General features: G+C 40.4%; 3 protein-coding genes across 5 annotated transcripts in view; 1 reads left to right on the forward strand and 2 right to left on the reverse strand.

The window, feature by feature from the left end:
* The first annotated feature begins 7,783 nt into the window (after positions 1–7,783).
* Positions 7,784–15,359, forward strand: LOC311494267 (uncharacterized protein). The gene is made up of 5 exons (XM_084553217.1): positions 7,784–11,981; positions 12,117–13,157; positions 13,259–13,414; positions 13,829–13,921; positions 14,492–15,359. Exons 1-5 carry the CDS (start codon positions 11,973–11,975, stop codon positions 14,807–14,809), a joined length of 1,617 nt encoding a protein of 538 aa, XP_084409343.1. The 5' UTR covers positions 7,784–11,972; the 3' UTR covers positions 14,810–15,359.
* Positions 15,360–28,566: 13,207 nt separating this feature from the next.
* On the reverse strand, positions 28,567–40,672 carry LOC311494595 (NACHT, LRR and PYD domains-containing protein 3-like). The gene is made up of 7 exons (XM_084553708.1): positions 39,933–40,672; positions 39,056–39,784; positions 36,826–38,599; positions 34,117–34,293; positions 33,645–33,821; positions 30,747–30,793; positions 28,567–30,474 (listed from the first exon to the last, which is right to left on the reverse strand). The coding sequence occupies exons 1-7, from the start codon at positions 40,471–40,473 to the stop codon at positions 29,948–29,950; spliced, it is 3,972 nt and encodes a 1,323-aa protein (XP_084409834.1). The 5' UTR covers positions 40,474–40,672; the 3' UTR covers positions 28,567–29,947.
* Positions 40,673–57,357: 16,685 nt separating this feature from the next.
* Positions 57,358–72,089, reverse strand: part of LOC311494269 (uncharacterized protein) — a 24,419-nt gene continuing 9,687 nt past the window's right edge. For 2 of the 3 annotated variants that reach the window (XM_084553220.1, XM_084553219.1), the window contains 9 exons: positions 70,973–72,089; positions 69,837–70,466; positions 67,726–69,523; positions 64,974–65,150; positions 64,300–64,476; positions 62,813–62,859; positions 62,501–62,633; positions 59,617–59,663; positions 57,358–59,438 (listed from right to left, as the gene is read on the reverse strand). The exon at positions 70,973–72,089 is cut by the window's right edge and continues 401 nt beyond it. In XM_084553220.1, the coding sequence (XP_084409346.1) occupies positions 58,918–59,438; positions 59,617–59,663; positions 62,501–62,633; positions 62,813–62,859; positions 64,300–64,476; positions 64,974–65,150; positions 67,726–69,523; positions 69,837–70,466; positions 70,973–72,089 (4,647 nt within the window). In that variant the 3' untranslated portion in view covers positions 57,358–58,917. The remainder of the gene's footprint in view (positions 59,439–59,616; positions 59,664–62,500; positions 62,634–62,812; positions 62,860–64,299; positions 64,477–64,973; positions 65,151–67,725; positions 69,524–69,836; positions 70,467–70,972) is intronic. The other variant, XM_084553221.1, reaches the window with a different exon arrangement.

Genomic DNA, 72,089 nt, shown 5'->3' on the forward strand with positions numbered 1-72,089 from the left:
GTATTGTGTAATATACTGTATGCAGGAATGAATGAGCTCATGCATCTGGATCCATATGTGCTTTGACATACAGTCATTCAACACATGATGGTTTTCCATATATATTGACATTAACCCTACAATAGTTCAGCTCCATTCATTCCTTAATAATTACTTCATATTGCTGTCCCCCGCGTGCACATGTGTTCCATCTTACATTTGATACCCCACAGGAAATAATTTACAACATAACAGCGGTGCTTTCTTAACATTAGCTCACTATTGTTCATGTACACAAATCAGACGTGTAATTTCACCCAGTGAATTAATGGCATCACTCAGGAGCAACGGAGCTTGTAAAGGTTCTCAGTCATCGTCATACAAAACAGTCAGCTCTCCTGCTTCCAAAACAGTTGCGACTCATCAGAGAATGGACATGGGCCTTCTGAGGGTGTCCTGTGGTGTCTGGCAACAGGATGTTGTTAGTTGGGGGGGAGATTTGGAGGCCAGGTCAACACCTTGTGCTGTTCTTCATGTTTTTTGAGTTGTTCCCGCGCTGCTGTGGCAGTCTGCATCCTGCTGGGGATGGCTGCTGCCATCAAGGAGTGTCATTGCTATGGGGTGGGGGTGTCCGGTCTGGTTTAGTTCGTGCTACATGTCTAAGTAACATCCACACGAATTTCAGGTCCAAATGTTTCCCAGCAGAAGCTTAATGTTATTTACCTGTCCTGTCTGTGGTAATAAGTCTGCCTAGGACGTTTATCTTTGGGGTCTCAGCATTTAGATACAGATACAGATACAGAAAGCTTTATTAATCCCCGAAGAGCAATTCAGTTTCTACAATCCACCATCTAGACATACAACCATTCACACAGCAATAGTATATAGCAGGAGTAACGCGATGAGGTCTGGGTCCAAATACAATTTATAAATAAAAAGACATCAGAAGCAGAATAGATAATGATAAAAAGAATACAAATAACTGCTTGTCCTGATAGAGAAAAATAAAAATAAGATTAAAAATAAAAATAAAAATAGCAGCCCAGAATAAAAGATAATGTGTGCTTAATAAAAACACAGTAATAAATAAATAAATAAATGGAAGATGAATTGCACATATCCGTAGCTCCTAAAGTGCATTGTGCCAAGAACAGATCAGTCAATAATTATTTCCTCAGCTCAGTATTTAGTAGTGTAATTGCTGAAGGAATAAATGATCTTGCGTAACGGTTTGTCTTTCTGGGGGGCTGCAAGTAACGCCGACCTGATGGCATAAGAACAAATTCATCTTCCAGAATATGATGTTGGTTCATCAGACTTTTTGCTTTTTGGAGGACACGTTTCTCCCAAAGAGAATTCAGGTCGCACATTTGAATTCCAATAATTTTGGAGCAGACTTTCACAATATTATTTAAACAGTTTCGGTCCTTCACTGTAATGTTACCAAACCAACAAATGAAAGAAAAGGTAAGAAGGCTCTCAATATATGACAAATACACAGTGCACAGTATAGAACTGGAGACCCCGAAGGAATTAATCCTGCGCAATAAATGGACTCTCTGCTGGGCACGTTTGACCACTGAATCAGAGTTAATTTCAAACTTCAGTTGACAATCAAAAACCGTACCCAGATATTTATAAGAATTTACGATCTCCACATCCTCACCATGGATCCTGCATACTGAGGTATTTGTCCCTTTTTTTCTAAAATCGATGATGAGTTCCTTAGTTTTAAGAACATTAAGGTCGAGAAGGCTGTCGTCACACCACTTTACAAAATCAGGAAGCGCACGACCGTGGTCTGACTCTGCGCCATGGAGGAGTGACATCAGAGCAGTATCATCAGAGAATTTAACGAAAAAGCTGTCCTCTTTAAGAGACCTGCAGCTATCCGTGTATAAAATGAACAGGAGCGGGGAAAGTACACAGCCTTGTGGGGAACCTGTGTTGGAGACTTGGGTTTTTGATGTAACCCCATTTACTAAAACCCTCTGTGTCCTATCAGTCAGAAAGTTTAAGAACAAGGCTAAAAGCTGGTCGGGCAGATTAAAATGAGAAGCAAGCCTCTCAATCAAAATGTAAGGCTGCATTTTGTTAAAGCTGATGAGAAGTCAGCAAATAAAAGCCTGGCATGAGATTTGGGTTTCTCCAGATGCTTATAAATTTTGTCCAAGATAAAAAGCTTAGCGTCATCCACTCCTTTATTCCTCTGATAGGCAAATTGAAGTGGATCAAGTTTGTCCTCGACCAAGCTGAGAACCTCTTCTTTTAGGATTTTCTCAAGGTTTTTTACTACAAGAGAAGTAAGCGCCACCGGTCTGAAATCTTGTAATTCCCTAGGTCTATTTATTTTGGGAATAGGAATAACAGTGGAAGATTTCCAAATTGTTGGGAGCTTGCAGGTATCAACACACAATTGAAAAAGATGGGAAAAAACACCACTGAGTTGTTCAGCACAGTGGTGTAGTGTGTGACCACAGATAAGGTCCGGGCCTGAGGCTTTCCTCTTTTTTGTTTTCTTAAATAGAACCTCAACTTGTTCTTGAGATATGTGAATGCCACTACATGGTGTCAAAGAGTTCTTCAACCTGGAGACATCATGCATGAAATCAGACCTTTCAAATCGTAAAAAGAAAGTGTTAAAAGCATCAGGCAAACAGTCATCCTGAACACTGTTAAGACTGATCAGTTGCTTGGGTTCATTACCATGCTGATTAATTGCAGCCATAGATTTAATCCCTCGCCATGCTGACCCAAGGTCGCCATTTATATATTGTTTTTCTATTTTTTCCCTATACTTACTTTTGGCTTTGACTATTTCAGCCCTAACCTCTCTGAATACAGACTTTCTCTCCAGTGAGTCACCAGTAAAGAAGGTCTTTTTCTTCTTATTAATAACTGTTTTTAGATCTTTGGTTACCCACGGTTTATTGTTAGGGAAAGTGACAACAGTTTTGGTTGGGATAACAGTGTCCACACAAAAGGTGACATAGGACGAGACAGTGTCCGAAAGTTCATCAATATTGTCCCCACAACCATCGAAAAAACATTTCCAGTCCGTACACTCAAAACAAGCCTGGAGGGAGGATATGCTGTCCTCTGTCCAGAGCTTAACAGTTTTTGATTCTCCCTCCCGACGTCTAATACAAGGTTCATACGTTGGCACAAGGAAGATGCTGTTGTGGTATGAAGCCCCCAACCCTGGCATGAGAAGAGACTTATATCCTTCCTTTACGTTGCCAAAACACAAGTCCAGTGTGGTGTTTCTTTGCGTGGTTGGGCAAGTCACATATTGTTCATATGTCCGCAAGACCTTGTCTAAACGGACATGGTTCATATCCCCCGGAGTAGTGGACTGCAACCTCTGCAGCACGGTGCTGCCAAGCAGGTTGGGAGTTAGCAGTCTGCTAAAGGTATGACAGTCAACCGACCTACAGAACCAAAGTTGCTTGTGTAACCACTTCTCCACGGCTTCCTTAAAAGCTTATGGCCAGTACGGGGATCGAACCCGCGACCTTGGCGTTATTAGCACCACGCTCTAACCAACTGAGCTAACCGGCCATGAGCGTGTGTTCATTTTGTGCTTTTGAAACCTCCTGACTTTGGATTTGGATATCCACATGTTCTGTGTGGAGAAGGTTCTGGGTTTGAATCCATGGGCCGACTGGGGCCTTTCTGTGTGGAGTTTGCATGTTCTCCCTGTGTCTGCGTGAGTTCTCTCCGGGTACTCCGGCTTCCTTCCACCGTCCAAAGACATGCTCGTTGTGTTAGCCCTGCGATTGACCTGTCCAGGGTGTACTCCGCCTCTCGCCCAATGACAGCTGGGATAGGCTCCAGTCCTCCCTGAGACCCTCCAGAGGACAAGCGCTACAGAAAATGAATGAATGTTCTGAGTGTTTGTCTATAGAAGACTTCCTGGATGATTGGCAAGTCCAAATGCCCTTGTTTCCGCTTGTTTTTCCAGATATGCACCCTGAATATAAAGCTCAGACAAACATTTCCCATGGACTCAGTAACTACATTTAGTATCAACAGAGCAGCTCCAACTTGCACATCTTAAGGACATCATTTTTTCCCCCAGCCCATCTGGCTCTTGTGGTTTTGTAGGATGGTCCTGTCATGTTCACAGAGGCTGAACCGGTCCATCCCAAAGACGAAGGAAAAACAACTTTCAAAGCTGGTATGTGCCTCTCGACATCCAGCTGGTATTTGGCTTTAAGCTCTTACCGGCATTTATATATACACACACAACGCAGCACAAGGGCCGATACCTCCCCGAGTGTTTATTTGTGTATGAGAAGAGCAGGACAGTCTCACAGTTCCTTTAATAAGACCAGCAGACTCAGCTAGGGCTCAGAATCTACACTAAAAACAGACTGGGATCTTTCCATCGCTGTCCAGCACAGAAGAATACTATGGACTGTGTGTTTTGTCTCCCTGTAGACATAAATGAAAATACCTGACCTGCTCCTGTACCTGGAGGCATTTACTGTACAATACACTCCAGTCACACACACACTCCCTCCCTTACAGTCAAACCCATCAGTAGCACACACTCCTGCTTTGAGCATGCACGTATGTCGGACAGTGGGTGGGAGTATTTATGAACGATCTGAACATTAATCACACTTTCAGAAACACGATAACCTTCTCCTGTTGGTTGGATTTTCATCCTGCATACTGAATCAGTGATTGGTTTAAGCTGATTTACCCCCTAGAGGAAAAGAACTCACGTTGAACATATGAACCTGCTTCTGCTCCATATTTCTTTTGTTTTCAAGCATGTTCTAGCGGTCAGCTTTGATTTAAATCTCTGAATCTATTTAGAAAAAAAACCTGTGTTTCGATTTATTGCATTAATAAAGCTCGTACAGCCAGAATTTATAGGCTTAGCGATTTACTGTCTTGATTCATTTTTCACTGAGTTTAGTTCTCGTTCATTCGTACACCTTTAACTAATAACTGGGGGCATTTTCTCCATCATATCTCTTTACCATATCGTGGACCGTTTCCACTATCTATTTAAAAGGTAGTTAAATCTGTCTTTCCTGGTTGCAGCTCAGGTGATTGCTGACAGTGAGTATGCTGGATGTGAAGGAGTTAGATCTGCAAAGTTTATAGAAATGATGTTGCACTGGAAATGAAAATGGCAAGAGTAACTTATTTTATCACAACCTATACTCAGCCCTTTGCACACACTATGCTGCCAATCATTGCCCTAACTCACTCTCTGTTAGCCTACTTTATTAGTTGGTGCAGCTCTCCGTTTTTGTGTAATGTCTTTTTTTTTTAAGTGCATTGTCTCCCAAGTGTCTTGTACTGTCTGTATTGTCTTTGCACTGTCTCTCGTTCTTGCACTGTCTGCACTGTTTTTCTGCACTGGTCGTACTGTTTCCACTGTTTCGTGTTGTCTGCATAAGCACTTTATGCTCAGTCTCTCGTGTTGTACTTGGTCTTATGTCTTCATTTAGCTCCATGGTCCTGGAGGAACGTCCTCTCATCTCACTCTGTATGTCAAGGAGGAGGTAGCGGGGTAAGGAGGTTAGGACCCAAATGCAGGACCGAGGAGGCTGAGGCAGGAGTAGGTGAATTTAATGAAAAAAGACAAAACTGACAAAAACTAAAAGCGCTGCGGACGAGGCAGGAAATCAAAAAAAATAAAAAATCAATACACTATGAAAACTAGACTAAGACATGAAAATCAATGGAATGGACAGACATGAACTAGGCATAGAAACAGTATGACAAGGAACAAAGGGGAAGGCAGGGCTATATATACACACACACACACACACACAAGGAACAGAGGAGACACAGGTGACACAAATCAAGACAACACAAGGAGAAACCAATGACCTAATCAAAAGGGGGAAAAACACAGGGAACAACACAACAGGAAATCAAGAACTTAACAAAATAAAACAGGAAACAGAAACCCAGAAAACTAATCAAAACCCTGAGAGAAAACCATGACACTGTGCTGCACTTTCTATATGTGGTTGAAATGACAATTAAAGGCCTCTGACCTTCTTTTCAGGATGTTTATGGTTTTAATATCACATGTTGGCAAGAAAACAGGAAGAAGCCTTGAGCAGAACCCAGCTCATTTGGGTGGACTCATCTGATTGAGGGTTAGGGTGCATTGAACAAGCGCCTAAACCTCCCAACAACTTAAACTGTATGCACAAAAGGATGGGTAAAAATGATAAAGAAGAAGAAGAAGTCCCCCTTAAGGGATAAATAAAGGGAATAAAGATATTTTGCACTCTTTCTCTGGTCATTGGCTTTACAGCATTGCTCTTAAACTTTTGCTCTCGACATGAGTTGGTGTTGATTTTGGCCCTATCCTATACGTTTCACTTGCCGGCATGAACTGAGCCTTAACAGAGTCTTTATCCTAGAGATGTGTAATTTAATCAAACTATAGTCCTCGGCTGAGGTTTATCTGACCCCTGTTCAAATACATTACACAAAAAAGAAAAGATAGAACTCGCACAAAGGATTAGGAAAATTAGACTTAGAAGTAAAACAGAGTCAGATGAAGAGACTTGGGTCTACGGTGAATGGTAAATTGAATCTGGACTTCCCAGTGGGAGTCATACAAAGCAGGGCGCCCAAGGCACTGACCCTCGACACTGCTCTTCTACGCCGCTTCACTTCTTCTGATTTATGAGCCCATCATCCATCTTTCCACAGCAGATGAGGAGCAGAAGGGAGGGACAGTGAAACCAAACAGTGGAGGAATACGAAAGAGAAAACATAAAGGAAGAAGAGGAACTGAGAATGAAGCAAAGAGGTCAGAGGAGAAGGAGGAGAAGGGAAACCGAAAAAGGGGCACAGTCAGCAAAAGATTTCCTTTCGTATAAACTTTTTTGATCTTCTTGGATGGCGATGCTCTTTTTCCTGACATGTTACCCGTCACAGCATTTTCTGCTAACCACAGTTGACGAGACATTTTGCGGGAAAGCCCTGGAAAATGATTAAAGAGTTTGCATGGAGAATACCAAAACATATGTTTATTACAGAAAAAAAAAAAAGAAATCTGTATATATATGAAGAAAAGCTGAAGAAGATCTTGACGGGAGAAGAAGACCCCAAAGAGAAACAAATGAAGGGCGAGAGGGAGGGATGAAAAGAAACGAGGGCGGCGCTGGGGGGATGGCAGCTGTTTCTGAGGTGATAAATGTTGTTTTGACACGTGCGTATCCACAGGCCCGAAGGTCACAGTGTAACAGAAGGAACGAAGGTCACGTTAAAGCCCGGGTCAAGTCAAATATGATTCCCTAAGTGACAGGTCAGGAATTTAACTGTACGGTTTTTGGGGTGGCTCAGTAGGTGAAGCGTGGCCGTGAGATGGGTCATGTTTAGTAAAGCGAGCGTAGTGACTGTAGTTCAGGTTAACGTGGATGAAATCAATCACCACATGTGTACAGACAGAGGGAAATAAAAACTATACATGCACACAAAGAAATCTGTTCAAAACTGGAAGCTGCTCATATATATCCCCTCCTGCTTAAAACAAACAAATAAAAAAATGCAAAAAGGAGAACGGCAACAGAATAAGAAAGAAGAGAGGAAGAGATTTAGAGAAAAGAAAAGAAAGAGGGTTTATTGATGCCTCCTCTTTTTGTTTTGGAGGTCTTGATTGTGTAATTGGTTTCCACCTGTGGGCTCTGGTGGTGACTGCTGGTTGGTTGGCTCTACCTCAGATTGTCCAATCACCGCCCAGGACCTACATGAAAAGGAAACCAGCTGGAGGATCAACTCTCCCACACCTGTTGTGTGATGCTTTGTTAACTACACTCAAAAAAAGCAAACTGGGGGTCTGCTACCTTAACCTAAATCCAGTATGTAACTTATATTATATAAAATCATGTTTTAGAGTTGAACATTTCTAAATTATGTAGTTTTAACAAAAGATACAACAATTTAAATTTACTAGACTGATTTATGTTAACACAACATAATTCTAATGGATTAAGACTGCAAATCACTTCTGTTTACAACTCCGGAGCATGTGTGGCAGTAATGAGCAAATTCCTAATCAGTAGTGCCCCTCTTTAATCATGGTCAAAGGTGTGTCCCTGGCGGGCAAAGAGGAGCAGACATTTTGAGAAGAGACAGCACATGTGGAAGAAGGTAAGCTTAATCCTTTATCTTCAATTGAAAAGAAGGTAATAAAAGTTCAGAATTGTTATCGACAGTTAGTTATGGCCGCCTTTTGCATTTTGAATGACTTTTTTTTGTTCTGCGTGTTTTATTGTAGTGCATGTCCGACTGTCGCCATGTGCAAGCTTGCAAACTAAGGTTAGCAGGTTGACGGCGTTGACTCATTTACAAAACCGCTCAAACCAAACAGTTTTTAAAACGTTTTAAAAATAATAGCGGTAAAGTTAAAAATCCCCCAAGTAGCGTCTTGCTTTCGCCTGGAGTCCGACAAAAAGTCGACACTAACTCCACCTTTGGCGAGCAGCAAGTGTTGTTGTTTTTTTATTTTAGTTTTTTTTTCGGCCGCCGCCGTGGCAGGGTTTCTCTGTTAACTCGACGTAAATCTCCTCGGGCTGGACCACTGCTCTGGTGCAGCTAGGTTTCTGAGAGTGTAAACACAGCAGTTCGTTGCGCTACGGAGCTCTCCACAGTCTGATGTTATTCACGTTATTGAGGAGGGAGAGAACGTGTGCTACCGTGAGTGTAAAAGTACTGTTGCACTGTTTGTGTGCATTAACGTTAGCTCGTAGCCTGGTGTAGCCACCACCAACCTCCAAGGCACACTTATCAGGTGTTTGTCGTGACATGCAGCTGTGCTATGGATTTTTACAGTATCTCTCGATCGCACCGCGCCACATTCACGCACTTGTAGTTTTCAGTCAAATCAGTCCCTCCACAAACACAAAGAAGCATATTTAATGTACTTGTCCACTGGAAATAATAGAACCAGTCATACATTGGATTAACTATTGTTTTAACTCTCTTTCTATTATTATGTACGTTAAAGTTATTGTACTTCTCCCTCACCCTGTCTCTCTTTTCTCTCTCAATTCATCACAGAAATTTGTGGCAGTAAACGTGTCCAGTGTCATCATACAAGTCACCACCATTGGCCATACTCCTGTGAAAGCGTCCTCTTCTGGCATCATACAAGAGTGACTGCAGGAAAAGGGAGTCATCTGCTAGTGTCAGGGTCAGTGTAGACAGTAAGTTTGTACACAAATGTAGTGACAAACTGTTTAAGATCAAGTATGGTGAAAAGGGAAAGATGGGAAATGAAAAATGTTAAATGCCCAGATGTTAGATTGTACCATTGTGTGTTACTGATATGTGGAGGTGCAAGGAGTGTAGTCTATCTTTTTCGACTAGATATGATCTACTTAAACATTTAAGACTACATCACCGCCATAGACGACTTCACTCATGCCCATATCAAAACTGTCCATGCAATTTTAAGACGCAAAATGCGTTGCGCATACATTTAAGTAGAGTTCATCCTAAGCAAACTCAAAGTCAGGAGCTCCTGGAATTGAAAACATTTTGTTGTCCTTTGTGCAACTGTAGCAATATTTCTACAGAGAGGGACTTTTTCACACATATTGGCATTCATTTTAAGAGTCATGAAACTGTTACCTGTATGTTTGGGGATTGTACTTTTAAAACAAATATCTATGCAACATTTCACTCCCACAAGAACCGGAAACACAACCCCCATACATTAAATGATTTTAAACCAGGGATAGTGACAACAACCAGAGTTTCACAAGAATCAACTGACAGTGCAGAGGACGATACACTTAACCCAGATGACTGTGTAGTGGAATTAAACAGTGCATCTTCAAATAATGATGATATAAGCAAGACCCTGCCTGACATTATTGAGCAGAACTTTGCTGCAGCTTTGCTTAAACTAGAACATTTCGCACATGTGCCAGGCACAAAAGTTGATGAGTTTCTACAGGAGCTACACTATTTGTTATGCTCAGCTGCATTTCCTCTCACTGTTAACACTATTGAAACTATGTTTCAGAAACATGGCTCCGTACCTGAAAAGTCAGTGATAAAAGAAGTCGCCACAGCCCTTGCCACGTCTCACCCCTTGCTAAAATCTATAGAGAAAGGTGGCTCTTTGAGCACATCATATCTCCGAAACAAATTTTACAGGGAGAACTTTAATGTCATTGAACCCACTGAGTACATGCTTGATGAAAAGGAAAACAAAAGCTTTCAGTATGTGCCTTTACTGAAGAGCTTGCAACAGCTCTTCAATAGGAAAGATGTTGTGGATAAAGTTGTTGAAAATCACAGAGCACATCAGAGTCATGGGGTCACAGGAGAACAGTGTACTTATAAATCATTTCAAGATGGCTCTCACTTTAAGGGAAATGGTTTTCTTTCAGGGGGTGAGTTAAGAATCTTGCTAACTTTGTACATAGATGATTTCGAGCTGTGTAATCCTCTTGGCACTTCGCGCAGGAAACATAAGCTCTGTGGTATCTACTGGACTTTGAGTAATTTGCCACCAGGCTCACATTCAGCACTTTCCGCGATTTACCTGGCAATCTTGTGCAAATCTGATAATGTGAAGAAGTACGGTTATGACAATGTCCTGCATCCTCTTCTTCAAGATGTAAAAACACTTGAGCAGGAAGGAATTTTTGTCCCATTGCTTGGTAAATGTGTTAAAGGCACAATTCAAGTTGTTGCAGCGGATAACCTCAGTGCCCATAGTGTGGCAGGTTTTAATGAAAGTTTTTCTGGTGGGTACATCTGCCGATTCTGCACAGCAACACGGGCAGAGATCCAAACAAGAGATGTGAAATCAGGTTTATTTGATCTGAGGACTAAAGAACTACATGACTCGCATGTGCATTCAGCCCAGCAGAACAGTTCAAGCTGTTTTGGGGTGAAAGGCCCATGTGTAATCACCAAAAACCTTGCCCACTTTAATGTTCTGACTGGTTATCCACCAGATATCATGCATGATGTCTTTGAAGGCATCGTACCTGTGGAGCTTGCACATTGTTTGTCACTGCTGATATCCAAGAAATATTTCAGTCTTGAGCTTCTGAACAAGTCTATCCTTAGTTTTCCCTTCAAGTGGTCAGACAAGACTAACAGGCCCCACGTAATTCCACACACATTCTCAAAAACAATCGGGGGGAACGCTCATGAGAACTGGGCTTTGATAAGATTTCTTCCATTCATCATTGGGCATCTTGTGCCAGAAGATGAAATGGCATGGCAAATTTTAATGGTTCTAAAAGATGTTGTAGAGCTGGTGGTTGCTCCAACACACACAGAAGACTCTGTTGCTTACCTTGAGTGCAAAATTTCAGAGCACCGCAAAAGATACCAAGAACTGTTTCCTAATGTGCAGCTTCTACCCAAACATCATTACCTAGACCATTATCCTGGACTCATCAGGCAGTTTGGTCCTCTCGTTGGTCTCTGGACTATGCGATTCGAGGCCAAGCACAGTTTTTTTAAGCATGTAATTCGACACTCCAACTGCTTCAAAAACGTGCCCCTCTCGCTAGCTTTTAAGCATCAGCTCATGATTTCGTATCACATGAGAGCATCCAGTTTTGAAAAGCCTGTCCTTGAGCTGACAAATGTCTCAACAGTTCCTATTGATGTTTTAAAAACAGACATTGTTGAGAACATTGAACAAAGATTTCCTGGTACCAGAGAGGTACACATGACTCGATCTGTGTCAACCAAAGGTGTAACTTTTAAAAAGGACATGATTATAGCTCATGGGTCTACAAGTGGACTTCCTGATTTTGGACAGATTGTTCACGTTTTTGTTATTCAGGAGAGACTGTTTTTTATGGTTAAGAGACTTTGTGGATGGTATAGTGAGCATTACAGGGCTTTTGAGCTCACGTCATGTCCAACCAAAGACACAGATCTGATTGAGCTTAGTGACCTAGCAGATGACTACCCTCTGGCAGACTACTTTGTTGGATCTCTCAGAATGGTGACATTGAAAAGACACATACATGTATAAGGTATGATGACGTTTTGATTTAAAATTTAATGTTAATTGAACTGCCAATGAAAATAAGTCTCAACCTTAGATAAGTACTCTTGTACAAATATATTTTTATATTTATGTCTTTATATGTTTTTGTTTTTATTCACAGATTGTTGATGAAATGGCTGCTCCAGTGAAGCTCAGAGTCATCCTTGGAGAAAACGATTCCCAGAGACTGATCCTGCAGGATGGAATCCCAGAGACTATTGGTGAACTTGTTCAGCACATTAAGAGGCAGTGTGGGGTAGAGGATCACTTCAGGCTGCAATTTATGGATGCTGAGTTTGGCAATGAATTCACCAACTTGACTTCAGTGTTAGAGATCCAGGACAAAAGTACCTTAAAGCTTGTCTTTGATTCAGCTCCCGCTGCCTCTGCCCTGCCTGGTGGCTCCCCACCTCCACCCTGCTCCACTCCTGCCACATCATGGTCTGGTGATGACTCATCACTTTCATTTAGTAGCTTGTGTGACACAGACATCCTGTCTTCTCCTGAGTCCACCCCTTCAAGATCCTCTGGATGGCCTGTTGTTTTTGTTGTACCCCGTTTCCCATATGATTGTCAGCTTCAGCTGGACAAGGCCAATGCGGCATTCAAAGAAAGTGGAACTTTATTGGATCCAGATGTTAGACTTAAAACTGCCATTCTTGACAGTTTAGCTGAGGAAATTGTTCGGTACAAAGTGTACCCCTCAGACAGTGAGTTTGAAGAGGTTGCTGAAGCCCTTGTGTCATCCCATCCATGTTTGAAAGAGCCAGGCTCTGCCACTGGATATGGTGGCTGGAAGGTGAGCTTAAAGTACAAACTTGCTAACTACCGGAGGAAGCTCAAGCGGCTTGGATGTCCAGAAGTTGAACTGAATTCGCTGACAAATAAACCTGCAGACAAATGCAGTCCTGCTTATGGTGTGAAGAAGCCCAGAAGAGCAGAAGTAAATTACTGCCCCACCTACCCATCTGGTGAATCTGCAGAGACACTTGAAAAAATAAGAGAGACCCTGCTTTTAGAAGTAAAGAAAAGGAACAATCAGGGCACAGTGGCGGCCATGATGGAGAAGACCTTTGCACACAGAAGGCAAGAGGTTATTCGTGATGCACCCTTGATTGCTGATTTCAAAACCAAATGGCCGGCTCTCTTCTGTGTACGTGAGGTGGGTGAATAAATACAGAGCGCTCGTGATTTAGTGTAAGCCAAACAAATATGAGTAAGTAATTCAGTGTTGTGTACCTTTTTTTTCTTCTCTCATTTAAGCTAACTGCTGAATTCAAGAGGATTACAACCGTCAGTTTGCTGCCAAAGTTCTTCTCCCAACTGGATGCTCTATCTGCAAAGCTGATGAAGGTGTTTTCCAAGAAAGGGGGCGGTCAAGGAAGAAAGATCAAGAGCATCATGATACCCATCACCCAGGTATGAGGATAAAAAAAAGAAACTGAACAGCCATAATATTTATGTCATGCTTGACATTTTAAGGGAAAATGTAAGAGGGATGAAGGTAAATAAAACTAGATGGAGAGGGGGTAATGTACTTGATTGAAGAATGATTTGATAAAATACGAACGTCGGGCACATTTGACAATGTCCACTGACATTACAATGGTAGTTACTGTTTACTGGGACACATGAATAAATGTCTTGCTTGGAAATAAAACCAAACCACCCAAGGATAATGTAAGTTCACATATCATAAAAATATCAATCAAGTTTTTACATTAAAAAAAAAAAGTTAATTTCAGTGTTTGTTCAATGTTTGTGAAATCTTTTCTACCTGTTGATTTTAAAATTGCTTTTTGTTGTCAATTTTTTATTGTCCTACACACTCAGACCGATGCCATTGATGTCAGAAGAGAGTGCATCATCAAAGCCCTGTGTGTCTACTTAAATGAAGAGCCAGAGAACCTCGTGAAAGAATACATGGTATGTAATTTTGTTTTTATTCTCCAGTCCCAATTCTGACATCTGTAAACAACCCAGTTACACACTTAACCCTCCTGTTGTCCTCTGGGGTGAAACTGACCCAATCTGTTTTGGCTGGTCCTTCCTTCCTCTCTTCCTCAAATCTTTCTGTCCCTCCATCCCTCCTGTCTCTAATTTCCTTCCTTTCTTCCTCCCTTCCTTCTGTCCCTCCTTCCCTCCCTCCCTCCCTCCCTCCCACTCCTTCCTCTCTCCTTTCCTTGATTCTATTTCTCCTTTCCTCCATCCTTCTTTCCTTCCTTTCTCCATTCTTTCCTTCCTTCCTTTCTTGACCCAATCAGTTCCCCTCCTCCACCTTTCTCTCTCTTTCTTCCTTCTTTCCATCCTTCCTTCCTTCCTCCCTTCTTCTTTGTTCCAGGACAAAAGGAGGGTTAAGAAAAGACAATGTAATACTAGAATCTTTCACATAAGATAAGTGACAGCTGCTTTACAGAAATTTGTGTGTTTAAAAAATGGGACTACAGTACCATTTTGACATGCATATCCTCTATTTCCCCCCTTTCTTCTGTGAAGAACACAGATGGTGAAAGCAGTGAAGCTGCGATGATGAAGACTACATTTGGAATATTTGTCATTCGCAAAGAAGATGCAGAGCCAAAAGATGGACCGGAAGATGTAGGTATCATTCTGGAGGGCGTGCAAGTTCTGGATGAGCTCGGAAACGTACCACTTGCCGTGGGAATGTTGTTCGCACTTGTATACGCGCTCAACCTCAGCTATCCACCAGAGCTGCGATACACCTTCGAAGCTTTGCAGAAGCTTATCATGGAGCTTGATGGAAACCGACTCTCAAAAAAAATTCAAACACTGAAAACACTACTTGCACGTTAGTCATCCTCATTAGAGTAAACTACTGTTCAGGTAGCAGTGACTCTATTTGAAGCCTTTCAGGCATTTACCTTCAAATATGATAAGCTGTTGTTAATGTGTTTTGATACTTTAAACTGTTGATATTTGGAGGTTAGAGGAGAATAATGTTTAGAAGTGTTTCTTTAAACAAGGGAAGGAAAAAAAAAGTGTTGTCAAACAACAAAGTTTTCTTTTGAAACTTGAGATGATGCACAATGCTGTATTTAACATTTTTCTTTGCACACAGTTGCCAGGACCGTATTCTGCATATAGCTTCATAACCAGCTTTGATTTGTTTTTTGGTCATCAGAAAGCTCCAAATATAGACACCTAATACTGGTTGTTTAAGTGGTTTACACTTGAAATTTGAAATTGTTTGTATTTTCACAGCAACATGTTTTCAGCCAATTGCTTGAAAGTGAGTTTTGCCATTTCTGGTAAAGTGTTATTCCAACAAATCCAGTTTGCTTCGTGTTTTTCTTTTCCAAAACTTGACACCAGCTTGGGGAATTTAGGTTGACATTTGTATAAATTGTGGAATATAAAAACACTGTTAAATTATTTATTTTATTAATAATTATGGTTTTGTTGACTCAGCACAATTAATTAATGTAACTGTATTTAAAATAATGGTTGCAACTACCCATTTAAATTAAGTAACTCGTAATTATATCATACTAGTTTAAATGGCCCAACAAAAATATGTTAGTATGTAACATTTACCCTTGCAAATCTAGTTGGACATAATCCTAGTAATTAAGTCATAGTAACACAAATGCATCATGTTGATCCAACATATTTATATTTAGGTCACTCGACAAAATTGTTTCTGGCTAAATTAAAGCATTTTGTTTAGGTGGAAATTATTTCCATAATTTTATTACGTTCTGCGAACAAATGATTTTTTTGAGTGTACTGATATGTGTTGACCTGTATGCTCCATTTATGTAGATAGTTGTGGTGGAAGGTGAGAGTGGGATACCCTCGTCTACACCTTTCCTCACGTAGGTTACTTTACGCCAGGGGTGTCAAACTGATCCGTGAAAGGGCCGCTGTGGCTGCAGGTTTTCATTCCAACCATGCAGCAGCACACCTGACTTGGCTCAATCAATCAACTGACCTGCCTTCACGCAGTCATTTCAGGTGTCCTCTTGCTTGATTGGAACAAAAACTTGCCAGCCACACCCACTGCACGGGTGCTGCATGGTTGGAATGAAAACCTGCAGCCACAGCGGCCCTTTCACGGATCAGTTTGACACCCCTGCTTTACGCTTTACACACTAGGATTATTGGTTTAGTGCCGCCCATGAATTTTTGATTAAACCACCTTTTGTAGAGATGACAGTTAAGTCTTTTGTTTGGTGTTTTCAAACTAGAAAACGTCTTGTTTTGTTATATTGGTTTCAATTATTTGGCACAACCGCACGGTCCAGTCCTTCCCCAATGTTTGTTTTAAGACTTCTCAGTTACGTTTTGATGTAAAACTAAATCTTAAGGTTGTCTTCCGTCCCGACTCGACTTCCTCGCCTGTCGTGTGTCTGTCCCTAAATTCAGATAGATCCACCTAGAGAAGTAACAAAGCCCAATGGGAAAGCTAGGTGTTACAGTAACAGGACAAGACAAAAACAAATCAGAATACAAATAAAAACACAATTTAGATACAAAAAATAGAAATATGTATAAAGGTACAAGAGCATCTAATTACAGTTTAATAGATAGATACTTTATTTATCCCGTGGGAAATTCGGTATCCAGTACCATCATTGCATAGAGAAGGGAGGAATTAAAACTCAGCAAAGAGGGTAAAAACAAATGAAGTAAAAGTGAGGTACAATGGATAAAAAGGATGGATAAAATATACAAGTGTATATATAAACATTAAAAAAGTATGTGTAAAATAAACAAAATAGTATAAAAGCAAAACACAAACACACATATATATATATATATATATATATCATGCACATATACTGAGATATATAAGATATGAAGTTGTAAGATATATAACAATATAAATATGCTGTTTAAAAAATATATCTGCTAATCTGAACTGGGAAGGGCACCATGCATTTTGCACTTTTCTTCACTTTATTTATTTTAACTTAAGTATTTAACCATTTAAATAAGTCAGCATAGATCTCAGAGAGAAACACAATTTCGTCTGTCTGCATTACAGTTGTGTATATGTAAAAATGACAATGACAATGCAACCAGAGAGAAGAAAACCAACCGAAGTTAAGTACATGAGCAACCCTATAGTTGTTTCAAGTCATTATCAGCCTCCATTTTTACTGTGTTAACTAAATACCGCTGCACTTTTGACCATGTGTGCTCCTATGAGCACACACGCAGAAACACACACAGGCTCCAGATCTGGAACCAATTACTCCGTACCTGCAGGCTGCAGGCGACCCTCGACGAACACGCTGTGTTTAGACGCTGGGTAATCAACACTACCCCGTGCGTGGATGTGGGTATGTGTGCGTCTGTGTAGTTGCATTACTCAGATTGTGGCGACATACATTTGTTTACACGGTCGCACTGTGAGGACCTGCTCGCCTTTTTGAGACAAAAAGCACATCCCCGTAACGTAAACCATTACATTTTGTGATGGGGACTTGGTTTGAGGTTAGGGTGAGGTTTAGTCAAGGGTTGGTCGTAGTTAGCATTAGGTTACAATTGTTGGTTAAATGCAAGGTAGGTCAAGCAAACTCACACACACACTGTCCATGACTCTATAATATATGGAAACGCTTGTGTAAATAAGTTGATATCATGTCCAACCACAGGGGAGCCAAGACACATTAGTCAGACTGGAAACACGCAATGAGACTCTGACACCACCCCCAACATGTCAAGACCACATGGATGTTGTAGATATGTTTTTGTCTCCAGCCAAATTTATTTTGGTCTGTCTGATATCTTCTATGTTCCTGACTCGTATTTCAGTCAAAAGGTTAACACAAATAAGCTCAAAGGGTTGGATCAGAATCACAACATTGTTCTTTCCATGCTGTTGAACGAACTGACTGTCAGACATCATTTTTAAAACTCTTTCCATCCACCTACCCTTCCCCTGCTTTTGATTTTGCTGTTGACACCAAAATGAAGTTTGGCCCATCTCCGTCTTGACTTGACCCTGGAACTTAGCCTTTGGCTGGTGTCGCAAATGAGACCGGCTCATCTTGAAATCAACAACTGCGTGGATCACAGTTCAAAATCGCACACATCATGTTTGGCTCGAGCAGAAGCCTAGATACAAGACCTCATGGGACACATTACTCATTTAAATAAGGAGAGATATCTTAGAACTAAAGACCAAAAATGTGTTGCTCATACCGAGAGCTTGGGAGCATTTTGTTGGTTAAACTCAGATGAGAGGTGACATCATGGAATGGAGTCCCAGATGAAGCCAGTAGATAGCGATAGAGTCTAGACAGATTGACTGACGGAGACTTCAGTCCCCTAGGATGAGTTGGTGGGGAAGAGGTCTGCACTCTGAAAAGCAGGGACAGAACTACAATGAATTCAAAGACTGATTGGCTCAGAGAATGTGAGCAAACGGATCAGTGGAAAGACTTGAAACGTTTCGTCAAGCCAAGCCAGCCTCATGTCACGTCTTCTGTAACAGTTTAGATGTCACGTAATACAGGTTTTTAAATTAGACATTCTTCCTGTGTAGCGGACTGTGGAGGCCTGGTTCAAAGTACTGAAATATTCATGGGAATAGAACAATAAGAGTTTGAATTTCAGAAAATAACGGAATAATACTGTAAACCGGTTAAGGGGTTGCACCAGTTCAGATGTTTTTAAAGGTTGACAAGCCTATTGCATCACTAAAAACATCAGTAGAAAGTAATGCTGTGCAATAATGAAATCTGTCATCTTGACCTGAATATATACTGTATGCTGAGATACATATATGTATAGCCTGTATAAAAACAGGCAGCAAGTCAGCACCATCAATAGTATTTAATAGTACTTCACAGCGTGCAAATAGTTGATGTTCAGCCTCACTCTCTCTGTTACCGCTGGACGTTTAGTGAAGTTGTTTACTGACTGCTGTCGAGAGTTTTTGGACCGTTCTTCTGCTAGCGTTAGCGGATGCCTTTTCAGATGAGTGTGCATTGCAGTAGTACTTTTATTGTATTTCAGGACTGACTATATTCTGCATGTCACGGTAGTATGGACTACATCTTTAATGAAGTATTGCCACACACTTGACGCACCGCTGCTAGTTTGCTGCAACGACCCAATGGGCTCCTCACCTGTCTTCTTGGAGGCGGCCATGTTGTTGTTGTCACGTGATCAGTGACTAGTCTTAAAGCTTAAAGCTTGTCGACTAGTTGACAAACCGAGTAGTCGACTCGTCTGTACAAACCCCAAGACAGGTTAGGTGCATGGTCAATAATCCACCACTACTTTTTACAGCTTACAGGCTAGCAGAAATGCAGTCTACATCAATGCTAACATGAACGAAACAAGACGGTGCTCCGTGTAGTGCTGATAGAGCTGTTGGATACTCAGATAACAGCTCACATCCTGCGAATGCATAATAAAATGCAGACGTTTATTGCACAGCTGCTGCTAGCATGGACAACAAGGTCAGACAGTTGTTATCTGTGTTGAATTAGCCACTAGTAGTCGAGTGTGATGTGTGACTGTGGTGCAGCGGTCAGCACTGTCAACTCACAGCAGGACGGTTCTGGGTTTGAACCCATGCGGACATTGCATGTTCTCCAGGGTGGGTTTTCTCAGTGTGCTCCGGCTTCCTGCCACAGTCCAAACACATTCTCGTTAGGTTAATTGGACATTCTCAATCGGCTGTAGGTGTGAATGGCTGTTTTGTCTCTTTCTTTTAAGCCTGTCCGGTGTGTACCCACCTCTCGCCTAACGACAACCAGGATAGGCCCCAGCACCTTCCCCTTGAGACGCTCCAAGGATAAGGGATAATGGATGGATGGATAGTCGAGCGTGATGTGTTTTTCTTCAGGAGTAGGGTGACAAGACAAGGATGTGTAGTGGCTGTTGAGAACCAGTCAGTCAGTAAGGTGCAAGTCTGCATCACTGCTTCCAAAAGTTTTCAAACCAGTCATTTTGTTTTATGGGTGCAAAAGTTATGCGTGTAAAAACAAAACCTTTCACTGAAGGATTATTAATCCGCCTCTCTCTTCCAGATCATCTGTGTTCCTGCCGCCCTCAGTACAACATTTTTCCAGGAGTTCAAGAGTATCACACTATGATTAACCTTGACAACTTTTCAAGGTAATTATAGTCTAAAACCTCCACGTAAAAGTTTATGACTCAGTTTTCACATCTGGTTTTATCTAAATTTGCCCATGACAACATAATGGAGGCTAAATCTGGTCCAAAGCTCATTAAAGTTTTCACTACAGTTGCGTTGTTTAGGAAACTCCTGCTGCGTTGTGTCTGTTCGCCGACACTTTTCTCCTCAGTGACAAAGACATGACTTTACGGTGACCTCCTTCAGGGTTTCCTGTCTTTGACAAAGGCTGCACGCCACATCTCTCCCCTGGAGACTTGCGCATGGTTGTCAGTTTGTCAGTGATAAGTCTCGGCCATATGTCATACACATATCTGGAGGAAGTCACAACAGGGACAATCGGAAAACATACGCGGAAATATGACTCTTTCGACACTGCTGTGTGCAAGTAATGATTCATGATGTTCTTCCTTTCCAGAGAAAACATTTTGTCTTCATGTATAAGATTATTGTGGCTCTTAGTTTTAAAATGATCTTTTCACTTACCTCATCTTGTACTTGGTGAATTTATGAGTCTGTGCAGTGACTTTGACAGAAACAGTTGCCACTATTTGATAGCTCTAACTCTCAATTGTAATGCCTTTTTAAAAAAGTATGTGAACTATTTGTACTATTGCAAAATGTTCACCAAATGTTGCAAGTGCTGTGCACAGAAATACCACATGAATATCATATATAGACATTATACACTACATTTAGTGTAATTTAACGTGATTTTAACAGTGTGTTCATGTGTGAAGTTGCTCTGACAGGACTGGTTGTATATCCTTCAGCACACTTCATCTCATTTCTCCATCCGAACCGTCTGCACTCTGTCTCTCAGCAAGTGTGTGTGTGTGTGTGTGTGTAGAGAGAGGAAGGACAGACCGGCCCATTGTGGATCATAAATGAAGGGTCACTGCTGTATGTCCTTAGCGTGTGCAGGGCAGATACATGGAAACACATGTTGGCTTAGTGATAACCTCTGTGGTTAATACAGATAAGAAGGGGAAAACAGGAGTGAAGATGTGAGAGAGACGGGAGAATCAGATGCAACCCTATAAAAACCCACCAGTGCAACAAATCAAGTGTTTGCTCTTTTAATGAACACGCAGTCTTCGTCAGTCATGCACAGGAGACAATTTAGAAAAATTGAGACGTATTAGATTGTAATCTGCAGTTTATCACTGTATTGGAAAAACATTTACTTCCTGATCCTTGTAAAACAGGGGTGTTAAACATACGGTACACGGGCCAAAGCTGGACCGCCAGAGGGTCCAATCTGGTCCTCATGATGAATTTTCAAAGTGTGAACATTACACAGAAGACTGTCCACTAAGGCTGCGTTCAGACTGCAGACGGATCTGATTCAAATCTGATTCCTTCTCATATCCGATTTTTAGGGCTGACTGTTCACACTGCCTTTAGCAAGTGTCCAAATCGGATATGGTTCTGTTCAGACTGGGCCACATTCTTCACCGGTCTGATAGGTTGCTGTAGCAACGAGCGGAAGCGTCATTCAGCACGTGTATTTGTCAGACGTCATATAATTGCGACAGCGACAAGCAAAACAACAACAAACAACACGATGGATGTACGTCACGTCAGTGTAAAGATTTATAAGGCATGCAGTTTCTTCCTCTGTCCAAGGCGAATTGTTTTCAAAGTCCTCCTCCATTGTGATAGCTGTAATATCACTGTCCGTGGCCGTAACGTGGCTCCTCCACAACGGAAATAGGCACGCGGTCTGGCGCATTGGTTCTGGCCTGGCGTCGCGTAAGTGACGTCACGGACAGTCAAAACCCATCTGAGTGTTGGGAGCTGTTCAGACTGAGACGCATCTGTCCATATCCGATACGAATGCGATATGAAACTACCTCTGGATGTGGTTTGCAACCGTTTGGCAAAAATCGGATTTCATGTGATCTGTCACTGTTCAGACTTCAAAATCGAGATCCGATTCAAATCTGAATGGGCTAAAAATCGGATTTTGGCTGGCAGTCTGAACACAGCCTAAGGGTCTTGCTGCTGTATTAAGAGTTAACACAAGATGACGTGACATAAACATCAACGATGCTTTGCTACAAGCAGAGACTGCAGGAGCAACTTAGGACGTGGCAACTGAAGATTTCTCCCATGATAGAACACTGGAAGAGCAGTCAGCATGCATACGGGAACCCCTTCGGCATCCTCAGCAGGTGTCTCAGGTTCACATGTGTGTCGCCCCTTAATCTGTACACCTCTCCTGAGTGGGGCAGTGAAGGCTGAGTTTGCCTTCACATGCAGAGGGGTTCCAGCTGCAGTTCCTTGTTGGCCACAACCACCTGGACCTGGTCTCCCCAGTGGACTGAGTCCGATCTTTTGTAGGAAATAGATGTTGCGGGGAAACCTCGACAGCCTACTTCGATCATGAATAAGGCTGCGTGCCATTCTTTGACCCAACACTGAGACTCGGGACTAAACAGCAGATCACCAAAATTGAACTTATTTGTCTTATGAAATCCCACGTTTTCCATAAAATGTTTTGTAAAGGAATAGTTCATTAAATGTATACAATTTATTAATGTACTTCTTTTGAGAATTTGGAGTTGTTGTTACAGTATTTATAGGTTATTATTATGCTACTGTTTTTGGCCTGCTTGGGATCAAATTGGGCTGTATTTGGCCCCTGAACTAAAATGAGTTTGACACCCCTGTGAGCTGAATTAATGCTGTGTTGAAAACACATAGACATGTAACCCTGCATTGTGCATTGTCATTATTTAATTTGCACAAATAATACATTAAACTAAGTAAAAGAAACACTGGATATCTGCAAGCTGAATCCACACTTGCAAAAACAACAACAACAACAAAAAAAACAATCTGTCCAGATGAGTATTACAGCATTGTTTCAGGAATGAGTTACTTCAACTCACTTCAAGTTGAACTTCCACTTTAAATATTTAGTTGAGATGAATTATGTTATAACAGAGATCAGTCAGGCGGAGCTGCAGTCCCGGTTTGCTGGTGCACCCTGATTAGCTGCTGCAGCCCGGGACCACACAAGCTCCAGAGAATGGATTAGCTGACAGGGTGAATAGATCCCGCCGTGGCCGCAGTTATGATTCCAACAAAGAGCAGCGGGGAAAACGGCGCAAACCATTTATTTGCACCTACTCTTTCCATGAAACACATGGAGCTGTTATCCTGAGGTGTTTTTTGGAAATTATTCCCATATTAAAAACTCGCATTTTATGTCTTCCGTGCTGCAGGAACTGAGGTGATCCCAGTGATTTGACTATGATGATGTCTGATTACATACACACACACACACACACACGTTAAATTATCCATCCACTTCAATATAGATAAATTCATACTGCAGCAGCAGTAATGTATAGGCACTCGGCATGCTTAGTATAAAATAATAAACAAATGACTGAATATTAAGATGAAATTGCAATGAAATGAAATGAATTGTTTAGAGACTTATGCTCGCATATTTCAATTTTAGTTTTGACTTTGAGGGTAATTTTTTTTTCTAAATGTTAGAAGTTAGAAGCTTAGATAGTAGAAGCTGAGGTATTATGTTATATGAAGTAGATTGTCATCATAATGACACAAATCTGAACATGGGTCCATTCTGAAAAATCCTGTGTCTTAATACTATACTATTTTCATCTGTCTCTTTACCCCTGCCCTTTTTTTTTTTTTTTTTTTTTTTTTTTTTTAACCCCATCAGCTCCCATCTAATCACTGATGTACCAAAGGGGGGTGACCCTATCACCCCGGCTCCATGGCAACACCCTGCAGCCGTGCACCCTGGGTCCCCAAGACCCTGGGAAGGTGGAGGAATGTGCAATGTGAGTGGTCTGTGAGAAGCGGAGTGGATGCACAACTTGAAGGTGGATAGATTAAGTGACAGCTGGAACACACACACACACACACACACACACAAGCATCCCAGCCTACACATGACTGCAGGCGGGGATACAATATGTTCATTTAACCAAAGTATTAAATGACATGACACACACACACACTAATACTGCAAACACGTGATGCCTGCGAATCTGCAGCTATCAGAGGCTAATTCACTTTGTCCTTTTGTCCTTTCAGACCGCAGGGCAGAGGCATGAGGTGCTGGGAGTGAAGAGTGGTGAAAGCCCTCATTTTCGTCCTTTCACATAATGTCAGAGTTGAAATATTTCAAATACTTGAGTTGCGCCCACTTTACCACACCTTAGTAAATCACCGGCTGCCAACACAGCTTCCTTTAGAGTCGTTGAGCCTGTTCTGATGTTCCTGGTGGTATAAATCAAGTGCACCTCCTTAGTTGACCCTGCAGCCAACAGGGTTTGCACTGGAGAATAAAGAGACGTGCACAAGAGCACAGTCACAAATCACTGGTCTCAGTGAATGACCAAGGTGAACATGAAGAGATGGTAAAGTTTAAATATTTGATTAGGACTGAAACAGGGAAAGGAGTTACGAAAAAGACACTTAGTCCCAGTTCTCCCGATAGATTTAAGACTCCTGTGAGTGTGCATAGTGGTCCTGCACTTTGATCTTTGACAGATAGTAGTAAAGATTAAAGAGCCCATAAAACCTGGACTTGGACTTCCTGGAAAACTGCTACTATATAAGAAGAAAATTGCAATGCATGCTTTTTGGGGGCATGAATATTCCCCAAAATCTAATTTGCGATGTTACTAGTGGAGTTTGCACTGGACTGGACAGCTGACATACGTACAATCAGTATACAGAAAAGGTCAGAGCCGTCTCTATTTCCTCAGGAGGCTAAGGCTGTTTAATATCTGCTGGACACGTTCTACCAGACTATCGTTGCCAGTGTCCTCTTCTACGCTGTGGTGTGCTGGGGAGACAGCACTCAGAAGAAGGTTCACCTCGTTGCTGATAGAGGGTGGGATCTGTGGTAGGGGCAGAGCTGGAGTCCCTGACATCGGTGGCAGATGCGAGGACCTTGGACAAAATCCGGTCCATCGTGATCGATGTCCACCACCCTTTACATGACACCATAGTCAGGCAGAGATGCTCGCTCAGTGACTCCTCACAGGTTGAGGAGGTCGTTTGTCCATCAAGCCATAAGACTCTACAACGCCTCCCTGTGAGGAACCAACTGGACTGTGGTCACTGTGGTCATTGCTGATGCGACTGTAGATTATATTACTGAAATATCTATCTCATATAAACTCAGTCACCTCTAAATAACGCATTATCTGTGCGCGTCTCTCAGAGATGACATTGTCCAGGTCATAAGATATCATCCGGGGTCTGTAAATTGACCTACAGACCCCGGATGATGTCTTCTGACCTGGATGACGGGTAACTCCGAACTCACCGGGGAATAGCACTAGTGTATCTTAAAGGTGCAGTAGGCAGGATTGCGAAGATCCAGGACTTAGCCAAAAAATTTGAACATCGACAACTTCTCAGTCCCTCCCCACTTTCCGCTAAAGCCCAAAAAGGTCTCGCAAGCCCCTCCCACCACAAGGGAGAGCTGTGCACGATAGAGCGCGTGCATATTGGCCCTGGAATACTGTGCACGAGCAGAGAACCGAGAGAGAGCGAGTAAACAAACTAGCATGGAACACACCGACGTAACAACAACAAAATAGTTTTTATAATACCCTTCGTTATTGCTAAATAATTTTAGATCAAAATATTTAGCAATAGTCAACTTTAGGACAAAACCAAGGTTAGGATGTTTCTGAAAGTAGCCTACATCAGTGATGTTTGCTATCAGTAACAGTTAGAAGCATTCATTGTGGCGTTTTATTCCACAGTTTAGATTTATCAATTTTCTATGTGGTAGATATATGACCGCTACCTGTTGATGTGGTTAGACGTTTGAGAGTGAAGCTGAGGCACAGGCCTCAGATGAGGATTATGTCCCGGCTCCTTCTACACGCCCACGGACAAGTGGTGCGAGGTGGTGGAGGGAGGGGAGGGCGCTATGAAATGCGTGTTCATGAGCAGTGATTGACACTCTGTTAGATACACCCCTGGTCTTGATTGGTGCATCTGAATGTGGAGCAGTGGATGTCTTGCAAATCGCGCTACAGGCTCTAGGTGGGGCCAGAGGAGCTGAATTTATTTTTTAAATGACCTGCTTTATGCAATTATACTTGAACATAGGGTCAGTTTCAGCAAATATGACAGAAAGTTAGTTTTATAAAACTTGCCTACTGCACCTTTAACGAAAAATTGGTCAAATGAACGATTTTTGCGGCAGATAATGCGCCATTTAGAGGCTGCGTCTCGGTGCCCCATTCACTCCCACTATATGGATATACGCAGATCTAATTATTTCCTAAATGAGTGCAAATGACGCAAAAGTTATATGGGTGAGTATACGATCGTATTTTATGCTAGAAATAAGGTCCAGGTTGTAAAAAAAAACTGTAGTTTCCCTTTAACATTAGCTGACAGATAATTAGATCAAAACCCCTAAAAAAAACAAACAAACAAAAAAAAAAAAAACCATTTAACTGACTGTGTGGGTTGATTACAGGCCTTTTTTGAAAAAGGGAATCTGTGACACTAACACACACACACCACGTCCCTCGTCTCCATTCAGTAAACTCGCACAAACACTCATTCATTCGGCCCGAGGCTTGCACCGGCAGCTCTCTGATCCAAACAAATCTTGAGAGACGAGGGAATGGCGAGACAGAAAGAGCGTGAGGCGCTCTAAATGTGTTGTCAATTAGCAGCAGGAGATCAATGGTACGGAGTGAAAGAGGTAGAAACGGGAAAATGAATGAATCAAACGGGTCTGGGTCTCTGATGCGGGAACTGGAACTAAATTTTTTTTTATACTGGGATTTTTTCAGCCTCTTGACAGATTTGGTCAAGAATTAGGTTTATGGGAACAATGCGGCAGCTTGTGCAAAGAGGGTTCAGTGTGCTGGTTGCTGCATTGTCCCGGATGTTTCCTTTCACTTCTCACTTTGTCCCTTCCTGTGCTCCTTCTTTCCCCTCCAGCTTCCATGCAGTTTGGCCCTTCACGGTTGTAATTAATGACCCGCCTGCATTCAGATGCTCACACACATGTCGGCATGTTTGTCTGAGGAAAAAAAGAGGCATGAAGGCAATAGTATGATTTTTAAATGTGCACTGGCGCTGTGGGCTATTTTAACTGTATGTTTGGAGAAGTATGTGCATCGGCTTCAGGACAAGACCCACATGTATTTCTCTCTGTGAGCCAGGCTTCTTCACTACGCAGCACAGTACAAACAAAACCCACAGGACATTTTCATTGGGATCCAGATGGAGGGAAAGGAGAATAAATTGTGTCTGACAGCTGCTTGACTTTCATTATGTCCAAAGAAAGAGAAACACAGAAAAAGGTGGGGGAAGTAATATGATCGACACAAACGGAGAGATGGACCGTACAACCTAGAGAAGTGATCTTTGGTGGCCAGCTTTTGCCTGCTGGTGATGTGGCATCGGGACTTGAAGTGAGGAAGGCTAGCTTTATTGTGAAGTGAAACAGAAACTGAAGATGAAAGCAATCAAGGACAACCTGAGGCACTTGTTCACCCACAAACTCTGCGTGCCTCAAAGCATTGCAGGAGGTCTCATTTACCATCAAACCAAGCTTCCACAACCTCACCCAGTATCTCAAACCTCCCTGGACTGGGAGTCACAAACAGGCACCAGTCAGAAATTGTCTTGCAACAGCTTTAGCACCGATCTACTGCAGAGACTGCACATATTTGCATGTGTATGTGTAACTGAGTAAAATTAGGATGTATGTGAACATTCTCAAAATGCTTCAACTATGTGTATGAGCCTGCTGCTGTATTGTCACTGACTGCGCCTTGCCCTGCTGCTCTGTGTTTACGTGACCATGTGTATGTCTTTGTTTTATGCTGGTTTAAGATGAACTTGTTCAGCATCCATCCCCAGCAGGATGCAGCTTGACACAGACGCACGCACAAAAGCGGTTTAATTCAAATTCAAAAAACATGAAGAACAGCACAAGGTGTTGACCTGGCCTTCAAATTCACTAGATCCCAAACTGATCCAAGTATCTGTGGGATGATCCACAGAGCCAAATATGGGAGGGAATCTGGTGGAAGTGCGTGACATCGGGTCATCAGTATCACGACTCCACTCTCAGACGGTACTACCCAGACTCTGGGTCCAAAGTCGTTGCACGTATCCCGTCAGTTTGGCCAATACAAGGAAGCGCTGAGACATTGTCCATATTTACACAGTCTATGATTAAACTTGTTTACAACCTGGTACAAAAAACAGTTTTGGTCTCAGTAGCTTATTTCATTATTCATGACAGCTGTACGGCGGGTGAAGGCATGGTCGCCATGAGTGACGGGAAAGATGCTAGCTGATATGATCAATGTTTTAATGACAACGTTAATGACAGACTTTGTTTGGTTTGATAAAAAACTTTTGACCTGTGTTCAGTTATTAATGTCATATTGCAGCATGGATTCAGACATAATAATAGTCTGGATGTTGAAATGTTAGTCACTGAGGGTAAACGGTAATGTAAACTGTGACAATCAAGGAACCAAAATGTGTAGTATCAATATTCTGTTTAAAACTGACATTTTATAAGAAGTCCACTCCAGAAACTGACAAATGATGGTTTTGATCGTTGATCTATTCCTTTATTTCAGGAGAAAAGCAGGCACAATTACATATGTGATGCAACAAATCAATAAAATCAGAGAAATATATTAATAAACAAAATGACATGAATGAACTTTCGTTAGCATATCAAACCCACATTTAGGAATTTGACTGTGATAATATACTTTAAACAAACTACTTTTCCTTAGTCAAGGCACAAGAATTACACAGTTTTTGAGTGAGACAGGTCAGATATGTATTTCACAGCATTACAACAATCTTTGTTGGTTTACATCATCACAAACAGTGCTCCATTTGGTCCTTTTCCAGTGTTAATATGACGACAAGGTTGTTAGCACTGATGCCTCACAGCAAGAAGGGCTCTGAGTTCAAACCTACTGTGTAAATGGCTGTTTGTCATTCTGTGTTAGTGTTATTATAGACTATGCTGGGTATAGTATATAATATATATAATATATTTGAGATTTGCCAATGCCTTTTGGATTATTAATCAGTTAAAATCCAGTACAGAATTTGGGCAAAGTTTATAAGTAAATAGAAAATACTTTATTAACACAATAAATGTTTTTGTTCAAAAATGACACAAAACTGTCACTTTAAAGGCAGACTGTTCAGAAATATATACAATACAATTATTAAACTAAATATCTCCTTTCATTGTACTTGTTTCTGGATTTTTTTCTAAAATAAAAGTGTACAAAATTATAAAATTATAAAATTATAAAAATAATATTATCTTGTTTTCAAGTAGCATGTATGTTTAGGAAGTACAAAATAATCCAAAAATAAGACAACATTTCTCCCCCTCATGTGACAGCAGCAGCATTTAGATAAACACAGGTCGCCTCTTTAATGAAAGCGCTGCAGTTATACAAGAGAGAAACTGAAACTTACATATCAGTCTCATTACACTGGTATCGATCAATATCAATACCAATGTTGGTACCAATATTATCGATATTTGGATCCATGTTAATGCGTATTTAAAGATATTTATATTTTGTGGGAAGAAATTGGGGTAAAATACCCCCTGTTGAAGACTTATGCTCTAGAATATGGATTTATAATATGAGCAAGTGAAGGAAAACAGCACAGACTAGTTCTGCTACATTTAAAGATGTTGAAAAGATACAGATGTGCTATTTGTCAATATATTAAAATGTCAGTGTAGAGCCTCTATGTATTGTAGAGATCACTACAGTACATTCAACTTGTTTGCATCACAGAGGAGTTCAGTCTATGTCACATAAGGTCACAGAGCCATTTTTAAACCAGAAGCTCGGGAAGAGATGGTCTGTGAATTTTGCATGGAAGGTGTGGATGAGGCTCAACTCTCCTGATGAGACACTGTAATAACTCAGAGTTCCACCTTCCCAGTCCAGGAACACTGCTATTTTTTGGCAACAGGGTCCTTTAATATCTTCTGTTGTGTTCCCATGTATGGCAGTGTATTTAGTCTTGGAGCAAATCAGACTCCAGGACATGTCACTGCATCCTAGACCTCCACTACTGTCCCATTTCCTACCCACTCCTTGATATGCCACAGCAATACCGACCGTCCCTTCCCATTCCACCTCCCAGTAGCAGAGGCCCTTGAAGCCCTTATCACAAAACACCTGCGTCATCTTAAACCTGTCGCTGTTTTCGCCTTGTTCAACTCTCTCCTCCACATTGTTTATAGTTTTTACTTTTCTGTTCCCTTCAGACAGAACAAGTCTTTTGCCTGCTGTGCTTTCATCAAGTGTCAGATGTGCACAATCTGAAAAAAAAACACACAAAATATAATTTAGTTTGCAGTTGAAAGAAAAGAGAACATTCCAGAATACAGAAACAAGCTAATCAATGAAACAATCAAGAGGACATCTGAAAAATGTACATGCAAATTTGCAATTGTGTTTTCAATGTTTTTCAAAACTTTGAAATGTAACTCATAATAAAAGTGACACTATCACATTATGTGCCATTACTCAAGTTTGTTAATTTCATCTGACCCTCATTTCAAAATGAAATGCCTTCCACAAAAATACTTACACTTCTTCATCCCTGGTTTTAAACGATGTGCTCCATCATGGTCAAAACTGTAAAAAATACAAATGCATATTTAATATTGAGTATAACATTGATATTTGATATTATTCTCAATAGCAGAGGAGGAGGTGATGCATCTGAGGGGCTAACTTAACTGATGTTCTAAACTTACCATTAAAGCTTCTGCAACTGATCTATGCAGAGTCCCTAGCCTATGTGAGTGGCCTATGCCATTGTAAACATTTATACTTCTGCACTGATGTGTCTGCATTGTTCTGGAATTAGGCTGCTAAAATGGTAGTTGCGGCTGGTCATCTGTGTTGTTTGATTATAACAACAGAGATTGGGTTTGAGTGGCAGAGTTGGACCTAATAAATGTTGAACAACAGTCACTTTTACTGAAATCACTGCAATACAGAAAGAACAGAAGACGTCTAAATAGAGGGTAGTTAGGAGACTGAAAGGGGGTGAATTTTTTGTGCTTGTCTGGCCGCTGAGAGACAGGGATCCATGATAGTTGTTGGAGTGTCTGACAGTGAGTTACATTTCTAGTAAGGTGCCGTTCAGGCTACGGTATACGATACAACATAGTGTATGGAGCTACATTATACCTACAGTAAAGCTGTGGTACACTAGCAGAAATTTTTCACTCAGCTGCAAAACTGTTTGCAAAGGCTTTGTACCTATCGCCATCTTTAGTGAGGTACAGTTATCATTTACAACTAATTCTTGAAGAAGACTCCAGCATGTGCTTGCTAAAAATTGTTTTTTTTTCTTGTTTTCCAAAAACGTTAAAATATCACTTAGACAATTATGCTATGAAGCTAAAGATATCACATTTGCCAGGTAGAGGGTTAAAGATACAGAGGTTAAAGAGATCAGTGAGATGGTAGATGGTAGATGAACATTTGGGTAGTGACTAAAAGAGTGTCATCACGGATATAAGCGTCTGAAACAAAGGTCCTCTGTAGGGTGGATGGCTCAGTCTTAAAGACAGAATGAGGAGGTTGGATGTTGGAGGAAACTTGCAGTAGAGCCGATGCTCTACAGTTGTGGTGGTTTGGATGCCTCCTGGGCACCCTAGCTGGAGGTTTACCGGGCATAGCCAGCAGGGAGGAGACCAGAAGGTTGAGTGTTGCTAGGGAGAGGGATGTCTGGAAATCCCTACTTAGCCTTTTGCTACTGTCCTTATTGAGAGTCCATATCAAGATAAGCAGATAAAAATAGACGGACGGATGGAAGACAGATGAATCTGCTTGGCTTATAATAAACTTCATAGTTGGTTACCATGAATCCCACTTGATTATTTGAATCAACAAAGTGGTTTGCAGACATGGGGACTTGTGACTTGGTGACTTGGACTCGAGTCGACTCGAGTCGCTATTTTTATGACTTGTGACTTGACTTGACAAAAACTAAAATACTTGAGACTTGACTCGGACTTGGAAGTTAAAGACTCGGGACTTGACTTGACTTGAGACACGATGACTTGAATGACTTGCCTTATGTTTTCAGTTTGAATATAAAATCTATAAATTATTTTAAAAAATAAAGTTGATTACCCAGCTGGAGCGCAGGCTGAGAATAGCGTGTCATGACCAGTGGCGGTTCTACGGGGGGGCATACAGGGGCAACTGCCCCTGTAAAAATACATCTTGCCACCCCAGTTGCCACCCTATTTAAATATATTTTATTTATTAAACACATTTTTTTTAATTTAATGATCTATCCGTAGAAATTCATCCCTCATCTCCTTCTATCTATCATTATTTAGTCTTTAAAATAAGCCCCCCCCCCCCCCCCCCCGGAATTTTGAAATGGTTTCACCCAAAGAGAGAAACGTTTCTCTCACGTCGCATATCACTCGATATCACTGGACCTCCTGGTCCGTTTACCGCTTCATTACAGTTAGTTCCGTGTGTTCTTTATTAAATATAACTACTAGTAGTACGCCGAAATTAAACTACAAATGAGACCTGGAAGTCCGGTTTGGAATGTGTTGCTGCACCGGGACGGTGCGGCCATACGGCGCTGGCGAAGCGGGGAGATTTTTTTCGTCACGTACGTTTGTTAGCGTTATGGAGTTTGGCCTCCTTTTGGATACGATACTTCTTCTGTCACATGAACTTGTAAACGTGCAAATTTGCTGTTATTTGCTATCATGGTGGCTAGAAAGCTATACATTATAATGTATGTTTGTTTACGCTCATTACAAAAGTTCCGGGTCACGTAAACCCGACCGATTAAATATTAAAATCAAATTCAGTCCTGTTTCCCGTTTTTCCATTTTTGGAACTTTTACTTTTGATCTGAGCCTAAAATTGAAATATGAAAAACCAGCCATATTTTCGTTTTGTGTTAAAAAACAAATAACAAAATAACCAGTCACTTTTTCATATTTTTGATTGCCATTTGAAAATGGAAAGAACAAATAATACACGAATCCGTGTGTCATTAGTTCTTTTCCATTTAAATTCAGTATATATACGTCTGCCATATGTTGCCACCCCTCAAAAATTCCTGCCCCCCTCTCGCCACCCCATAAATATTTTTCTAGATCCGCCCCTGGTCATGACTGGATCACGACACTATCATCAGTCATTTGTCATTTACTGACAGTTACTTATATCACTTTAAGATCAGATTCTGCAGGTAAAATTACAATAATAAGGTGACTTGACTTGAACTTGACTTGACCTACTACAGGACTTGACTTGACTTGACTTGCCCAAGAAAAAATACTTGGGACTTACTTGAGACTTGAAGGTTAAGACTTGAGACTTACTTGAGACTTGCACATGTGTGACTTGGTCCCATCTCTGGTGGTTTGTAATTTTGCCTTGTGTGTAGAGATAGTTTCAATACTAATGTGTAAACACACATCTTGTAATCACAACATACCACAGTGTCTTTAGCTTCATATTTGAATCCTCAGCGATAGCAGAGAGCACCATCTTCCCGTTTTCTCCGGGGTGATTGTAACTCAGATCCAGTTGTTTGAGGTGGGAGGCTGTGTTGGACCTAAGAGCTGTAGCCAGGGAAGAGCAGCCTTTCTCTGTCACCTGACAACCTGACAACCTGCAGACCAGACACACAAGAAATTTGTTCCTTTTCAAGTTACCACAGAAAAAGTAAAGATTATTCAAGTGTAATACTGTGATTTTGTTTTTATGTTTTCAAAGACATGACTGCATTTGACTGCAGAATCAAGGCAGCTTCAGTCAAATGTGTGACCAGATCACACAGAATTAATACAGAATCATTTTAATTATGTTAATGATTAATTAGTCATTATATAGTTGTTTTTTTTTTGTTGTTTTTTTTCAAGCGTATCTCAGGCCTACAGTGTATAGCAAAAGCAAAGTTCACTTACTTGAGAATCTCCAGTTTACAGTGAAGACTTTTAAGTCCATCTGCAAGTCGCTGCACACCTGAATCAAGCAGGTCATTATGACTCAGGTTCAGCTCTGTGAGATTGGAGGATGCAGAGCTGAGGACTGAAGATGTCAGACCACTGCAGGATTCTTCAGTTAGCTCACACCAACTCAACCTGTAAAAATATCTGCGATCAAAAACGCTACCAGGCAGTTCAGCTGTGGAAAAGTCAGTGAGTCAAGAGCACAGAAACATGCTGTTCCATTATTTCTAGCAGTGATGTGCGGTGAGGTTCTTTGCTGGTGAGTCAAACTTAAATTCAATCCACTCTAACTGGTTAAGGTTCATATCTTAATTGAGCATTCTTTATGCCCATATAGGTAAGGTATTTGGCCAAAGGAACAATGTCAAATCTATAATGGTTAAGAGAGAGAATAAGAGAGAAAGCGTGTGTTTGCCATCACAACTCCACAGTTCATTCATACTCATTCAACATGAGAGTACCCAATGTGAAAAACAAAGAACACAATTGGAAGTATTTGAATTTAAAACCAAATCGTCAGTCTCAATCAAATATATATTATATAGCCAATAGTAATATTGAGTTGTTAAATCTTTATATTCTGATGATTTGATCCAACAAAATATCTTCCATCATTTAGCTCTTCCTGCTTTAACTGAAGGTCTAGTTTTGAGAATGTTTTAAGATCAGATACACAATTTTCAATTGTTGGCTTTCACACAGAGAAAAGATCCCATTAAACAGACTGTGGCTGTACAGTTGACTCAGCGTAGAAGAAGAGCAACAGCATGAACCCGTGGCTCATTAGCGCCCTCTTTCATGAGGTAGAAGTACTGGCTGCCTCATCTCGTGCTTTTTCAGTGCGGCTTAATGTCAGATCAACAAGATTAAATGTGATACACTCATACATGAAATACATGAACTAGGCTCAGGAAAATTAGGACATATGATAAAAGTGTGTACAACCATTATATTGGTGACATACAGAGAGTTGGCCACAGGTACACGCCTGAGACACGAGCCGAACCCAGTTTGTGACAGATTATCCAATTTGAGGTGAGGTTCAGCTCGCTGCTGCCTCACTACATGGGGCGGCTGTGGCTCAGTAGGTAGAGCGGGTTGTCCACGAACCAGAGGGTTAGCGGTTCGATCCCCGGAATGTGCCACATGCCGAAGTGTCCTTGAGCAAGACACTGAACCCCCAGTTGCTCCCAGTGCGTGGCACTGGTGTGTGAATGTGTGTGTGCTTGTGTGAGCGAATGGGTAGATGTGTCTATGACTGTAAAGCGCTTTGAGTACCAATAGGTAGAAAAGCGCTATATAAAAGCAAGGCCATTTACCATTACTTCGCGTTGTTCCCTGTATTTACACAGGAAAAAATGTAAATTCAGCGCTTTTGACTATAAAAATGATCGAAAAGACTGGAATCATACTGAAATTACATTTATACCACTGACCAGTGGACAAATTTATTTTATCGTCATTACTTTTTAATTGTATTGTACTTTTTAATGCCTCCCCCTGACAGCACGTCCCTGATTTCTAGCACGAATAAGTCAGAAACACCACAAATGATAACAGTTTGTTACTGAGGCTTTTGTCATTTATACCATATTGTTTTTACATCAAGTTTAAACTGGTTTAAATTGTAATGTAATGTGAGATAAGGTCAATTGTTAATTGGGAAAGTGTAAAAAAGCAGAAAATTAGTAGGAACTAGGAGCAACCCTGGACAGGTCGCCAGTCCATCGCAGGGCCACACACAGAGAGACAGACAACCATTCACACTCACATGCACACCTACGGCCAATTTAGAATCACCAATTAACCCAACCCTTTGGATGGTGGGAGGAAGCCGGAGTACCCGGAGAGAACCCACGCAGACACAGGGAGAACATGCAAACTCCAAACTCCACTGGATTCGAACCGGTGACCTTGCTGTGAGGCATCAGTGCTAACCACCTCGCCACTGTGCCGCCCACGATAACAATTAATATCAATGTATATTCCATATTATGCTTAGACCCTAACTGACGTACACCTCCCCAGAAATGTAATAGGTAGTTTAAACTTCTGTGTTTAAGTTGATGCAGAGGCTATGGCGACAACGCACCTATGCAGAGCCTTCGCAGAGCCTAGAGCCGTAGCATGCAATTTCAGCAAAATTTTGGCAAACGTTTCTGATGCCATTGTTGAAAGTAAAGCAGGAAGTAGAAAGTGAAGCGGGAAGTAGAAATTAAAATTGACCCGACTAGCAAAAAAGATGCAGTGCCGACTAGCATTTGGGTGCTGTTGTTACAGACCGAGCCAGACTGAGGAGTGCACAAGTATAAATGGCTCGCACCGGCAGTCGGGGTGCGTAAGTTACGGCGTCGAGGTCCCGCAGTTGTCTAAAAGCGCTGAAAGTTATTTGTTCCAATTTTACTCTTTCCTTTGTAACTTTAGTGTGTAAGATTGTCTTCTGTAACAAGTCAACACAACACAAAGTTTAAGTTTAAGTTTAAACTTAAACACAACACAAAGAGTGCTTTATGTTTAATAATCTCTTCTATGTGACAATTCAATCAACTGATATCCACCAGATCGAGATGCATTTCACTTGCTGAAGAGAAAACCAAGAGTAAAAGGACCCACAAAAACACAAACAACTAAAGGCATTAGGACAGCTGCAATAAAGGTACTTACAAAGCAGTTTTGGAGACTTTGACCAATGGCAACAGTCCCAGAAGAACCTTCTCTGATTTCAGGAACTTCTTCAGATCAAACACATCAAACTTCTCGTCTGATGTCAACAGCACAAAAGTCAGTGCAGACCACTGTGAGGCAGAGAAACTTTCAAAAGGCACTGTTTCCGACCGCAGGTACTTTTTAACTTCATTAACAAGGGAGTCGTCATGGAGCTCATTCAAACAGTGGAACAGATTGAGGTTTTTATCCGGGGCACTGATGTCTTCGGTGATCTTCTTTTTGATGTACTCAACTGTTTTCTTGTAGGTCTCCTGGTAAATTTCTGTCTTTTTCAGCAGCTCTTGCAGCAGTTTCTGGTTAGTCTCCACTGAGAGTCCAAGCAGAAATCGCAGAAACAGATCCAAGTCTCCATTTTTGTTATCTAGAGCCTTGTCCACTGCTCTCTTGTAGAAGTCTGATGCAGGCACGTCTGAAAGCACATTTTCACCCTTGTTGTTGAATGTGTGAAAAACATAAAATGCAGCCAGAAACTCTTGAATGCTCAGGTGAACAAAGCAAAACAGTTTCTGTTGGTACAGCCCACGACCTTCTCTCTTGATCTGAGTGAATAACCCAGAAATGTCAGCATTTGTGATGTCAATGTCACGTGCTGTCAGGTCTTCTTCATTGAAGAGAAGGTTTCCTTTCTCTAGCTCCTCAAAAGCTACTTTCCCTAAAGATAATATTGTCTCCTTGTTTCTTGTATTCCAGCATGGACCTGTCTCAGAATTCTCACCTGTTCCATCTTCACTATACTTCACATTAGCCTGTCTGCACTGCAGCAAGAGAAAGTGTATGTACATGTCAGTCAGAGTCTGGGGCATCCCCTCTTCTTTATTTTGGTTCACAAAATCCTCCAGGACATTTGAAGTGATCCAACAGAAAACTGGGATGTGACACATGATGTACAGACTCCTTGATTTCTTCACATGTGAGAGGATTTTTTCAGCCAGGTCCTTGTCACTGAATCTCTTCCTGAAATACTCTTCCTTTTGCTGATCATTGAATCCTCGCACCTCTGTAACTCGGTCAACTTTATCAGCAGGAATATGGTTGGAAGCTGCAGGCCGGGAGGTGACCCAGATTTGAGCTTTGGGAAGCAGATTTCCTTGGATCAGGTTTGTCAGCAGAACACCCACTGAGGTTGGCTTCCTCACATCTGTCCACTTGTTCCTTTCACTGAACTGGAGATCAAGGCGACATTCATCAAGACCATCCAGAACAATCAGGATTTGATATTTGTTGTAGTCGATTATCTCTGAAGCTTCCATAGCTGGGAAGAACTGATGAAGAAGTTCCTCAAAACTGTGTTGTGTTTCTTTTCTCAAATTCAGCTCCCGGAAAGGAAGTGGAAATGTGTAATGAATGTTTTCAACTGCCGTACCCTCGGCCCAGTCCAGCATGTACTTCATTGATGCGAATGTTTTTCCAATGCCTGCCACTCCGATCGTCAACACAGTCCTAATGGCAAATTTGTCCGGTGCAGGTTTGAAGATGTCGTGATATTTAATGGGTGTTTCTTCTCTCATTGGTTTGAACTTTGCATCTTGGACCTGTCTGGACTCATGCTGATTGTTGATCTCTCCCCTGTCCCCTTCTATGATGTAGAGATCTGTGTAAATCTCATTCAGAAGGGCAGAGGTTCTCTGCCTATCAATCCCTTCAGACACACATGTAAACTGCTTCTTCAGTTGGGACTTGAGTTTCCTTTGACTTGCAATATCAGGCTTCTCTGCAAGAAAAGCTATCAAAGTTATCAAATGATCAAAAATACCTATACCTATATAAATATCTATACATGTCTCAGAGTGAAGACTGAAACCTAACTCCTTTTTCCTCAGAAATTTATGTCAGAAAATGATTTAACCAGAATTAGAGATTGAGATTTGTTAGACTTATTATGCTCCCTCCATTTATCCAACTGGATATGTGGATCTCTATCTCCCTTGACTCAAAGTTTAGGGGAACTAAATCAGTCTCTCTTTGAAAATCCATGTTGGTGTAGAGCCTTTGTAGAGGCTGGGTTGTGCTTTCAGAGAGTGTATTAATTCATAAAAACTTAATTTTACCATCATTACTTGACTGTTATTAGTAATCTTCAGCTGAAAATATAGACAACATGAACTAAATACAGTGACAAACAAAGCATTTATTGTGAGGTTCTTATTTCATAGTAATTGTCTCTCACCTCGTATTTCTGTCCTCCTGTCAACAGGCAGCTGTTCAACAGCTGAAGGGCGGGAGGTTATCCAGACACGGGCTGAAGGAAGCAGGTTTCCTTTGATGAGGTTTGTCAATATCACATCCACTGAGGCTGGCTCTCTCTCATCAGTCACCGTGTCACTGTTGTCAAAGTCCAGAGGATGCTGAAATGCATCCAGTCCATCCAAGACAAACACAACTTTGAACCGTCCATAGTTAGAGATGACAGATTCTTTGGTCTCCTCAAACAAATGATTAAGAAGTCCCACCAAACTGACTTTTTTCTGTTTTATCAAGTTAAGCTCAGAAAAGTTAATTGGAAATACAACTTCTAAATCATCTTTGGCTCTACCAACCAAACTCTTGGCTGCATCTGCAAACCAAGTGAAAATTGAACCCTTGTTCGTCTTATTTTCTGCCCACATTTTTATGAATTTCTCCACATGAAAGGATTTTCCGATATCAGCTTCTCCAATAGTCAGCACAGTTCTGATATTCTTTCCTCTTTCATCTTTGAACATATTAGACACATTCACTTGTGTCGCTGATTTTACCATGTTTTGTCCTTTTTTCTCATCGTTACCATCACTGTTTTCTCTCATGATGTGTTCTGTGTTTGTCTGGTTAGGATGATTGATGTCTTCAACTTGAGTGTGTTCTCTGAGAAATCTTTGTTTCAGCTTTGATACAAGCCGCTCCTGACGCTTCAATGATTCTGAATAAACACAATGAATGTGACACATTAGAAGAGGATAGCTAGAGCCTGAATGCAATATAATTTTCATCAAATTTATTCTCTTTAGGATTGTTTGTAAAAAGTGACATATCTCCAATGACCACATTGAAAGGATGTTGTTTCTTACCTCGACATTCTGTAACCTTCTCAATATGCTCTTGAGGAATCTTGCCAACTCCTGAAGGTTGAGAGATGATCCAGACATGAGCGGTGGGAAGCAAATCCCCCTTGATGAGGTTTGTTAGCAGCTCGTCCATCGAGGCGTCTTCTTCTGTATCTGTCAGTTTTCTGTTGTTTTCAAAGTCAAGAGGAAGTTCACATTTTTCCAAGCCATCAAGGACAAAAGCTAATGAGCATTCATAGTTGCAAACATCCCTTTGTTGGATATCATTCAAGATATCATTAAGCAGCTGTTCCATACTTTGAACTGTGTTTCTTCTTTTATTCAGCTCTCTGAAGTGGAGTGGGACTATCAAGTCTATGTTTTGGTTGGAGTTTCCTTTTGCCCAGTCGACCATCAACATCCTTGAGTAAAATGTTTTACCAACACCAGCCACTCCCTTTGTTAGCACTGTTTGTTTCTTTGACTGAAACATGTCATTGTATTTTTGTACTAGCTTATCTCCATGTTTCTTGTTTTGTTCTATCTCATAGATTTCTGAATCCATCTCCTTTTGACTCAGTTCTTTATCATACTTTGCCAAGAGTCTCTTCTTCCCATCTTCTGTGAGTTTTGTTTTGACATCGTACTCTGAAAGGAGAAAACAATAGAAATTATTTAATGACTTCAAAGAATGCACTAAACACTAATGAATGTCAGTTTGCACTGTGGGGATGGACGTTACATCACTGATGCTGTGGTCTCAATAGATTAATTGAGTTGCTGGAGTTAGCAGATACATTATATTTGCTACATTAAATATAACCAGGAAAGTTTTGCCATAAACTGAATTCAAGTAGATACTGCAGCAGCTTTTCCTGTCATTGTTTAATGACAAATCTAATTTTCCATGTTTTACTTAGTATAATTAGTGGAACCACAGTGTCTCATCATTACCATCATTTATTAATACTGAGTTTATTTTGAGTGTATACTGAATGGTTTTAATACCTCGACATTCTGTAACCTTCTTAATATGCTCTTGAGGAATTTTCTTCACTCCTGAAGGTTGAGAGATGATCCAGAGATGAGCGTTGGGAAGCAAATTCCCCTTGATGAGGTTTGTTAGTAGCTTGTCCATTGAGGCTGCTTTTGTTATATCAGTCCGTTTCTTTGTCTTTTTAAAGTCAAGAGGAAGTTTACAATTTTCCAAGCCATCAAGGACAAAAGCCACTTTACACTCATGGTTGCAAAGTCCCTTCAGTGGGGCATCTTTTAAAAATGATAAATCATTAAGCAGCTCTTCCATACTTTGAACTGTGTCTCTTCTTTCATTTAGCTCACTGAAGTGGAGTGGGACTATCAAGTCTATGTTTTGGTTGGACTTTCCTTTTGCCCAGTCGACCATCAACATCCTTGAGTAAAATGTTTTACCAACACCAGCCACTCCCTTTGTTAGCACTGTTCGTTTCTTTGACTGAAATATATCATTGTAGGTTTGCTTTTGTCCAAGTTTGTTGCTTTTCATCATCCCATAGAGTTCTGAATCCATTTCCACATGACTCAGTTCTTTCACATACAGGTCCAAGATTCTGTTCTTCCCAATCTCTGAGAGTCTCTGGATGATACCGTTTTCTAAATTGAGAGAGAATACAGCAGAAATCATGAAAATAAATTAAAGAAAGTATACAATAAAGTAGTATTCAGTGTGTATATACTTTAAACAGTGCCCTCCTTAATGTGTGGGACACACAATTTTATGTGAAAGACCAACACAATACGGCACACAATTCTGAAGTACAAAGAAAATTATACATGTTTTTTTTTTTTTTAACAAATAAAAAACTGAAAAGTGCGGTATGCAAAAGTATTCAGCCCCCCTGAGCCAATACTTTGCGGAACCGCCTTTTGCTGCAATTACAGCTGCAAGTCTTTTGAGGTATGTCTCTACCAGCCTTGCACATCTAGAGACTGCAAATTTTGGCCATTCTTCTTTGCAAAACACCTCAGTCGGCTCATGGAGATGGAGAGTGTTTGTGAACGTCTGTTTTCAGATTTTGCTACAGATTCTCGATTGGACTTAGGTCTGGACTTTGACTGGGCCATTCCAACACATGAATATGTTTTGTTTTAAACCATTCCATTGTTGCCCTGGCTTTATGTTTAGGGTCGTTGTCCTCCTGAAAGGTGAACCTCCGCCACACTCTCAAGTCTTTTGCAGACTCCAACAGGTTTTCTTCCAAGATTCCCCTGTATTTGGCTCCATCCATCTTCCCATCAACTCTGACTATCTTCCCTGTCCCTGCCGAAGAGAAGCACCCCCAGAACATGATGCTGCCACCACCATGTTTGACAGGGGGGATGGTGTGTTCAGTGTGATGTGCAGTGTTAGTTTTCCGGCACACATAACGTTTTGCATTTAGGCCAAAAAGTTCAATTGTGGGCTCATCTGACCAGAGCAGTTGTGCCATAGTCTTTCCATTTCCGGATGATGGATTGAACAGTGCTCCATGAGATGTTCAAAGCTTGGGAAACCTTTTTTATAGCCTAAACCTGCTTTAAACATCTCCGCAACTTTATCCCTGACCTGTCTGGTGTGTTCTTGGACTTCATGATGCTGTTTTCTCCCCAATATTCTCCTAACAAACCTCTGAGGCCGTCACAGAACAACTGTGTTTGCACTGAGATTAGATTACACACAGGTGGACTCTATTTAGTCATTAGGTCCACATTCGATCATTCAGCAATCATCAGGTGACTTCAGAAGGCAATTGGTTGCACTCAGAGAAAAGGGGGCCGAATATTTTTGCACACCGCACTTTTCGGTTTTTTATTTGTAAAAAAAAAATTAAAATCACCTAAAATTTTCTTTGTACTTCACAATTGTGTGCCACTCTGTGTCAGTCTTTCTCGTAAAATTCCAATAAAATATATTCATGTTTGTGGTCGTAATGTGACAAAATGTGGAAAAGTTCAAGGGGTATGAATACTTTTGCAAGCCACTGTAAACTATAAATAAATCAGCAACAATGTCATCGATTTAGCGGCCTCCCATCAAATGATACCACCTCCTCTTCCATGCTTCATGGAGAGAACCACAAGAACTTTACCTTTCACCTTTTCTGTATTTCACAAAGACAGGGTGGAAAAATCACATCAGACTAAAATGCAGATTTTTACTGCTGTCCTGTGTTTCTTGGCTCAAGCACTTCTCTTGTTCTTTCTCAGTAGTGGCTTTTTTGCAGCAATTCAGTTTCATTAAGGCCTGATTCACACAATCTCTTCTGAACATGATTTGGGGCCTTTAAATCAGCATTTAACACAGACAGCAACTAACCTTGGTGTACGAGTTGACAGCGATCTGAAATTGATGCACAGATTAAATCAGCGGTTAAGTCCAGTTTCTTCCAACTGAGACAACTGGTCAAAGTAAAATAATTTCTTTCTGTCCATCGCTTTGAGATTTTAATCCATGCTTTTATCACAACTTGTTTAGACTACTGCAATGCACTTTATGTTGGGCTTAGCCAGACGTCACTGTCTCGACTACAGCTGATTCAAAACACTGCTGCTCGACTTTTAACTGGTACCAAAAAGCACAATCACATTACCCCAAGTTTAGCAGAAATTCATTGGCTCCCTGTCCGTTTCCAGATTGATTTTAAAATTATTTTATTTGTATTTAAATGTATTCATGTCCTCACTCCTCAGTATCTGTCCGAATGTTGGTTGTCCCAAAGACAAAGACGAAGATAAGAGGTGACCGTGCCTTTGCAGTTACTTGTCCCAAACTGTGGAACAATTTGCCATTGCACATTAGACAGGCCGACTGTCTTCCTCATTTTAAATCCTCTCTTAAAACACATTTTTTGGCTTTTAACTCAGCATGAGATGTTGGTTCTTATTGTTTACATGGTTTGATTGGTTTTATGATTTAAATCTTGTTTTTAATTTTTCTTTGTGTTTTTATATTCTCATGTCTGTGTACAGCACTTTGGCCAACCTCGTTGTTTTTAAAGTGCTTTATAAATAAATATTGATTGATTGAACAGTTGATGTTGATATGTGTCTGCTACTTATCTTTGTGAAGCATTTATATGGACTCTAATCTGACAAGCTGTTACACCTCTATATCAGAGGTACATTTTGGGATTCCACTTGAGGATACATTCATTCAAATTCTGTAACCGCTAATCCTCTGGAGGGTCCCAGGGGAGCTGGAGCCTATCCCAGCTGGCTGAGAGGCGGGGTACACCCTGGACAGGTCAGGATACATTCAAAGTTCCTCAAATTTGTCTGTCATTTCTCCTTATTAAATTTACTCTTGACAAGGCTCACCTTAATTGAGCAAACTGTCATCAAAGCAAAAAGTGGCTACTGCATTCCTTCAAAGTTTGGATGTCTGCAGGATATATTAGGGATGCACCGAAATGAAAATTCTTGTCCGAAAACCGAAAATGAGAAAGCCAAGCCCAAAAACCTAAACACCGAAAGCAATTATTACGCCAACGAAATCCCACATCTTCTACGACAGGGAACGGCTGATCATCTAAGGCAGGGATTCCCAAAATGTGGTGGGGGTGCGCGAGCTGCCTCTGGGGGCGCGCAAGATGAAAAATGTAATGGCGGAGAATAACTTATCTTCTTCTACATACCGTATATGCACACGTAGCTGAGCCACCGGCACTGCTCTTGAAAATCCTCAGATGGATCCTTGTTTTTTTTTTTGTTTTTTTTATGCTCTTTGTTATTAATGGTGTGGGTCGTGCGTAACTTTATTGCAATTTAATTCAAATGACTGGTGTCCTAATTTTATTTCCATAACCGCTGTGTTATGGTGACGGGGTTGTGTTAGCTCCATGGTCATTTAAAGTCGCTGCAATTTTTGTTTAAAGCGGCTGAAAATAGAAAAGGGGGTGCGTGGCCAAAAAACGTCCACCACAGATGGATTGGGCGTGCTCGGAGGGATTTTCCTTTTCTGTGCTACTGCCGCATCCCTCTTACATTCAGCATAACAATCGATCAGGATGTTTGGATTTCAGGTGATTAAACCCAACGTGGAGAAATTCTTTGAAATTCTGGAAATGTCAGCATTACACATCTTGCAAATCGCTATCTGTGGGTTTTTCTCAGATATATTGAAAGAAACGGAAATTACTGCTATAATGGGATTCTTTTGATAAACTATGTAACTTGCTATGATCTCAGGTTTTGGACAGGTGTGATACTGGTGTGTGGCCCCAGCATGCATGTGTGATGTTGCTCACAGTGGTCCACAGTGTACTCACAGTGTATGCCCAGACACATGAAAAATTAGAAGGAACATTGGCCCCGTGGATGGGAAATTATTCAATGGTATACTAAAAATCCATATGAAAAAAATTACTTCTCACTGTTCTCAGGTCAAATATTTATACACGATTAAAATGTGATTAATTTCGATTAATTAATTACAAAGCCTCTAATTAATTAGATTAATTTTTTTTAATCGAGTCCCGGCCCTAATTGAAATACATCCACACTGCAGACATGTTGGCCCTTCCAGGCAAGCCCGTGCTGGCCGCGGTTTTTGCTCACATCATTACAACATCCTGTTTCGGCCATGTTGTTCGGTGATAAAAGTCTGAAACTTTTCGGTGGCCGAATATTTGGTGCATCCCTAATACACATATATATATCAATCAGGCATAACATTATGACCACCTGCCTAATATTGTGCAGATCTCCCTTGTGCTTCCAAAACAGTCCACATGTTTCCCAGCAGAACATTGCATTATCACAAGATGGTCAATGCTATCTACTTCTCCTGTCAGTGGTTTGGCTAAGTATGAACTAAGTCTACTAAACCTTTTCTGAAGTTGAGAACGTCATCCTCAGATTGGTCCCTTGTAGTGGAGTCGTTTTTGGGCACAGATGTTACTGGTTTCTTATCCTGCCTGGAATTGAAAAGAACATTTGTGACACAGATATGATGCAGCAGCAAGTTGTTGTTTATTAAATACTGCCAAAACACAATGAATTTTTTTTGAAACATTTATTTATTAAGGTTATTTGTTGATTTTACAAGCACACAACAACCCAACCCCAAGGCACATACTGAGGCAAACTGACCAAAAAGGGCTCATTTCACAGTCCTACATCTTTCCAGTCGTCTACTTCAATATTATTATTTTCAACAAAATGACACATTTTTTCCAGATCTTCCAAAACTTGTTTAGCTTGTCTTTTGCTGTGTAACTTATCTTCTCCAGAGCAAAGTAAAAGCACATTCCCTTCGACCATTATGCTAAGACACAAACAGTTGTTTAAGTTTTCCATACCCGGGCTATACAGCGTTTAGCTTCCAAAAAACAGATATTCAATAAAGATTTTACACTTTTAAAGGTGGCAAATTCTTCTGGATAGATATGCAATAAACATTTTTGTGGGTTAAGGGGTACCTCTTCACAAATTATTTGACAAACAACCTCTAGCACTTTCTTCCAAAAGGATAATATTGGTGGGCATTCCTCCATACAGTGAAATAAAGACCGTTTTTGGTGCTTACATTTAAAACAAGTGTCTGGAATATTGGGGTTAAAGTGGTGCAGCTTGGCTGAGGTAATGTAAAGTCTACTTAGCCATTTGTATTGTATAAGTTTAGAGTTTGTGTTTGAGCTAGAATACATGCTTTTGACCACTCTTCCTCAGTAACATTCTCCTGTAAGTCTGTCCTCCAAGCTTGTAAGATGTTATGTGTTGATTCTGTAGATTTACTTACAAAGCGATTGTACAATAAAAAGACCTGCCCCCTGGAGTGCAAGACATTTTTCTAAAGTCGAAAAAGGAGGCAGTTACATTGTCTGCTCAGGATAAAGCTTCTCTGCTCTACCAGGTAGAAGTCATCATTACCAAAGATAGGAGAAAACTGTGATAATTTGGAGCTCTCCTAAATATGCATAAACACAGTGTTTTTAAGAAAAGGATTTTTGGTCTCTTTAATTGGTTTGATCTTATTTGAAGAGTATATATAAATGTGGGGCGATATTAATCAGGTGCGATTCTACTGAAACCCAGGATGGAGGATAAGAGTCTTCATAATAAAACATTGCTGCTCTGATTTGAGCTGCCAAGTAATACTACTTGAGATCTGGAAGCTGTAATCCACCTCTATCATACAACAATGACAGCCAAAGGCTGGGACACCCGTTGTTCCATATGAAGTTTGAAAAAAGCTTTTGGAGTGAAGGAAAGAATGATGATGACGGAAGTGGAATGGATTGGAAAAGATACAAAAACTTAGGTAACATTGACATCTTCAGAACATTCACACGTCCAATCATAGAGATAGGAAGTTTTGTCCATCTGTTCACAAGCTGAGTGACCTATCTACCATGGGGTTATAGTTATTGGAAACAATTTTATCAATAGTTGGACAAATCTCAATACCTTAACAGTAATTAATGGATTTGTGTGTGTGAATATCATTTTTGGGAAGTGTAAAAAAATATATAATTATTTCTTCTTTCTGCCTTTTGTGTGTTCTGGTTTACTTGTGCTTGAGGGCAACGTTATATTTTGATCTAACCTTAGAACAAAGGGAAGTATCAATTATTGAGGAATGCCCTAGAAGTTCTTTACTTGTGCCTACAAACTATTTAAGATAAAATCTGTGCATTTTCACGGTTCGGGCATGAGGTGGGAATGGTTTATACCAAGGAGTTCTATCAGCAATATTTTTGCAATTCTTATGTTTGTTCATGGTTCTGAAACAGCGCTAATTACTAACCCGGTGGAGACTGTAGCTGTTTGCTCAATACAAATGAATGTGGAGACGCATTCTAACGTGAACAGACATACTTAGAACTGTTCACTCACTGGGTCACCAAAGAACAGGGGTTAAGAGAGCTTGTGATTTTGCAACATAAAGATTAGATGTGAAAAGAACTTTCTTCCATCTCACACTTAAATTGTTAACTTATAATGATGAGCACAGTTGCTTGCCTTGGTTCTTTCCCAAAGTATTCTGGTTCATTCTTCGTCCAGTCACTTCTCATAGAAACACCACTGGGTATATAAAAAGGTGGTCTTTAAAGTTTAACCAAACAAAGCACACAATTTAAATCTTAAATTACTTTCATTGTGTGTTTTAAGAGAAAACTCATTCATGTCATGCTTAGAGCTGTTCACTCACTGGGTCTCCAAAGAAAACCAGCCAGTCTTCGTTCTCTGGGACTTCAATTCTTGCAATCTGTCTGACCACTTGCCTACGCTTCAGCAATATGTTGATTGTCCCACACGCTTAAAACGGACACTTGATCGTTGCTATGGCAACATCCCCAATGCCTATAAAGCGGTATGCAGACCGCCTCTCAGAAAATCTGACCACAACGTAGTCCACCTTTTGCCTAAATATAAGGCCGTGGTCAAAAGAGTGAAACCAGTCACTGAGGAAATACAGGTGTGGTCCAATGACAGTAAAGAACAATTGAGAGACTGTTTTGATGCAACAAATTGGGACATCTTCTTTGAGTCCTGTCAGGATGGGGACGAACTCATCACATCATATATTAACTTTTGTAAGGACCATGTGTCTGAAACAAAGACTGTAAAGATATTCCCAAATAATAAATCTTGGGTCTCTAAACAACTGAAAACCTGTCTCAATGACTGTTCTGGCAACATGGAATTAATACAGGAAAAAAGGAGACAATTGAGAGGGAATATACCTAAGGAAAAAATTGAATATAGGAAGAAAATAGAGTGCAAATTCTTCAACGGTAACTTAAAACAAGCCTGGGAGGGTCTACACACCTTAATGGGCAAAACCAGTAAAAGAGGAGATAATTCTGTGAACAACAGTCAAGGTTTTGTTGATGAATTGAATCGGTTCTTCTGTAGATTTGATACTGAGGATGACAAGCCTGAATGTGACAGGATCGGTAAAAACCTTCCCTCGGGATCACCGACAGTCATCACCGTTGATGCTGTCGCAAAAAGTCTCTTTAAAGTTGAAACCAAATAAGGCCACAGGCCCAGATGACCTGAAAGCTCGTCTTCTTAAAGACTGTGCTCACCAATTAAAAGGAGTTTTCTCAAGGCTGTTAAATTCCCTCCTAGGCACAGGGGTACCCAAATCCTGGAAAGTCTCCGTAATAAGGCCTATTCCAAAAAAGCCAGGTGCAAGCAAACCTGATGATTTTCGACCAATTGCCATCACCTCCATGTTGTGTAAAACTATGGAGAAAGTTCTGGTGGGCCTCCTGACCTCCACAGTGGCTGGAGTTTTAGATCCACCCCAGTTTGCTTACAAAAGCCATAGAGGTACGGATGATGCTGTCCTGACTCTGTTAGATTCAGTCTCAAAGCAGCTTACAATTTCTAAAGGATATGCAAGGGTTTTGTTCGTAGATTTCAGTACAGCTTTTAACTCTATGAAGGTGCATATCCTTCTGAAAAGGCTCATCGATCTAAATGTCGATAAGGGCCTGATTCTGTGGATCAGAGACTTTCTCTCCTGCCGCCCTCAAAGGGTGTGTGTTAATGATACTCTTTCAGGAGAGGCTGTCATAAGCACAGGCTGCCCACAAGGTAGTGTTCTTTCACCTTTGCTTTTCTCCCTATTTACAAATGAATTTGCACTTAATGATCATAACTACAAGCTGATTAAATATGCAGATGGCATAGCCTTAGTGGGCTTGTTACTGAGAACGGACACTTCTGGTGAGACAAAAGCCTTAATGTGAGCAAAATAGGTTGTGCCAGTTTCACTTGATGGGCAACTTGAAACTGTAGAAACTTTTAAATACCTTGGCACAGTTCTGGACTGCCAGATAATCTTCTCAGAAAACACAGACTTTGTTTTTAAGAAATGTTCACAGTGGCTTCACCTTCTTAGAAAACTGAGCTGTCTTGGGGTCAGTCCAGCGATTCTGGAACTTGTATATACTGCACACATAGAGAATGTCCTAACATTTCATCTCTCTGCTTGGTTGGGACACTTACCTACTTACTGACCTACATCTATACTGAGAGGACGGGGAGGAAAGCTAAGCGAATCCTGGCAGATGGCTCCCACCCTCTTTTTAATCAGTTCGTACTTTAGAAATCTGGGAAACGCTATGAAGCCCCTCTGGCCAAGGGTTTTTTTTTAAAAAGTCTTTTATCCCTAATGCCATTGGCATTCTTAATAAACCCAAGTGACCAATCCACATGTAGTGACTTGAACTGCCATCCACTGTCTTACTGTATTTATTATTATGTCAATGCAATGCTATTTGTCTAAAAGGAGATAAGTCATAACACAGTGGTTATGGAAATAAAATTAGAATGCCAGTAATTTGAATTAAATTGCAATAAATTGCATAAATAAGCTTCTTCACTAACTTTGGCTTGAGATATCCCACCTGACAGTTTCCCTGATTTCAGCCATTTGATCATATTTGCAAAAATGAATGACATAAGAGGCCACAAGCTAGGTGCACATAGTACAGCTGCTACTTACCTTGTTTCTTCTTTCCTGAAGTTTTCTGGTTGATCCTTGGACCAGTCACTTCTCATGGAAACATCACTAGGTGCAGGTGAAGGAGGTCTTTGAAGTTTAACCAAAAAAAGTACATAATTTAAATCTTAAATTACTTTCGTTGTGTGTTTTAAGAGAACACTCATTCATGTCATACTTACAGCTGTTAACTTATGTTGATCAAACTCAAGTCACAAGCATTACACATAAAATGAACACGTACCTTGTCATTTATTAAACCATTACACATGCAAAACATTCAATACTGGTACACAGTACACAGCAGCAAAATCAGTGTTATCAGTCACATTTATGTGTCATGCAAGTTGTGAAAGACAACAAATTGTGATAGACTCAAATCCAGTTTTTGAAGTTCTACCAAAAAGGGACACAATTAAAACATGTCTCCACAAAGTTTCGTTCATGTTTCATGTTTTCCTGTTTCCTGTTTTATTTTGTTAAGTTTTTGATTTCCTGTTTGTTTACGTTCGTGTTTTCCTTTTGATTAGATCATCGATTTCACCCTGTGTTGTTTCTTGATTTGCTTCACCTGCATCTCGTCACCCCTCTCTTCCTCGTGTGTGCATATATAGCCCTGCCTTCCCCTTTGTTCCTTGTTGCGTCATTTTACTGTTTTTTTGTTTTTTTTTTTACTACTCCTCTGTGTGTCTCCAGTATTCCCAGAGTTTTGTCTCCAGTCCCATGTCTCATTTTTGTCTTTTTGAGAGTTTTGATTTTTGTTCTTCGTGGTTTCCTGCTGTTACAGCAGCGCTTTTGGTTACCTTTTTGTTTGATTAAACTCAGTTTTTGCCCACTTCTACCTCCTCACTCTTTGTCCTGCACTTGGGTCCTTAGACACAAAGGAAATCTTAAATTGTGATTTCATACAGATTAATCTTCTATGTGGTCTCTCTCATTATCTCTAATTGTACCTATGCTGAAAAAAAAAAAAGTCACCACAGTTACTTACCTTGGTTCTTTCCTGAAGTTTTCTGGTTGATCCTTGGACCAATCACTTCTCATAGAAACATCACTAGGTGCAGGTGAATGAGGTCTTTGAAGTTTAACCAAAAAAAAGTACACAATTTAAATGTTAAATTACTTTTGTTGTGTGTTTTAAGAGAAAACTCATTTATGTCAGTAGTATAGTGCAGCGGTTTTAAAAATTAAATTAGAATGCCAGTAATTTGAATTAAATTGCAATGAAGTTACACACGACCCACAACATAAATAAACTTCTTCACTAACTTTGGCTTGAGATATCCCACGTGACAGTTTCCCTGATTTCAGCCATTTGATCATATTTGCAAAAATGAATGACATAAGAGGCCACAAGCTAGGTGCACATAGGTACAGCAGTTACTTACCTTGTTTCTTCTTTCCTGAGGTTTTCTGGTTGATCCTTGGACCAGTCACTTCTCATAGAAACATCACTGGGTGCAGGTGAAGGTGGTCTTTGAAGTTTAACCAGAAAAGTACATCATTTAAATCTGAAATGACTTTCATTCTGGTTCTTCCTTGAACCAATCACTTGTCATAAAAACACCACTGTGCAGGTGAATGTGTTCTATAGAGTTTAACCAAACATTCAATGGAAGAGCACACAAATTAAAAATAAAAAATTATTTGCAAACAGAGTACAGACATGAGGTCACAAATGGTCACATCAGACCATCAGGTCTTTAAGTCCTGGGGTAGGCATTTGTGATCTAATGTTTGTATTGATGGCCTTGCAACATAATGACCACATGTGGAAAGCTCTAGTTCAAAAGCAGCTTAAAACAGTAAAAACAAATGAGCAGCACAGGGCTGTGGAAAATCATGTTTAGTTGGTGCCTTAATTTTTGCATCAAAATATCATCACAGTTTCTTACCTTAAATCCATTTTTCATGTTTTCAGGTCCTTTCTTGGAGCAGTCACTTCTCATGGAAACATGGCTACATGAGTACAAGTAAAACTGGCCCCTGCAGTTCAAGAAATAATTCACTTTTAGACCTTTTTTTACACTGCATGAGTCAACACATGGGAGGGGAGTAAATCTATTTAACATGACATGTCATTAATGTTGAAATTTATTTTTAACTGTAATATTATTCAGGACAAATGAAGGTTTAACATAACTCTGAAAAAAAGTTTGGTCCTATAAACTAGAACAGTAAGTTTAAATAGTAACCGGGACTGATCATCTGAATCAGTCAAACACTAAATCAGTTTTTAGGATTTCATGTTTTTGTCCAACTGTAATTTATGCTGTGGTTAAATAGAGTTACCACCACATAGGACAGACAAGAGGCAAGAGACAGAAAGAACATATTATAAATAAGAAGGAAAGAAAAGAAAAAAGTCACTAGTAGCCGTTTTGTGTCTTGCTTCTGCCAGCCCTCACCTCCTGACTTATCTACTTCCCTGATGTATATTCAAGCTGTATAAGGTGTACCTTGCGATAAAGTAAGCATTTCTGATAATGACATCGTGGTCAGGAAGAGGAATATTGTGACTTTCTAACGCTGTGACTTTGAGATACACCTGCACAAATGAGAAACTCATCTTGTCAAATGAGAAAGGCTCGTCGTCGCTCCAAGTCAAAATATTTTAAAATGCACAATACCTCAATGCCACTTGTCTCTGTGTCGTTGTCTGTATGTAAGAACAATAAAAAATAACAGAGATAAAACAAAACACCCCTAACCACGGTCTCTGTGCAGGTGTAATGAACAACGTGGCTCCAGGTCAATGAGGACAAAAATAAAACCTAATAGATTCAAATAACATTTAATTACAAGATTTAGACATGGCATGTGCTCATGTAATGGATCTTACCAGCCAACGTGGAGTCTAACGGCCCACATACGCAATTCAAATAAGATGATCGCTACTTCTTTCACTTTCATTCCCGGTCTGCAGCAGACACTTCCTCTGCAGTCTATTGGCTGTGCAAATTTAAACCTTCACCGTTACAGATCTCTGTGTCGATAGACATTGAAATATTTTCTGCTCATCACACTGGTTCCTTTTTTCTTCTTCATTGATTCAGCAGTACTAAATGTAGGCACCGACACAGCAGCGGAGCCTCAGCAGGGATGAGGAAACTTGTTGTGGAAACTCTAACAGCATCAGTAAAGTAACAGTCAGGGAAACTTTAAATCCCCCGTTTAATTAAGAAGCCCAGAAAAAAAGCTAAAGTGAATATCTTTTGTCATAAATGTAAGTGTTAGAAGTCACCGCGTGTTCTCCCACTGTTATTTGTCGCGGTCAATTAGTTCTAACTTTTGTTATTCCAACCAACAAGTTGGCTTTTACAGAAATATATCAGGATAATAGTGTTGGTTACAATATTTATTATATTTCTATATTGATTAAAAGTGTGTTTCTGTTTTAAAATTTTGCTTTATTTAATTTTTTTTCAGTAAGGGATGATTTCAGGCCAGCTACTGAGTTTAAAATGTCTATTTTTTTAATTTATATTAAAAGAATCTATATTTTTATGCAGGTGTTGTCAGAGGAAGGATTTAAGATAGAATAGATAGAATGCCTTTATTGTCACTATACACATGTACAATGAGATTAAAAGCCAACTCCAATAACAGTGCAAAAATAGTGTAAAAAACAAAAAAACAATACAATATAAACAGTGAAGTGAAGATAAATATAAGTAAACATAGAGTAATAGTACAGAGGTGCACAGTGTTAAATATATGTTATTGCACATTATGGTAGAATTTCACATATGGTAAGAGGTATTGTACGGTGTTTACAGTAGTGACTGAGGAGAGTCTGGGGGTTGGGGTGGTTGGATTGTGAAATCAGTGCATATGAGAGTTCAGAGTAGTTATTGCTTTAGGGAAGAAGCTGTTTTTAAATCTGTTCGTTTTGGACCTGATACACCTGTAGCGCCTCCCTGAGGGCAACAGGTCAAACAGGTCAGAGTCAGGGTGGGAGCTGTCTTTGCTGATGGTTATGGCTCTGCTGAGGCAGTGGGAGTTGTAAATATCCGTCAGGGAGGGTGCTGCCTTGACAACTCTCTGCAGCCTCTCCTTGTCTGCAGCAGTGTAGTTGCCATACCTTACTGTGATACATTATGTTAGTAGGCTCTTGATGGATGAGTGGTAGAAGGTCAGCAGAAGGTTGGAGTTTAGGTTGTGCTTCCTGAGGACTCTCAGGAAGTGCAGCTGCTGCTGAGCCTTTCTGATGACTGCTGTGATGTTCTCTATCCAGGAGATGTTGGCGGAGATGAGGATGCCGAGAAACCTGAAGGTGTGGACCCTCTCCACACACTCGCCGCTGATGTAAAGGGGGGCTGGGTCGGTGCTGTGCTTCTTGAAGTCGATGATGATCTCTTTGGTTTTCTTGCTGTTCAGAGCGAGGTTGTTCTCTGAACACCAGGCTGCCAACCGCAGGACCTCCTCTCTGTAGGCTGCCTCATCACCCTTTGAGATCATCAGCAAACTTGACAATGCGATTGTTCTTGTCGGTCGAACTACAGTCGTTGGTGTAGAGGCAGTACAGGAGGGGGTTCAGCACACAGCCCTGTGGGGAGCTGATGCTCAGCGTGTGGGTGGAGGAGAGGTGGGGGCCAAGTCTCACAGTCTGAGGTCAGTTGGTGAGAAAGTCCTTTATCCAGGCACATGTGAGAGGGGGAAGGCCGAGAGCGTCCAGCTTCATGATGAGTCTGTCCGGGATTATTGTGCTAAAGGCTGAACTGTAATCCACAAAGAGCATGGAGAGCTACGGCTTTGGCATCCTCTGTGGATCTGTTCGCGCAATATGCGAACTGGTGAGGGTCGAAGTCTGGGGGGAGATAGTCCTTGATGTGCTGAAGAACTAGTCTCTCGAAGCACTTCATGATTACCGGAGTAAGGGCCACCGGACGGTAATCATTCAGGTTGGTGATGGGAGACTTCTTTGGCACCGGGATTATTGTTGCTGATTTTAGGCAGGGTGGAATGACTGCCTGGGCCAGGGAGAGGTTGAAGAGCCTGGTGAAGGTGGAGGAAGTTTAGAATGGGACACAAAAAAACAAAGCACAACACACACAGAGATTTTGTGGGATTTTGTTCATATCAGTTAATCGCCATCAAATCAGGTTAAAATAATAAATAAAAGGTAATTTAGCTGACGAGTCACTGATTAATTTATATGGAAGTCCTTGCATTTGCATTTCTCAGAACTGGGAATCATTCACCCTAATGTCTGATGTATGATGATCATTAGTAATGTATGATTCATTGTCTGGTAAGTGACAATTGCAGTTACCACTTATTGCCATGAAGACAAAATTGAATGAATGAACAAATAACTAACTAAATAATAAATAAATCTAAACAGGAATTAACAACTGAAATTGTTTCTGTCTTTATTTACCTTAATTACCAGAGGTTACTGTGCGTACTGAAGCTTCCAGGGTTCGAGTTATAATCTGACTTTTGTGCAGGTCTCTAAAATAACTGACGTCAGGGCGATGATCAGTAAATAATAACTTAACGTGTGAGCCCAAGTCATGAAGCACACACTTAACACAGCTCTGTTTGTAGTTCTGAAACAGCAGTAGAGATCCATTAGAGGCAGTAGCTGCTAAAATATTGTAGTGCCCCCGGGATGATGTCATTGTTTATTTGCATACAGAGCACTAAACTCAGATCGGATGTGAAGAGCTGTCTGCAGACAAATGTGGAGACATGTTTTAATACCAGGTGTGAACGCAGGCACTAAAAGCTGGTCACTTGCTTTCAGTCAGATTGCACAGGATGGATGAGGTCTACAGTATAATTGGATGATTTTGACTACTTTTGATTTTACCTTTACATTTCGTTTTAAAAACACTTTACCTTGCCTTGTTTGGTATCATTCTTTTCAGCACAACCTCACATGTGTCTTTATTTTTTTCATTTTGACATGCATATTAACACATTGGACCTAAAACAGATCTAAACCGTACATTTCAAAAGAATATGTAAAACATTAGCAAAAAACAAGTTATTTACAATTATTTACATTAAAATGCAGGAAATACATGAGGTGTTTTTTGTACAAACATGTACAACCATTTACTACTATCAGCAACGACTATAGCAACAACTATCAGCCGTCACAATAAGTAATGTCTAAAGGACTCGCTTCTCTCTTTCGCTGTTGTCACTCCATAGACTGTATAGCGTCACTCCCACTACTTTTCCCTCGACCTTAGCAACCATTGCCATATTATTTTATGATTGGTTGATGTGGTGCAAATTTTGACCAATAGGAAAGAGGGTGTCTTTTTTTTAAATTTATTTATTTTCGAGTACTTGAAGCTGGCTTTTCATAACGACAATATTCAGGAAAAAGCATAGTGTAAATTATTTTTAATAAGTCTAGTTTTACTTGGTCTAGCAACGCATTTTGAAAAGTGGTATGTAGTTTTAAGTTAGCACTTTCTACACAAGTTGAACTGAACTGGGCCCTCATTAAACTATGGAATAATTAAAATAATAATAATAATAAAATAGGCCTACTTGTGAAAAAAATATGTAATATTTGAGTTACATAAAAGCTTTTTGTTTTCTTCCTAATTGTCCTTGAAATAGTGGTCAAGAACCCCCTCCCCCCCCCCCCCCCCACACACACACACACACACACACACCCCCAACACAAAAATGGTTTGGCCACTGATCAAAATTTTATGTTGCCATTTGATTTGAACTTCAATACATTCAAAATGTCCGGTCAGCAATCTAAGATTATCTGTCCCGGGCTTATCTGTCAGCTGGCCCGATTGGACCACCTAAGTCAGGTGTGAATGGGGATATAAATGTGGGAACAACATTCAGGGGGATGCTGAAGACTTAAAGGGACCAATCTCTCTCACAAACAAACAAAGGGACAAAAACTCGAAGTGGTCAACATGGTAGATAATGTAGAGGAAGTAGACTGAATTCATTTATAAAGACATTATCGTTATCACTATTATTTATTACAGCTTCATATTTTACAGACATAATAACATACATTTACAAAACAAATCAATAAAACTAATTCATATAAATTACATTAACATCTGTAGTAGGGATTCTCTGTTAACAGATTGCAGGCTACATTGTTGTTCCTGTGACACATTTTTTGACGCTGTCCAAACCCCGTTTAAAGGGGAACTACTGTTTTTTACAACCTGGACCTTATTTCTTGCATAATACGATCGTTTACTCACCCATATAACTTTGGTGTTATTTGCACTCCTTCAGGAGATAACTAGATCAGCGTAATTTGCTACTGCTAGTTTTTTGCAACATGGCTGAATATTTTTCCAATTCTGAGGTTGTGGATGAACCAGTAGCAAATTACAGGTAAACAAGCCGACTGTCGCGGATGCGTGTGCCACTCAGAGATGACGTCGTCCAGGTCAGAAGACATCTGTAGGTCAATCTACAGACCCCGGATGATGATAACAGGTAACTCCGTATACAATGGGGAATAGCACTAGTGTATGATAACAAAATATTGGTGAAATGAACGAGTTTCGCAGAAAATAATGTGTTATTTAGAGGCTGTGTATCGATGATCTAATTATCTCCTGAAGTAGTGCAAATAACACAAAAGTAAATTATCATATTTTATGCTAGAAATAAGGTCCAGATTGTAAAAACCAGTAGTTCCCATTTAAACATCCAAGTATCAAAATACAGTGAATTGTAGAAACACAGTTTTCTTATTTTTACTGAAAACGTATTGCGGGATACAAAAGCTTAAACACTTTCATATCGCTAGAGCATATTTGTCTCTTCTGCACCTCTGACTAGTTCAAAGAAACACTCTCCATACTTAACCATTTTAGGAAAATTGATGAAAAAAGTGAAAAACAGCTCACAACTAAGGAGTCTGTTTCAGTGGTGGGTGCCCAGCTTGCAGTATCAGAATAATTTAATCCTATAAATAACAGAAAATGATATCATTTGTATGCAAAATGCTTCACAGCTTTGTCTTTGTTAGTTTACATCATCACATCACTAACGACAATGTTCCATTTGGTCCTTTTCCAATATTAATATGGCAACAAGGTTGTAAGCGGTGAGGCTTCACTGCAAGAAGGGCTCTGGGCTCAAACCCCCTGTATTAATGGGTTTTTGTCATTCTCTTAGCCTTGTTATAGACTGTGCTGGGTGTACCCCACCTGTGACCCAGTGAACGCTCCACGAGGACTCATAACTGGCAGCTCCTCCTCTTTGTGTACAGATCGGTTGGAGGGACGGGTCCAGGCTAGTCTTGTGAACTGCTGACTCGCTTGACAGAGCTCCTGTGTGTCGCTGAATGTGTGCCTTTCTGGATGAAAGACAGCGTCTTCTGCCTCCATTTCTCCATTCGCTACGATATGTTGAATTCATGTTAATCTGTATTTAGAGACATTTATATTTTATGGGAAGAAATTGGATTGGAATATGGATTTATAATATGAGTGTGAAGGAAAATGTCAATGTAGAGCCTCTATGTATTGTAGAGATCACTACAGTACATTCAACATGTTTGCATCACAGAGGAGTTCAGTCTATGTCACATAAGGTCACAGAGCCATTCTTTAACCAGAAGCTCGGGAAGAGATCGTCTCTGAACTTTGCATGGAAGGTGTGAATGAGGCTCAATTCTCCTGATGAGACATTGTAATAACTCAGAGTTCCACCTTCCCAGTCCAGGAACACTGCTATTTTTGGGCAATGTTCAATATCTTTCGATGTTTTCCCATGTATGGCAGTGTATTTAGGCTCGGAGCAAGTCAGACTCCAGGACATGTCATTGCATCCTAGGCCTCCACTACTGTCCCATACTCTACGTACTCCTTGATATGCCGCGGCAATGCCGACCGTCCCTTTCCATTCCACCTCCCAGTAGCAGAGGCCCTTGAAGCCCTTATCACAAAACACCTGCGTCCTCTTATACCTGTTGCTTTTTTCGCATTGTTCAACTCTCTCCTCCACCTTGTTTGTAGTTTTTACTTTTCTGTTCCCTTCAGACAGAACAAGCCTTTTGCCTGCTGTGCTTTCACCAAGTTTCAGATCTGCACAATCTGAAAAAAAACACACAAAATATAATTTAGTTTGCAGTTGAAAGAAAAGAACATTCCAGTCAATTCATAATAAAAGTGACATTATCATATTATTTACAGTTACTCAAGTTTGATACAAGTTTGTTAAATTCATCTGACCCTCATTTCTAAATGAAATGCCTTCCACAAAAAGACTTACACTTTTTCAGCCCTGGTTTTAAACGATGTGCTCCATCATGGTCAAAACTGTAAAAAATACAAATGCATATTTAATATTGAGTATAACATTGATATTGAATATTATTCTCAATGGAGAAGGAGGAGGTGATGCATCTGAGGTGCTAACTTAACTGAGGTTATAAACCATTAAAGCTTGGTTTATGCTTCTGCAACTGATCTATGCAGAGTCCCTAGCCTATGTGAGTGGCCTATGCCATTGTAAATACACTGCCATCCATGGGAACACATCAGAAGATATTGAACATTGCCAAAAAACAGCAGTGTTCCTGGACTGGGAAGGAGGAACTCTGAGTTATTACAAAGTCTCATCAGGAGAGTTGAGCCTCATTCACACCTTCCGTGCAAAGTTCACAGACGATCTCTTCCCGAGCTTCTGGTTAAAGAATGGCTCTGTGACCTTATGTGACATAGACTGAACTCCTCTGTGATGCAGACAAGTTGAATGTACTGTAGTGATCTCTACAACACATAGAGGCTCTACACTGACATTTTCCTTCACACTCATATTATAAATCCATATTCTAGAGCAGAGGTCTTTAACAGGGGGTATTTTTCCCCAATTTCTTCCCATAAAATATAAATGTCTTTAAATACACGTTAACATGAATCCAACATATTGTAGCGAATGGAGAAATGGAGGCAGAACATGCCGTCTTTCAGCCAGAAAGACACACATTCAGCGACACACAGGAGCTCTGTCAAGCTAGTCAACGGTTCACAAGACTAGCCTGGACCCGTGACTTATAAACTTTGCCCAAATTCTGTACTGGATTTTAAATGATTAATATTCCAAAAGGCAAATCTCCAAAATACATAAAGGTCATGAAGATTAATTCAGATTTAAACTGATGATGCATCATCCTTCATTATTAAAAGGTATCGGTATCAGTATTGGCGATACTGGCCCTGTATTTACTTGGTAAACTTGGTAAAACAAAATCTCAGTATTACACTTGAATAATCTTTACTTTCTCTGTGGTAACTTGAAGAGGAACAATTTTCTTGTGTGTCTGGTCTGCAGGTTGTCAGGTGACAGAGAAAGGCTGCTGTTTCCTGGCTACAACTCTCAAGTCCAACACAGCCTCCCACCTCAAACAACTGGATCTGAGTTACAATCATCCCGGAGAACATGGGAAGGTGATGCTTTTTGCTATCGCCAAGGATCCAGATATGAAGCTAAAGGCACTGTGGTATGTTGTGATTACAAGATGTGTGTTTATACGTTTGTATTGAAACTATCTCTGTGCACAAGGAAAAATTACAAACCACTGTTGATTCAAATAATCAAGTGGGATTCAACTCAAAGATTAATCGTAACCAACTATGAAGTTCATTATAAGCAGTTCCCGCCAAGCAGTTTCATCTGTCTTCCATCCGTCCGTCTATTTTTATCTGCTTATCTTGATATGGGTTCTCAATAAGGACGGTAGCAAAAGGCTAAGTAGGGAATTCCAGACATTCCTCTCCCTAGCAGATAAAATAGACGGACGGATGGAAGACATATGAAACTGCTTGGCGGGAACTGCTTATAATGAACTTCATAGTGGGTTACGATGAATATTTGAGTTGAATCCCACTTGATTATTTGAATCAACAGTGGTTTGTAATTTTTCCTTGTGCGTAGAGATAGTTTCAATACAAATGTACAAACACACATCTTGTAATCACTACATACCACAGTGCCTTTAGCTTCATATCTGGATCCTCGGCGATAGCAGAGGGCATCACCTTCCCGTTTTCTCCGGGGTGATTGTAACTCAGATCCAGTTGTTTGAGGTGGGAGCCTGTGTTGAGAGCTGTAGCCAGGAAAGAGCAGCCTTTCTCTGTCACCTGACAACCTGACTACCTGCAGACCAGACACACAAGAAAATTGTTCCTCTTCAAGTTACCACAAAGAAAGTAAAGATTATTCAAGTGTAATACTGAGATTTTGTTTTACCAAGTTTACCAAGTAAATACAGGGCCAGTATCGCCAATACCGATATCGATACCTTTTAATAATGAAGGACGATGCATCATCAGTTTAAATCTGAATTCATTTTCATGACCTTTACGTATTTTGGAGATTTGCCTTTTGGAATATTAATCATTTAAAATCCAGTACAGAATTTGGGCAAAGTTTATAAGTCACGGGTCCAGGCTAGTCTTGTGAACTGTTGACTAGCTTTACAAAGGTCCTGTGTGTCGCTGAATGTGTGTCTTTCTGGCTGAAAGACGGCATGTTCTGCCTCCATTTCTCCATTTGCTACGATGTTGGATTCATGTTAATGTGTATTTAAAGACATTTATATTTTATGGGAAGAAATTGGGGAAAAATACCCCCTGTTAAAGACTTCTGCTCTAGAATATGGATTTATAATATGAGTGTGAAGGAAAATGTCAGTGTAGAGCCTCTAGGTATTGTAGAGATCACTACAGTACATTCAACTTGTCTGCATCACAGAGGAGTTCAGTCTATGTCACATAAGGTCACAGAGCCTTTCTTAAACCAGAAGCTCGGGAAGAGATCGTCTCTGAACTTTGCATGGAAGGTGTGAATGAGGCTCAACTCTCCTGATGAGACTTTGTAATAACTCAGAGTTCCACCTTCCCAGTCCAGGAACACTGCTGTTTTTTGGCAATGTTCAATATCTTCTGATGTGTTCCCATGTATGGCAGTGTATTTAGGCTCGGAGCAAATCAGACACCAGGACATGTCATTGCATCCTAGGCCTCCATTACTGTCCCATACTCTACGTACTCCTTGATATGCCATGGCAATGCCGACCGTCCCTTTCCATTCCACCTCCCAGTAGCAGAGGCATTTGAAGCCCTTATCAGAAAACACCTGCGTCCTCTTATACCTGTTGCTCTTTTTGCGTTGTTCAACTCTCTCCTCCACCTTATTTGTAGTTACTGTAGTCACTTTTCTGTTCCCTTCAGACAGAACAAGCCTTTTGCCTGCTGTGCTTTCATCAAGTTTCAGATCTGCACAATCTGAAAAAAACACACAAAATATAATTTAGTTTACAGCTGAAAGAAAAGAGAACATTCCAGTCAATTCATAATAAAAGTGACATTATCATATTATTTACAGTTACTCAAGTTTGATACAAGTTTGTTAAATTCATCTGACCCTCATTTCTAAATGAAATGTCTTTCACAAAAAGACTTACACTTCTTCAGCCCTGGTTTTAAACGATGTTTTCCATCATGGTCAAAACTGTAAAAAATAGAAATTCATATTTAATGTTGAGTATAACATTGATATTTGATATTATTCTCAATAGCAGAGGAGGAGGTGGTGCATCTGAGGTGCTAACTTAACCGATATTATAAACTTACCATTAAAGCTTGGTTTATGCTTCTGCAACTGATCTATGCAGAGTCCCTAGCCTATGTGAGTGGCCTATACCATTGTAAATATTTATACTTGTGCACTGATGTGTCTGCATTGTTCTCAAATTATGCTGCTAAAATGGTAGTTGCGGCTGGTCTTCTGTGTTGTTTGATTATGACAATGGAGATTGTGTTTGAGTGGCAGAGTTGGACCTAATAAATGCTGAACAACAGTCACTTTTGCTGAAATCACTGCAATACACAAAGGACAGAAGACGTCTAAATAGAGGGTAGTTAGGAGGCTGTAAGGGGGTGAATGTTCTGTGCTTGTCTGGCCGCTGAGAGACAGGGATCCATGATAGTTGTTGGAGTGTCTGACAGTGAGTTACATTTCTAGTAAGGTTCCGTTCAGGCTACAGTATACGGTACAGCATAATGTATGGAGCTACATTATACCTACAGTAAAGCTGTGGTACACTAGCAGACATTTTCACTCAGTTGCAAAACCGTTTGCAAAGGCTTTGTAGCTATCGCCATCTTTAGCGAGGTACAGTTATCATTTACAACTAATTCTTGAAGAAGACACCAGCATATCTCATTTGTCAGGTACAGGGTTAAAGATACAGAGGTTAAAGAGATCAGTGAGATGGTCGCAGTAATGAGGGTGCTGTATTGAACAGTCGTTGTTATCGATCTACAGTCCAACCCTCACCTATGGTCATGAACTTTTGGTAGTGACCAAAAGAATGTCATCACGGATATAAGCGTCTGAAATAAAGTTCCTCTGTAGGGTGGATGGCTCAGTCTTAAAGACAGAATGAGGAGGTTGGACATCGGAGAAAACTTGCAGTAGAGCTGATGCTCCTTTGCATCAAAAGGAAACAGTTGTGGTCGTTTGGATGCCTCCTGGGCGACTAGCTGGAAGTTTACCGGGCATAGCCAGCAGGGAGAAGACTAGAAGGTAGACCCAGACCCAGAAAACAGGATTAGATATCTCATCTGGCCTGCAAAGGCCTAGGGATCTCAAAGGAAGAACTGGGATGTGTTGCTAGGGAGAGGGATGTCTGGAATTATCTACTTAGCCTTTTGCTACCGTCCTTATTGAGAACCAATATCAAGATAAGCAGATAAAAATAGACAGACGGATAAAAGACAGATGAAATTGCTTGGCTGAAACTTCTTAAAATGAACTTCATAGTTGGTTACCTTGAATCCCACTTGATTATTGGAATCAGCAGTGGTTTGTAATTTTGCCTTGTGGGTAGAGATAGTGACAATACAAATGTACAAACGTATAAACACACATTGTGTAATCACAACATACCACACTGTCTCTAGTTTCACATTTGGATCCTCAGCAATAGCAGAGAGCTCCGCCTTCCCGTTTTCCCCGGGGTGATTGTAACTCAGATCCAGTTGTTTGAGGTGGGAGGCTGTGTTGGACTTGAGCGATGTAGCCAGGAAAGAGCAGCCTTTTTCTGTCACCTGACAACCTGACAACCTGCAGATCAGACACACAAATCAAAGTGTTCCTCTCCAAATTACCACAGACAAAGTAAAGATTATTCAAGTGTAATACTGAGATTTTGTTTTTATGGTTTCGAAGACATGACTGCATTTGACTGAAAAATCAAGGCAGCTGCAGTGAAATGTGTGACCAGATCACACAGAATTAATACAGAATCATTTTAATTATGTTTGAGTCATTATATAGTTTTTAAAGTGTTTTTCTACTCAACTAACTTTTGAACTATCCAAAATTGTCAAAATGACCAAAAGTTTACAGACAACAGCTTTGAATTCATCTTATAACATCTGTAGTAATCACCCACCAGAAATATGTTTTAGAAGCTAAAACAATCAGCAGAGCTGATGTCAAGACATTGAGCTTGGTGTATGTGAAAATATGTGAACATAAAGTATGTTGAAGCAAATGCATGGTTAAAAATCAAGCATATCTCAGGCCTACAATGTATAGCAAAAGCAAAGTACACTTACTTGAGAATCTCCAGTTTACAGTTGATACTTTTAAGTCCATCTGCAAGTCGCTGCACACCTGAATCAAGCAGGTCATTATGACTCAGGTCCAGCTCTGTGAGATTGGAGGATGCAGAGCTGAGGACTGAAGATGCCAGACCACTGCAGGATTCTTCAGTTAGCTCACACCAACTCAACCTGTGAAAATATCTGTGATCAAAAACGCTACCAGGCAGTTCAGCTGTGGAAAAGTCAGTGAGTCAAGAGCACAGAAACATGCTGTTCCATTATTTCTAGCAGTGATGTGCGGTGAGGTCCGTGGCTGGTGAGGCAAATTTAAATTCAATCCACTCTAACTGGTTCATATCTCAAGTGAGCATTCTTTATGCACATATAGGTAAGGTATTTGGCCAAAGGAACAATTTCAAATCTATAGTGGTTAAGAGAGAGAAGAGAGCAACTCCACAGTTCATTCAACGAGAATGAGAGTACCCAATGTGAAAAACAAAGAACACGAATGGAAATATTTGAATTTAAAACCAAATTGTCACCTTGATCAAATATATATTATATAGCCAATAGTAATATTGAGTTGTTAAAGCTTTATATGCTGATGATTTGATCTAGTTTTAACACAGACTGTTCAACAAAATATCTTTTGTCTTAAGGTCTAGTTTTTGAGAAGTTTTTAATGTTAGATATACAATCTTCCATTTTTGGCAATCACACAGAGAAAGGATCCCAAAAAACGGACTGTGGCTGTACAGTTCATTCAGCGTAGAAGAAGAGTAACTGTTACTCTTCTTCCATGAGGCAGAAGTACTGGCTGCCTTATCTCGTGCTTTTTCTGTGTGACTTAATGTCAGATCAACAAGACTAAAAGTGATACACTCATACATGAAATACATTAACTAGTCTGAGGAAAATATGATAAAAGTGTGTGCACCCATTAGATTGGTGACATACAGAGAGTTAGCCACAGGTACGCGCCTGAGACACGAGCCTAACCCAGTTTGTGACAGATTTATTTATTTTTTTTACTACTTTATTGCAATATTTTGTCTACATATACAGCAACTTCACTTACTTCCCCTTTTACATTGCATTTTTTTTTTTTAAACGTAAGGCAACAGAAAAGAGACAAATAAATAAATAAATAAATAAATACAAAAAAAAAAAAATAGAATGGTTAAAGGGAGGGGGAATTTGTTATATGGGTGCGTGTGTGTGTGTGCGTGTGTGTGCGTGTGTGTGTGTTCGTGCGTGTGCGTGTGAGTGTGTGGTTGCACTTGTTGTTGAGTATTTATTGGGGGGGGGGTATTTGTTATTGGCTATTTATGTGTATATGAGTATGTATGTGTGCGTGCATGAGAGCGGTGTATTTAAGTTTGTGACAGATTTGAGGTGAGGTTCAGCTTGCTGCTGCCTCAGCTTGAGTCGTTCCCTGTATTTACACAAGAAATATGTAAATTCAGTAATTTTGCCTATAAAAATGATCGCAATGACTGGAATCATGCTGAAATTATATTTATATCACTGACCAATGGACAAATAGTATAATTTATTTTATTATTACTTTTTATGATGACACGTGATGACGTCCCTGATTTCTATCACTAATAAGTCAAAAACACCACAAATGATAACAGTTTGTTACTGAGGCTTTTGAACAGTGAAGCCAATTTGGAGGATACTAAGTTATGACTCCTCTCAATGTCTGTGATCAAATCTGTCATTTAGACTATATTTTTTTACATCAAGTTTAAACTGGTTCAAATTGTAATGTAATGTGAGATAAGGTCAATTGTTAACTGGGAAAGTGTAAAAACACAGAAAAACAGTAGGAAGTAGGAGCAACTTTAGAACTGTTTCATACAAATGTGAGCATTTTTAAGCTACGTCCAGTCGCTTCAGTTTGTCACAGGTGGCCTTGAATCAGGTCTTAAAACAGTTCAAGGACTATTGAAACAAACAGAACAGACCTGATCACAGTTTGGAATGCCAAAGACTTTAAATAAAGCCAGTGTCAGTAAACTTATAAGCTGATGCCGTAGCTGATGTGCACCTCCCCAGAAATGGAGCTACACACCGCGGCAACGCAGAGCACAAGAGCTGTAATTGGTCTACTTGTTAGTGTTTCTGCTTTAGTATTTCCGGCTGCTTCTCCATCTCTGCAATTTTCAAACTGATAGTTTTGGATCAATAAAGACAGAACACATGGAGGAAAGGTTAATTGAGGACGCTCATAGATACAAACATTTCTTTGAAGTCTTCGGTGAAATTTCTGTGAAAGTTTCAGACACTATTGTTGAAAGTGAAGGAGGAAGTGGAAATGAAAATTGACCTGAATGGCAAAAAAGACGCAGCACCGACTAGTGTTTGGGTGGCGTTGTTACAGACCGAGCCAGACTGATGAGGGCACAAGTATAAATGGCTCGCACTGGCAGGCGGGGTGCATAACTTCTGGTGTCCAGGTCCCGCAGCAATCTAAAAGCCTTAACACTTTAAAGTTAATTGTTCCAATTTGACTCTTTCCTTTGTTACTTTAGTGTGCAAGGTTTTCTTCTGTAACAAGCCAAGTTAACACAACACAAAGAGTGCTTTATGTTTAATCATTTTTACGCGACAGAATCAATCAACTGATATCCAGATCGAGCTGCTTTTCATTTGCTGAAGACAAAACCAATAGCAAAAGAATCCACAAAAAACAACTGAAGACATGAAGACAGCAGCAGTAAAGGCTCGGCAAAAAACAAGAAGTAAGAGTACTTACAAAGCAGTTTTGGAGACTTTGACCAGCGGCAACAGTCCCAGAAGAACCTTCTCTGATTTCAGGTACTTCTTAAGATCAAACACATCAAACTTCTCGTCTGATGTCAACAGCCCAAAAGTCAGTGCGGACCACTGTGAGGCAGAGAAACTTTCAAAAGGAACTGTTTTTGACTGCAGGTACTTTTTAACTTCGTTAACAAGCGAGTCGTCATGGAGCTCATTCAAACAGTGGAACAGATTGAGGTTTTTATCCACATCACTGATGTCTTCACTGATCTTCTTTTTGATGTACTTGACTGTTTTCTTATAGGTCTCCTGGTAATTTTCTGTCTTTTTCAGCAGCTCTTGCAGCAGTTTCTGGTTAGTCTCCATGGAGAGTCCGAGCAAAAAACGCAGAAACAGATCCCAGTCTTCATTTTTGTTATCTAGAGCCTTGTCCACTGCTTTCTTGTAGAAGTCTGATGCAGGTACGTCTGAAACCACTGAAGTGGGTTTCACAAGCACATTTTCACCCTTGTTGTTGAATGTGTGAAAAACATAAAATGTTGCCAGAAACTCTTGAATGCTCAAGTGAACAAAACAAAACAGTTTCTGTTGGTACAGCCCACAACCTTCTCTCTTGATCTGAGTGAATAACCCAGAGAAGATGGCAGCATTTGTGATGTTAATGCCACATGCTGTCAGGTCATCTTCAGTGAAGAGAAGGTTTCCTTTCTCCAGCTCCTCAAAAGCTAGTTTCCCTAAAGATAATATTGTCTCCTTGTTTCTTGTATTCCAGCATAGACCTGTCTCAGAAGTCTCAACTGTTCCATCTTCACTATACTTCACATTAGCCTGTCTGCACTGCAGCAAGAGAAAGTGTATGTACATTTCAGTCAGAGTCTTGGGCATCCCCTCTTCTTTGTTTTGGTTCACAAAATCCTCCAGGACTTTTGAAATGATCCAACAGAAAACTGGAATGTGACACATGATGTACAGACTCCTTGATTTCTTCACATGTGAGAGGATTTTTTCAGCCAGGTCTTTGTCACTGAATCTCTTCCTGAAATACTCTTCCTGTTGCTCATCACTGAATCCTCGCACCTCTGTAACTCGGTCAACTTTATCTGGAGGAATATGGTTGGAGGCTGCAGGACGGGAGGTGATCCAGATTTGAGCTTTGGGAAGCAGATTTCCTTGGATCAGGTTTGCCAACAGAACACCCACTGAGGTTGGCTTCCTCACATCTGTCCACTTGTTACTTTCATTGAACTGGAGATCAAGACGACATTCATCAAGACCATCCAGAACAATCAGGATTTGATATTTGTCATAATCGGTTATCTCTGAAGCTTCCATAGCTGGGAAGAACTGATGAAGAAGTTCCTCAAAACTGAGTTCTGTGTCTTTTCTCAAATTCAGCTCCCGGAAAGGAAGTGAAAATGTGTAATAAGTGTTTTCAACTGCCGTACCCTCGGCCCAGTCCAGCATGTACTTCATTGACACAAAGGTTTTTCCAATGCCTGCCACTCCGATCGTCAACACAGTCCTAATGGGATTATTTTTAGATGCAGGTCTGAAGATGTCGTGATATTTAATGGGTGTTTCTTTTCTCATTGGTTTGAACTTTGCACCTTGGACCTGTCTGGACTCATGCTGATTGTTGATCTCTCCCCTGTCCCCTTCTATGATGTAGAGATCTGTGTAAATCTCATTCAGAAGGGCAGAGGTTCTCTGCCTATCAGTCCCTTCAGACACACATGTAAATTGGTCCCTCAGCTGATTCTTCAGTTTCCTTTGACTTGTAATATGAGGCTTCTCTGTAAGAAAAGCAGTTATCAAATGATCAAACATATTCATTATATACTCACAGATCATATGCATCTATACATGTCTCAGAGAGAAGACTGAAACCTTACTTCTTTCTCCTCAGACATTTATGTCAGAAACTGATTTAACCAGAATAAGAGATTTTTTTAGAATCATTATGCTCCATCCATATATCCAACTTCATATGTGGATCTCTATCTCCCTTGACTCAAAGTTAAGGGGAACTAAATCAGTCTCCCTTTGAAAAAGCCATTTTGGTGTAGAGCCTTTGACATAGGCTGGGTTGTGGAGGATGTTTCTTACCTCTACATTCTGTAACCTTCTCAATATGCTCTTGAGGAATCTTGCCAACTCCTGAAGGTCGAGAGAAGATCCAGACATGAGCGTTGGGAAGTAAATCCCCCTTGATGAGGTTTGTTAGCACCTCGTCCATTGAGGCTGCTTCTTCTGTATCTGTCAGTTTTTTGTTGTTTTCAAAGTCAAAACGAAGTTTACATTTTTCCAAGCCATCAAGGACAAAAGCCACTTGACATTCATGGTTGCAAATTACTTTCACTTGGGCATCTTTTAAACATGATGAATCCTTAACCAGCTCTTCCATACTTTGAACTGTTTTTCTTCTTTTATTCAGCTCTCTGAAGTGGAGTGGGACTATCAAGGCTATGTTTTTGTTGGAGTTTTCTTTTGCCCAGTCGACCATCAACATCCTTGAGTAAAATGTTTTACCAACACCAGCCACTCCCTTTGTTAGCACTGTTCGCACAGTCTTTTCCTTTGACTGAAATATATCATTGTAGGTTTGTTTTTGTCCAAGTTCTTTTTTTCCCACCATCTCATAGAGTTCTGAATAAGTATTCTCCTGACTGAGTTCTTTCTCATACAGGTCCAAGATTTTCTTCTTCCCATTCGCTGAGAGTCTCTGGATATGTTTTTCTAAATTGAGAGAAAATACAACAGAAATCATGAAAATAAATTGAAGAAAGCATACAATAAAGTAGTACTGAGTGAGTATATACTTTAAACAGTGTCCTCCTTAATATGTGGGACAAATAAAGGTTTTTCTTTATTTGCCGCTGTCCTTTGCATAATGTGATTAAAGTGTACATTTCACCCTCAGATTTTAAACTGTTACTCAAGTAAACCCTGAACTCAAGGTTTAGGGGAACTAAATCAGTCTCCCTTTGAAAAGGCCAATTTGGTGTAGAGCCTTGACATAGGTTGGGTTGTGCTTGCAGAGAGTGTCTTAACAAATAAAAACCTAATTTTACCATCATTACTTGACAGTTATTAGTTACCTTAAGCTGAAAATATTGACGATATGAACTAAATACACCGTGACACTGCTCAGTCAGATTGTATGTCATTAGAAACCTCACAAACAAAGCATTTATTGTGATGTTCTCATTTCATAGTAATTTTCTCTGCATCTATAATCTTACCTCGTATTTCTGTCCTCCTGTCAACACAGTCATCAGGCAGCTGTTTAGCAGCTGAAGGTCGGGAGGTTATCCAGACACGGGCTGAAGGAAGCAGGTTTCCTTTGATGAGGTTTGTCAATAGCACATCCACTGAGGCTGGCTCTCTCTCATCAGTCACCGCGTCACTGCTGTCAAAGTCCAGAGGATGCTGAAATGCATCCAGTCCATCCAAGAAAAACAGAACTTTGAACCGTCCATAGTCAGAGATGACAGATTCTTTGGTCTCCTCAAACAAATCATTAAGAAGTCCCACCAAACTGATTTTTTTCTGTTCCATCAAGTTAAGCTCAGAAAAGTTAATTGGAAATACAACTTCTAAATCATCGTTGGCTGCACCAACCAAACTCTTGTCTGTATCTACAAACCAAGTGAACATTGAACCCTCGTTAGTCTTATTTTCTGCCCACATTTTTATGAATTTCTCCACATGGAAGGATTTTCCGATATCAGTTTCTCCAGTCGTCAGCACAGTTCTGATATTCTTTTCTCTTTCACCTTTGAAGATATTAGACACATTCACTTGTGTCACTGATTTTATCACGTTTTGTCCTTTTTTCTCATCGTTACCATCACTGTTTTCTCTCATGATGTGTTCTGTGTTTGTCTGGTTAGGATGAGTGATGTCTTCATCTTGAGTGTGTTCTCTGAGAAATCTTTGTCTCAGGTTTGATACAAGCTGCTCCCGACGCTTCAGTGACTCTGAATAAACACAATGAATGTGACACATTAGAAGAGGATAGATAGAGCGTGAATTAAATATAACGTCATGAAAGGGATTCTTTTTAAAATTGTATGTAAAAAGTGACATATCTCCAATGACCACATTGAAAGGATGCTGTTTCTTACCTCGACATTCTGTAACCTTCTCAATATGCTCTTGAGGAATCTTGCCAAATCCTGAAGGTTGAGAGATGATCCAGAGATGAGCGGTGGGAAGTAAATCCCCCTTGATGAGGTTTGTTAGCAGTTCGTCCATCGAGGCTGCTTCTTCTGTATCTGTCAGTTTTTTGTTGTTTTTAAAGTCAAGAGGAAGTTCACATTCTTCCAAGCCATCAAGGAAAAAAGCCACTGTACATTT

Source organism: Chelon labrosus (genome assembly GCF_963514085.1).
Source record: "Chelon labrosus genome assembly, chromosome: 10".
Lineage (NCBI taxonomy): Eukaryota > Metazoa > Chordata > Actinopteri > Mugiliformes > Mugilidae > Chelon > Chelon labrosus.

Bases quoted from the DNA above. Each gene is read 5' to 3' on its own strand.
- LOC311494267 (XM_084553217.1), top strand. The intron at 13,158-13,258 runs GTGGGTGAATAA...CTCTCATTTAAG, and splicing joins CTCTCTTCTGTGTACGTGAG to CTAACTGCTGAATTCAAGAG. The intron at 13,415-13,828 runs GTATGAGGATAA...CTACACACTCAG, and splicing joins TCATGATACCCATCACCCAG to ACCGATGCCATTGATGTCAG.
- LOC311494595 (XM_084553708.1), bottom strand. From the start codon at position 40,473: ATGGATTCAGAAATCTATGAGATAGAACAAAACAAGAAACATGGAGAT. The intron at 33,822-34,116 runs GTAAGTGAACTT...TCTGGTCTGCAG, and splicing joins TGTAAACTGGAGATTCTCAA to GTTGTCAGGTTGTCAGGTGA. The intron at 30,475-30,746 runs GTAAGTATTTTT...TTTTTTTTTCAG, and splicing joins AAAACCAGGGATGAAGAAGT to ATTGTGCACATCTGACACTT.